The sequence below is a fragment of the Adiantum capillus-veneris genome, chromosome 1 (assembly GCF_014529385.1).
Source record: "Adiantum capillus-veneris isolate H3 chromosome 1, ASM1452938v2, whole genome shotgun sequence".
In the NCBI taxonomy this organism is placed as follows: Eukaryota; Viridiplantae; Streptophyta; class Polypodiopsida; order Polypodiales; family Pteridaceae; genus Adiantum; species Adiantum capillus-veneris.
In genome coordinates this window covers 118,357,698-118,429,786 of record NC_140931.1, presented here as the reverse complement: position 1 = coordinate 118,429,786, position 72,089 = coordinate 118,357,698, and the positions used below count along the sequence as shown (strand labels likewise).

The following is a 72,089-nucleotide window of genomic DNA, read 5'->3' as shown; positions in this document are numbered from 1 at the left end:
TCAAGAACCCCATATGCCTTGTATATCACAATGTGTTTCCTTCTTTGTGTCTTTCTTTGAGGCCGTGCTTCTTGCTTTGGAAAAGGAACCAGTTGCTATTCCCATTGATAATGACCCTTGGATTTCAAAACATTGGTGAGATTTTTTATTCTTGGTTTTATATTTTTCATTCATGAAATTGCATGTTCTTATGGGTGATTTGTGCCACAGTTACTCTTGGGACACTAGTCACAAGGAAGAGATTCACTTTTTTCTTCTTAATGGAGACCCCTTTTCTTGGTAGTTTACTTACTTTTGACTCACAATGAATAGCTATTGTGGGAGATTACATTTCCATCACCATAGACTTTAGGATCAGGCATTGGAATTTGGTACGGTCACATGCAGATGATCACATGATCAAGGCAAAAGTGGACAATCTTGTATTGTATACCAAGCATGTGGCTTGGGACACTGACTTCATTTCCATGAACCTACCATTAGGGTGTTCTCACCTTTTTGTTTCTAGTCATCCAAGATGGGATGTGTTGATAGAGGATCAAGTTTGTGGTAGGACAAGTTGATGTCATTGACTCTAGCACTTTGGGTGGCTACTTAGGAGGTAGCTCTTAAACACTTTCTATTGCCTTTCTTGCATTATATTGTAGTTTTTTTGTTTTTAAATGTGTTTAAGGTTTCTCCTTGCTTTCCCTTATACTTTTTAATTGATACCATTGGTAGACATGAGCATGAGCATCACTTGATGGTTTATGGTGCTCTACCATAAACCATACTTTTTAATTGATACCATTGGTAGACATGAGCATGAGCATCACTTGATGGTTTATGGTGCTCTACCATGTACCTTTTCGATACGTGAGCTCTTTGTGTGGGCATGTTGAGATGGAATCCCAAATACCCCTTACACATTTTTTGTGTTTGTACATTGTTCGCAATTATGATAATGCTTTTGTTGGTGTAATGAATATTTCAATTGGATTCTTATATGCTAGCCATGGTGCATATGAGAAGTGAGGTGCCTCTTGATGGTAGAGCAAGCTACACCTATATTCCATGTCTTGGGGATGGGACTGACATAATTCTTCATGCATCACCACATGCGAGCCTCACATTTGCATTGTTTCTTAAGGGTGATGCCTAGAGAGGGCCACTTCAAAGGAGCATTGCTTTCTTGACATCCTGTTTGTGAAGTACTTATACTTGGTTTTGCGACATGGAACCTTTGCTCACATGTTGTGTGGATTCACTAAGTGTGTAATTCTATCAGAATGGATGACCATCTCATTGCCTCTTATATGCAGCTCTTGGTTTGCTTGAGAAATCCACCTAGAGAGGAGGCTTCCATAGCTTGAGATATTGATGGGGAAGGTGGATCTAGGTGCACAAATGTTTTAAGATTTAGGTTTAGTTAGGCACACAAACATGTTATTTGTCATGTTTAGACCATGCAATAGTTTCTCTCCATATAAATTCTTTCTCGGATTATTCTTTGCTCCAAAAATCTTGCTCGCGATGTGGTAACTCTCATCCCGCAAGTATCATGTAATGACCATCATAGCTCCATGATGCATCAAGTTGGTGTCAGTCTCATCACGTGATTGGCAATCCCAACTACAAAAGCTCCCATTGCAGCTGCTATATTGGGTCTTGACACTAAGAGGTCGTACATGAGACTCCCAAAAGATGACAATAGCTACATAAGCTTGACTAACCTAGTCACCTCAATGCTATCAGTGTCATATGCATCACCATTATCAAGACTAGTCACATGTGGATGCATCAACTTTGACATTAGGATGGTCTTCACCTCCCTTTCATCCATGGGGATGTGTCAACTTTGACATTGGGATGGTCTCACCTCCCTTTCATCCATGGGGACTAGATATGCATGTCTTGGTATAATCATATCAGCCTCTAGCATGATAATATCAAAGAACTCCATATTAGCCATCTTTGTCGTGGAACATGATACGTCAATCTCATATGACTCATTAGAGCATTCACTCTATCTCTGTATCCACAGACATGTTCTCCACAGCATCCTAGACCTCATTCATGAAAGAGATGTGTCATGTCTAGCTCTCTACATGCAGCAATGTAATAGAGACACAATCGTCTCGTACATGAGATACGTACAGAATTTGACTTTATCTCATATCAAGGACATAACACACATGGAAAAGTGTGCACGATGCACCAATAGACACAAATAAACATCTCTTGCACCTGCAATGTTATATGCTAACTCATTATCAAAATGCACTCAACCAAGTCTCCACTAGAGAAGCTACTAAACCATTCATGACATGGCATGATAGGAAAACTAGCATCATCATCTAGTAACCGATGTTGAGAAATGTCCAAACCATAGACATAAAATATGTAGAATGTAAACTAGAGGCAAATGTGGCATCACCGTCACTAGTACACCCGGCCATCGCATAAGTCTCTCCAATTGGCATCAAAACCAAATCTATGTCATGCATAGATCTTCAATATTGCCTCATACATCTAAAGCAATTACATAGTGACTGCAATGCCTGCATCTCAAAAATCAACATAAGCAAGAACACCATCTCTCACAAGTCGCTCTACAAACTACAAAGCATCACATGTATTGTATCGAAATGGATGTTAAGAAACAAGTACCGCATATGCATCAAGGTGGAAGATGAACTTAACCACTACATCATGTAAACATGATCACTGCATCAATTTGATGGTTGCATATTCTACAATCGAGAATGTAGAGGACTTGGAAAATACCAAAAATAACATGCTACAAGCCATAAAACAATAGATATGTGTGCTGGGAAAATCCCACAAGCACATAAGCAAAGCTATACATGATTTGAGAGAGAGAGAGAGAGAGAGAGAGAGAGAGGGAGAGAGAGTGAGTGAGCACATGAAAACGCACCTCCTAGTGTGGAGTGCTACACCACCACAGTGAGAGAGGAGAGAAGAAGGACATCGACACTTGGTGCCATCTCCCCCGGGCAAGAGTGAGCATTTTCCTGTTGCACGTATTTATTTATAGATTTTTTGTATGCTCAAAATGATTACAGATTTTCCACCCGGGAGAACAGTGACCATAGCTCATAAAGAGCACTTTAATAATACAATGTCAATAAACTTGATATCCTTGTACATTTTCCATTGACCACTTATGCTTTTTCCACATGTCAACTTCAATAAATCACTATTTATCAATTTCCATTGCATACCTCTCCGTTAAAAATAAATTGTCCTCAATTGCTAAGTTAAGAGTTTGTAAATCATACTTGTCAAAAACAATGGTTAAAATTATGTGTCAAAAATATTACAAAACAAGACAAAATCATAAACTTGAACAAATAAAGCTGCTTCTATCTATCATCATCTACATATTGCATATTATAGTGTCACAAGCAGTGTGTGTCATCTCTTGATGTATCAGGATAGCATTGGTCATCATAAACCAATTTCAAATCCAACTACACTTCCAAATCCAAAATCACTTTCATTATATACATATCCAAATAACAAAGTCATACAAGGGGCCATGAATGTGGCTAGACACTGTAGCATGATTTTGTTATTGGTGTTGTCTAAATTGGCAGATCAACATCAATCAAACATTGTCAAAGTGCACGGTTCTCTAGGGTCAATCAAGAAAGCGTCGGGTTTTTGGATATGAGAGAGTTGAGAGAGATAGAGACAGCAAGACAAAAATAGCAAGAAATAGAGAGAAAATTGCTATGCAGATTGACCCCAAAAAGGCAAAACTTGAAAATGCATGTAGATTCTTGTCTTTCATCTCGTGCATGCAAAGCAGCATGACATCCACCCCCTCTGAACCTGCACATCCTCTGACATCATGTTCCAACTTCATCAAAAATTGAAGATCCTATTTTTTATGAATCCCCTCTCTCATGGCACATTTGCATTCCCTTCCCAAACCCAACATCTGGTCCTCTTGGATCAAACAGAATAAGAAGAAATTGTCCAAATAGTGGAGGATCATAGAACTTTTCTGACATGGGCGGTTGCAAAAAAACTCGTAATGTGTGCACATTCTGCAAGCTTTGCACAATATAACATCATACCTTGGGCCCAATTCCATGCAACCATGGTTGAATGTACTTCAAAAAAAATATGGATCCACTTGGTTTAAGCTTTGTGTTGAGCACATAGCACCTGTATTCTTTGCAAAACATGGAAACTTGTCCTGAATCAAGAGAAAACATCCAAACCCTCTCGATAATTGGGAACAAAATTCATATTTTGGTATGCACACATGAGCAACTTCTTCTTTTTGCTGGCAAACATAAGATATCATGATTAGTAATAAGGGAAATACAATAAAAGTCCATATCGCACATCTGAAAAAGTTAGGAAGCATTCTTTGAAAAATTTGGTTGCTTTGCCACCTCAAATGACAATCTAGCTTATTGTCTTCTCCCATCTCTAGATTTAAGATTTTGATGTGTCTGCTAGTATCCCATTCCCACATCATCCACTTCAACACATGGAAGCTCAACATTATTCTCTACATCTGTAAACTTTGGCACATCACCCACACATATAGACTTATCTATGCATAAACCCACTATCGGGTCATCTTCAAAGATATATGTACCTATTGGAAACCAATCCTCCTTGTGTAAAACCTGCAGCCCCTCTAGATAGGCATTCCCATCATAAGAAGTATCATCACAAGTTGGACCATATGCATGTAAGTTTCTTAGGAAAGCATCAATGATGCCATCCTCATCATGTTCAATAGCATCACCATATGCATGCACTTCCTCCACAATACACATAGGCTCTTGCTCCTGTTCATATGCATCAGATGATACATCCATGGTATCTTGTGCAATTTCGAGATCATGACAAGCATCTCTTTTTAGAATCAAAGACCCTTCACATACTTGTATATTATCCACATGCATAGTGTCACTCTGTGAGTTGATTATGGAACAAGCAACTTCTTCATTAATAGTTTCACCTGGGTTGCTAATTGCACAACCATCAAATTTAGGTAATTCTAAAAAATCTACATTGCTTTGAATTTTTGGCCCTTCAATTTGTGCAACATCTCCCAAAGCATCTTGCTCTGTGGCTAGTTTTGCACAAACATGTTTCCAAAATTCTTCATAATTTGGTGCTTTCTCCCTTTTCCTTGCCATATATTCATTATCAACACGCAAAAAAACTTCCTTCCTTGCATCATCCAGGTTGCTATTGGCACAACCATTAGCTTTGGGTTTCTTTGAAAATTTTCACTCGCTTCAAATTCTACTATTGATGGATTTTCATCCTGCTTAATGCCCCAAAGTGCATTATCCTTCAAGAAAAAAATATGAAAGACCGAATTTGAAGTGCTTCAACTACATCTTCATCTTTATCATAAATTAGGTTGCTCATCTTCTAGTAGGCATGCATCGACCACAACTTCTATTTTGGCATTAACAAATCCCTGAACACTTGCATAGCTTGATATTCTTCTCAAACAATCCATTACGTATTTCTTCTAGGGCATCCTTTGTATGAAGAAGAGACTCCTCCAATTGTGAAGCCAAAAAATGTGCACTTATTTTAAAAACAACCTCTTCAAAAAATTGCCAACAATCCCAATATGCTTTGAACAGCCCATGCATGTACTCATACAGATTTGTACTCATACAGATCTGTGGACTTACCATCTGCTCAAATCATGATCATACGATCATCGGGTACTCCTATGAGTCTCATCTCAAATTTGTAAAATGAAAGATATTCCTCTATATTTTTCCCATCAAAAACACCCTTCATTAGGAAGAGGATGGGGTGTAGGAGGGCCTCTTTATTTGCCATGAGCTTATGGAGGTGATTAACATTTTGACAAATAGGCGTACGCCATGTGTGCAAGAATGGTGGGTGTGTAAGAGATGTGTAAGAGTGATCAAAGGATGCACTTTCCCCCCCAAAAAGGAGGTGGACAATTTTATGATTTTTGTCATTCCATAACTCCTACATATGATCTTCAGTTTGAGCGGAGATCACAGATCTGCAATGGTTTTAAGTGCTACAAAATTCAGACACTATTTGTTGGGAAATTTATTTTACTTATATGTAGACAATCAAGCTCTATTGTATCTTATCAACGAGGTCATCATTTGAGGAAGATTGATAAGATGGATGATGTTTTTACTAGCGTTTGATTTTAGGATTTTCATCATCCTAATAAGACTCATTGTGGTGCAGACATCTTATCCAGGCGCACTAAAGTGTCTCATCAGTGTTACGCAAAGATGAGCCCATAGATGATGAGTTATTTCAAACTTTGATTGTTGAAGAATCCAAAGTCGCAGGAATTGTATGATTTCTTGCATTATGGGGGATTACCAAAGAATTGGTATAGGGGATTACTAAAGAACTAGTATGGGGATAACCAAAGAACTGGTTGAAGTCTAGTGTAAGAAAACGCTTTTATTGTTGAAGAATCAGATCCAGAGTTTCAAGAAGTGTATAATTTCTTACAATATGGGAGATTACAAGAGAAATGGTTGTAGTCCAACAAGAAGGTGCTTATCCTCAAAAATCTAAAGTTTGCTATTATCGGTGGATCTTTGTATAGAGACCAAGCATTGAAGCCTCTTAGAAGGTGTGTACCTATGCAAGCATGAATGCACGTGATTACTGAGGCCCACACTAGAAGTTTGGGAGGACACTTTCTAATGATATCACTTACAAGAATATTTTGTGGGTTGGTTTATTGTGGCAGAGTATGATGTTAGATGTTATAGATTTTTGCAAGAATGTGATATTTGTCAAAGAATTGGAAACCAGAAAGTTGCACCCAAGAAGAACAAGTATATAGTTATGGCAACTTGCTATGTCAGTAAATGGGTGGAAGCTAACGCACTCCCCACCAACAATATCCAAGTCCATAGCCTGGCTCATATGTGAACATATCATATGCTTATCCTCTAGAAATATTCTCAAACCAAGGAACTCATTTTATTAATGATACAATTCATATCTTGACTAAGATATTCTCCATCATGCATAAAAATTGACATTGTAATACCCTAGATGCAATGGATAGGCTGAGAGTGATACAAGACCATAAATACAATTTTGACAAAGATTTTCCAGAAAGAGCCCCACAACTAGGATGAGAAGATTTAGACTACACAATGGGCCTACCAAATCCTAGATCACTACTAGAATGACACAATTCAGAATGTTGTATGATATAATCTAACTAAGGGACTAGACGATCTACTAAAGTGATAGAGAGCGATGCTAGAAGCGGAGGTGGTTTGACATCGAAGTAAATACTAGCATAATAGTAAGTTAAAAGTGCACAAGTTCCAAAAAAGGAATCTAGTTCTGCTATACCAATTTAAATTAGGCCAAGAAGTCCAACCTGAAAAAAGCATGGTCTAGACCCTATGAAGTTAATATGGTGTTCTCTAATGGGATAATTAGACTAAAATATTTTTATGGATTAATGCTACATGGTGTTTATAATGGGTCTAAAATAGATTAATTTTATTCAACACCATAGGAACCCATAGTACAACACACTAATCTATCATATACATTAGATGATAAAAATCAAACAATGGATTTATTCTTGATAAGGTTTGATCTGGATCAAGGCCACTAGAATCTTGATTGTTCAAATGATCTAGCAACCAGAGTTTCCAATGTTCAAACTCAAGTTGGCCAGCCTCTCCAACCTTCAGATGGTCTAACGCCCATTAGACATGTTGTCACCACCAAACAATTTGAAAATACCACATAAACTAAAAGTAGTGAGTAATGATCATCGGTAGAGTATTAACTAGCAAATCTTTTTGGGTATCACACCAAGAAGCATTATAAGGATGGACCTATGCATGTGCAGCACGTCAATAATAGATGTGCATTATACATGAGGAGTAAGCTGATGGGTGCATTCATGGCTCGAATTAGAATCACTATAAGACATGTTTATGACACTAAGTTCATTTTGTTGCGCTCTACACACACAACGTCCTCCTCACACGAGTTCTTACCTACACTCACTATGCAGGATATTGAATTAGTTCATACTTTCTCTCCATCGCCAGCTACATCAAGTAAGTTCTCTTTTGGCAACAGAGAAAATTGCAAAAAAAGAGCAGCTTGCAGCCATCTCATACCAAGCCAATCGAGGGGCTGCCATTGAATTTACTGCAAAATCGCATACTACAGAATTCTTTCCAGCACTTGAATAGCATTCAAGTGTGGGAAGGTAGTTGACATTCCTCACCATCATGATATTTTTTGTGCTTTCCATTTGTCTATCATTTTTCGAGATGCAGTAAATAGCATTTCAAATCTCTCTAAACTTGAGTAAGCATCATCATCATTCAAATAACTTTAGATCTAGATCTTCTTTTCTTGCCTTGGACTTTTGTTCAAATCGAGACTGATTTGATACTATAGAGCTAGTGTCTGAATCTTCATCTATCTGAACAATCTTCCCTTATTGATTTGTGTCAAAAACAAATGGTTTTGTGCCCCTCCACTATGTTGAGTATTTGGCACTTGTTCTAGAGCTTGATCTGGTTGGTTATGTGGAGTCTAGGCAAGCTTGTGTTGGGATTGATCTCGGGTTTGCTTAGCTTGGTCACTTGCTCCTCTCTAATATGGGGCATCAATATCATCATCATTGTCAGAATTCAAATTAGCCCCTTGATTTAGCTCTATTGTGTCATCGTCCCCATCTTCATCTTCTTCATCTCATCAGCAGAGCACTTGTATGTGTCTTGACTTGCTTGGAGGTGTTCCAAAAGAGGCTAAGGCAATGGTATATCTGGAAGCTGATTTCTCCAAGTCACTTTGCATATGCTCTACCAGGTTATTTAATTCTTCCACATTCAAACTTTTGATTTCCTTTAGAGTTTGTGATATCTACCAAGGATTGACAATTATACTTATTCATAATTGATTGCTTGATTACATCGTTCGTCACTTTTAGACTGTTGATCACTGCTTGGTCCTGGTCCATAGTAAATCAAAATTCAATAGTCTTTCTCTCTCATTTTTTTAAATCAAATTTTAGTTTTCAATAGTAACATTGGAGTTGATAAACTTTGATTCCTTATAATCATGTTTCATTTCTTGGATAGTATTCTTGTATTGTTCATTTTTTTGCTCTTCCATAAGAAAATGACCACTAAAAATGTACAGAGCCTAGGAATTCACTTGGAGATGTTGTCAGGGGATAGGCCTCCTTATAAGTGCATGAAACAGGTCAAAGCTAAGATCAAGGTGACACTTAAAAACATGCAAATTGGTCAAAAAATACTTGATCACACGGTAGCTGCTCTTCTAGAGAATAATGCATCAAGTAGCAAAGGAAAGCTAACCAAAATGTCAATTGAGGAACAACAATCCCTAAAATTATTGTTCCATTGAGTTAGAATGGATCGAAAGATGATGCAAGCCAAAAATGACATAGTCACGAACTATAATGAGGTTGTACTAGACACAGCTATTTTAATCTCCATGGAGAGCTTACACTACGCCTGGGAGAGGAAAGTGTGTAGGTCTATGTCATGGCTCAAAATGTGAGGGAAGCAAGTTTGGATGTGGGCAAAAGTTGAGCACTCTAGTAGTGTGAGGTGCTCACTCCCAAACTTCCAATGATCATATTATGCATACTCAATGGGACTCTTCTCCATTTTCCCAATGCCTCTTCTTGCATCGAAGGGATTGGGAGCTAAGTCAAATAGCTACAATAGCATGTGTCACTGACAAGGGGATACACTCAAGCAAATAAGGGTGAGTACGGTTTTCTCTATTTGTGGAAAGAACATAATTTGTAGTTAAGGGTAATATGGGTGGTGTAATATATGAAGCATGACCCACCGGATTCCTCCTAAACTATAATACATGAAAGTTAAGAAAAGTTACATTCACTTGAGATTCTATTGAGACACTCATACAGCAATGCATCCCATCTCCCAAACCACTTTTTATCCCTTGCATCCATACTATGCTCAAGATCTTGCTTTTACATATCTTTTGAACTTTTTGCTTGCTTCCCATGCAATTTTAGGAAGTCGATGCGAGGGGCTTTGATGTATCTTTATCATTTACTCTACAACCCTTTCCATGCACATAACCTCAATTGGAAGGGATCTTGACTCGAGAAGTAGGAGCACATATGGTGTTTCTGTCTTAACTTGGAGAACGTTTGTAAGAAAATTTGGACTTTCTCAAAATCTTTCAAATAGACGTTGAGATACTCTTGCTCCACGCTTCAACTCCATAAGCAGAACCATTGTCAATGTCTCAAAAAAGTACTTCTTGCGAGACCAACATTTGACATCCACCCACATTACACATGTTCTCAAATACACAATAGAATCTCTTCCCAACTTCCAAATGGTGCATGTCACATTCATGCCACTTATGATCGACCGGAACCTAAAGTCCAAGATACCAAAATCTCCCAACCACTTCAAGCTTTGTTATACATAATGCATGGCTTCTCCTATGGTTGGTTCTCACAAGCATAACCTTTGTTTGGATTCATTCACAATCAGCCCACTATGCAAGAACAAGTTTCAAGGAAAACCATAAGCTTTGTGCATCCTCTGTGATAGAAGCGCTACATCATCTACAAATAACAAAAGCATGACTATTGGATTGCCAATGTTAGTCTAATCCCACCTACAAATTTTGAACCTTACCTCTGAACTCTAAAGCTAAAGGTGAGCAAGTCATACATAAAATTAGAGAAACATACTGTGAAGACCTACAAAATATAATTGATGACTCAAATCTGCCTTATAAATAAAAGTAAAGGGTTTTCAAGTTTTTAGAAAAAGCTTTCTTTTGAGCATTGTCATAACTCACTACGAGGATGTGTTGAGAAAACTTGCATAGAAGTACCAAAACATTTTAATATAGAAAATGTTTATATGGCAGCATGAGTCCACAATCTCCTCTTAGAAGGATGAAGTCCCGAGAAATGTTCTCTAAAACATTTCTACAAAAACTATTGTAAATTTTTCCGATGTTAGGTTTTTATTTATGAAAGCGCACACCAAAAATTCGAAGGAGCAAATTGAACAAAAACAACAAAGGATAGGGCCAAATCATTTCCCCTCTTCATGTTGAAATGTGCCGAGTGTTGATTTGGAGCCTGCGTTTTTTTTTTTTGCGCACTACTTTTGCTATGCATATGACTAAAGGGTTGTGAGGGCTAAGGATGGCATTTAGTATGACAAATAAAATGGGAAAGAGAGAGAGAGAGAGAGAATCTATATTTCGGATATATGGGTATATTTTGTCTCATCTTCCTCTTAAGTTCTTTTCCTCTTCTCTAATTTAATTCTAATCGTCTACGTTTTTAAGGAGAAATTTATAACCTCCTATCATAAATCCCAAGAGACCTTAAACATAGGCCTTGAACTCAAGACCTTTTTTTCTTCTTTTTTTTTTGGGGGGGGGGGGGGGGGGGGGGGGGGGCACTACAACCAAATGTTGAAATTTTTGGAATAAACCATTGAGGAAGAGGTGCAAATCTTTCTTTTGATTAGTGTGTGTGGGCCTCATGTGACTTTCTTGTCAGTTTTTGTTTTGAAATGCCTGTGTGAGCCTTCACCTTCTTTACCTAACATTAAACAAACTCACACAAAAAAAGAGCATTTGCATCAACATCCAATTCATTCCTCTCAAAAGTTTACAATTTGCGTGACGAAAATTTGGAAATAAGCACATCTTTCTACATAAGAATCACCAATGCCAGTTGATAACCAAAACTTTAGCACACCCTATCATTTTGTAAGGTGTGCATGTGTCAAAAAAAAAAAAGACCTCATCAGCTCAAGTCCTCTTCTCGCTACAAAACTCTTCTTCAAGCTTTTGCTTTTACCGACGGGCTGGTCTGGCAGGAGCCGTATCCTCTTCATCTGATTCAATGTCACCATACTGCCAGATGTTCAAGCGTTGCTTTCTGGCCGTTTCTTGAAATTCGGCCAGTTTCTCCAGCTCTTCCTGTTTTTCTTTGGGATCCCATCTGTTCTTTTTCACGACACGTGCATACCCAGCCTGCACAACACCTCTCTCTCTCTCTCTCTCTCTCTCTCTCTCTCTCTCACTTTTTTTGTAAATCTGCTTTGATTAATTCACAAGTGGGAAACCTCAAAGCGAGGAAAACCTACGAAAAGAAAGGGATACAAAAGACAGCATTATGAGGCTCCGAAGGCTAGAAACAGTCAAAGTAAATCCTGTAGGCATCAAGAGTGATGTCTCCGGCTTCATAGGCAAAATGCAGCCCTTGACCAAGAGATAATTTGAAATAGGGAAAGGGGTCAACAAAAGTGCCCTGGAACATTAAGGAGTTCCGATGATGCCAAATGGCCCACATAGTCCAAAATCTGACACAGGTGAAGAAGACCGCAAACTGAGATTGTGGCGACCGAAGCACCCCAAAAAGCCAAAAGCGTCTGTGAAAAGAGCCGGAAGGAAAACGTAGTCAAAGAGCAATCGACACTTGCCGAATGAAGGCTCTCGAGTGACGACAACACCACAGCAAGTGTGGCACGGTCTCCTCAGCTTCAAGCCATCTGGGGCAGCGGGAAGGCGCAATATGCCGAGCATGCTACACACTGCCAACAGGTAGAGCTCCCACCAAGCACCGCCACAAGAAAACACGTTCCTTCAAAGGTAGATGACTCTGCCAAATGCGAGACAATGCGTGTTGCCACCACAAGGATGACTCGGAAAGCGATCACAGCTGATTACCAGCACTGGCAACACGCTGAGATGCAGTCCAATCTAGTAGTAGCCAGATGCCAATCAGAGAAGCGAGTCTTCATCCAGAGGAGGAATGGGCGAATGAGCAACAAGCATGTTTTGAATCTCCCGCCAGAGAGGAGAATAGTGAAGACCCAGCCGGAAGCGGGAGACGGCATCAGCAAAAGAGAGAACATAACCCGAGTCATCAACCACCTGATGCACCTGACAGATTCCTTTTTGGGAAAGAAAATACACTTGGCGAGGAGACCGTTGAACCAAAGTCGAAGCAAAAACCTTGCTCCAATGCAGACTCTCCAAGCGAAGAGAGTTACCCCCAGAGGATTGTCGACCATCCCAAGCCAAATGTGAAGTGACAACCTTCCAATCAACAATTAGAGAAGAAGTAAAGGGACATCCAGGAATGTGTCCTTCAAGCTTCCCAAAAACAACATCCCAATAAGTCAGCAAAAGTTAACTTTGAGACCTGCTGCCAATCCAAACAAGTGAAGAGTATGCATAATCTGTTGTACATCATCATAGTTATTACGAGGCATGAACAAAGAGTCATCCGCATAAGCCTGACCAGCAAACTGTCGACCAGAAGGTAAAGTAAGGCCATGTAGCCTACCAGTGGAGGTCGAGGAATCCAAATACATAAACAAGGGATGAGTAGCGATCGCATAAAGCAAAGCACTCAGAGGGCAGCCCTACCGTACCAACCGTCCCAAAGGCCAAGATTCTATGAGAGAACCATCCAGCAAGCTTGCAGAAGTACTGTTTGCATACAAGAAAAGCACGACAAGGGATAGCCTAGGCCCAAAGCCCAAATGTCGCATGGTATCCGCAATGTAATCCCAAAGAACAGTATCAAATGCCTTTCAATGTCAACCTGCATGACTAATACATTCTGTCGAGTATATTTTGCATATTCCATACCAATAATGACATTTGCGAGGTTATCAGTAATTTGATGTCGCGGAATGAAGCCGTATTGAGATTGATGCAAGCCTTCATGCAAAAAGCATTTGAGTCGGCTAGCAAGCATTTTTGCCATTAATTTATATACCACAGGCATAAGTGTAATAGGCCGCCAATGTGAAAATTCTTCACACAATGCATCCTTAGGGATCAGCTTGAGCAAACCTTCTTTCCAAGAGGAGGGTAATTCCTGTTGTTCCCAAGCTGTATTCATCATGAATAATAGAGGCAACTTTAAATAATCCCAGAAAGACAAGAAGAATTCCACAGAGAGACCATCCCAAACAAGAGCTCTCCATCGACCTAAATCAAGCAAGCTGGCATACAATTCCGACTCAGTGAAAACAGCTTCATTGTCTTGAGCCTGCCGCAACGAGAGAATGGAAGTAACATGCGATAGAAACATGCGACGTGCTTAGCGAGCTTCTCTCGTGGGAGAAGAAGGGGCCTCAAAAATCTTGCCATAATGAGAGCGTAGGGCTAGTGCTAGCTCTCGAAAAGTGGAGGTCCACTCCCCTGATGGTAATTTAACTCTCCGTATAGCTTGAGACTGCCTCGAGTGATGCAAATGCCGAAAGAATTGTTTAGAAGCACATCCTTTATCTGCAAAAGCCTGTTGACGAGCTCGAGTCTGCCATTTGGCCAATTTCCTCTCATCATTGTGCCTTAATATTGCACGAGCAAAAAACAACTCAATCATTTGAGCATCAGTAAGAGAAGAATGATTAGCCAAGTGCATTAATCGGCTACAAGCATCCTTTGCCTGGTTAACTTGTTCCCTTAATTGTGACAAATAATCCCTGCCATAATCTTGTATAACTGATTGAACACGCATAACAAAACGAAACCATGCTATGTCCATGTCAACATACATCTGGGAGAGCAAAGACGAGATGATATTCACAATCATAGTGCCAAAAGGCTCATGCTTGAGATAAGCATTATTGACATGCAGAAGTCTTTTCTTGGGTAGGCGATCATTGACATCAAAAGAGCCAAAACGAAGTTTCAAGCATACGGAAAAATGATCCGAGAGACACATAGCATAATCAATCCTCATCTCGCATACAAAGTCATCATATTGTTGCATGTGAAAAAGATACCAGCGATCCAGTCGAGCACAATACATGGATTGAGCATTGTGCTAAAAAGTAAAGCCTGGATCAGTCGCATGCAAAAAGGGCCACAAATCAAGCCCATTACACGTCGACATAAATTGGTCCCAAGATTGTCGTTCCATATGAAGCATGTGAGAATATGGCCAGTAGTATTATCCGCAAGGTTTGGTGCATTATTAAAATCCCCGCAGAGAAAGGCATTGGAACGCCGACAATAAGAAGAGATAGCACTCCACAACCGTGCTCTATCTGCAGAAGCTGTGTATGCATATAATCCTCCAAATTCGAAAACTTCCCCATTAACAATACATTGGATGACCATCCATCTCCCAGCCGGGTCATTAAAGACCAAGGTCGGGAAGAGTTCATGTCGAACAAGCATAAGCACTCCAGAATGGCTAGCTGATCCTGCATAGCTATCCAGTAGCCCGCAAAGTAAGAAGTCTGTCCTGCAAATTGGTGTTGGTTATGCTCTTGAAGAACCACAATGTCTGCTTTACATGTATGTACATAGTGCCAGGTAAGCTGCCACTCGTCGTGATTGCATAACCCACGCACATTATAGGAGATGCAATTCAAAGAACTGTGCATTCTATATGGTATATACAGTGGACGAGGAAATAGGGAAAGAAAGGGGGGAACAAAACTCAAGTACCCGTGCCCATCGACACATCCTCCCAAACTGAAAGTGCCTGAGAAGGTGGGTCAATACATGGACCTGGATGATTGAAAGGAAATGCACCTTGCGATGAAGAAGCTTCTCCAGTAACAACCTCCTTGTAAGAACGAACAACCTTGTCCCAAGCTTCAGCCAAAGAAGTGTTGTCATTACAAGGGAGTTTTTTCTTAGCAACATTCTTCAAAGGAGGCACATAATTACGAGAAGATGCCGGAACACGAGGTGTAGCAGCTTTGACTGGTTTCTTGGACACTATCCAAGTTTGAGAGATCGAAACCTGTTCTTTCCCTTGTCTTTAATATTTGGAGAAGCAGAAAGTGCAGACAATTGTACTTGTTTCCCCTTGCCTTTAATCGCCCCAGCTGAGGGGGAGGAGGTTGAAACTCCTTTAGTTTGAACCTAAGTAGAAGGTTTCGGAGGCGAGCGAGGTTGAGTGTAACAAACTGCTGACGTGTCAAAGCCTAAAGAATGGAGTCAACGTACAGATGTGGCCGAGGGGCCTAAACCCTAATGTCTGCCAGAAACCCTAACTGCTGAAACCCTAATTCTGAAAACCCTAACCCTAAAACCTGCAAACCCTAATTTCTACCAAAAAGCCTAACCCTAACCCTAAGGCAGCAGACAAATTCCAAAAATTGCGCTGACATGATGACGTGGCAAGCTGTACGGATTTCCGCGTTTTGCGCTGGCTGATGACGTGGCAGGCTGTACGGATTTCCGTAAATTGCGCTGGCAGCTTTTTGGCTTTGCTTTTGAACTAGAAGCTTTTGAGTTTTAAAGGCTTTTTACTATAACTACTTTTCAGGCCAAGGGCCTTTAAATATGAGGCTAGGGCTCATTCTCTGGCATGCTTCAGTACGAAGGTGCAGAGTCTGGAGTACCAGCTTGTATTGTGTTGATGCAATATAAAGAAATACCAAAAGGGGCGCCAAGGTTTGGGGCCAATACTCTCTGGGTGGAATTCCGCCACTTCGTGTCGCGTGTTGTCTCTCTCTCTCTCTCCATTTCAGTTCAGTTGTTATTTGAAGTGCTTAAAGTTGTTCAGTCTGTTCTTTTCTATTGGCACGTGGTGCCCGCCCTGTGACATTGAGGAGCAGGGACGGTATGACCAAATTTGCCACATCGGAAGCAAGAATTTGCAAACTTGCCCCATTTAAGCTTAAATGGGCGCTTTCCAACCACTGTATCCCTAGAATCGATCAAAATACCTGCTGGTGTGGGGATATCCGTGTCCCACAAAATACAAAAACGGTTTGTGTTTGCCTCCAGCTTAGGAGGGCAAATGACTTTGCCTAACTAAGCAGCCAACAAAGGAAGAAAATGACGCCAAGTGCGAGGAAAGTCGACCACCTCAACCCAGATGGGACACTTGTGACGAATGAGACTCTGATAGTCCTTGGTAAGAGCCGAGGGAAGCACATGAGTCATCTGCGTATTGAAGAAAAGAGGAGAAATTTCAAGCAGAGCATCCCAAGCATCCGTGTCAGCCAGCAAGACTTCGTAGAACCCTCGCGCACCAAAGTAAACCCCTCGGACTGCTTGACGTTTAAGTAGGAAATCAACCCATTGGCTACATCCTGAGCAGTAGGCATTCGACCCGGGGAAAAAAGAATCACAACGTTAAGTGCATATTGAGCAACAGGATCCATGAGCTCCTGTATAGGGATGCGCACTTCCATAACAGGAGCGGATCCTTCCCAGGCTTGACGGGCATCCTCGAAGTCCTCATGCAAACATTCTTTGATAAGACTCAAAGCATCCATCTCCGAAGTTTCCATGGCTTTCCGACGCTTATATATACATTGGTGGAATCCATGTGAAGCTCTCACACACACTCTTCTTTTTTTTTGGGGGGGGGGGAGTTTTGATATATGACTGCTATATACACAGGCTGACACACACACCGGCTAGCTGTACAAAAACACACACCCCTCTCTCGCACACAAGACGACGGAAGGACCGGGTGCAAGCGAAATCAAACTTCCACCCCCGACGCGTTGTGAAGGGCCTGCACAGGGTAGATGTTGTGCAGAGCAGATTCGCATGACAGACGAGGCCGAAGGATTCACCACACCCAAATCCCCCACAAGCGTACACACACACGCACTCGACATAGACACACACACACACGCAAGGCAGCTGAAATGCGACACACCACACACATTGCAAGGCTGACCAGCACGTTCATGACTTCTGTGGCCTGCTGTACTTTGCCTGCAAGACGCTTTCAGTACTTCTCTCTCTCTCTCTCTCTCTCTCTCTCTCTCTCTCTCTCTCTCTCTCTCTCTCACACACACACACACACACCAAGCGGGACTGCACAGAGCGCTCACTGCAGCAACAGGAAGCGCAGGTCCTAGGGCTCCGCAGGAGGGCAGAGGGTGCTGTTGCCTCGCACAGGAGAGCAGAGGGCACGGGGCACAGGCCAAAGTGGTGCGCAGAGCTGCACAACACGCAGGCGCTGCAGCGCGCAGAGCAGGTCAGCATGCAGTGGTTAGACAGCGTGCAGGGGCTACAATTCTCAGCCTCTCTCACGACCACACCACACACACACTTACACACACACATACACGACCATGCAATTACAAAAGTTTGGAGGCTTGCGCGCACCACAGCAACAATCCGGCTTAGCTCCCACTCCTTGATGCGAAAGAGATCAGTGGGTGGAACAAGGACAAGAATTTAAGCCGTGTGCCGATATTCTCCTCGAAAACAAACTCGTGAAGAGGGGATCTCTATCTGAAACTATAAATTCAAGCATACCATGTAATCTAAAAAAATCTGTAAGACAAACAGCTTAGCCAAATAGTCGACTTTAACTGTCTTCTTTACATTCCAAATCAAGGGCTGTCTCTCAAGCATCGCGGTCTTCGGCAGTCAGCCAAATCCGTAAAAGTGATCTCTTAAAAGGAGATGACTGAGTATAATCCAAAGGAGCATCAGTGAAGATGAAAAGGATAGTCGTGCGCCAAGGCCCCTTTGCATCTAATGATCCACAACGTGGCACTGCACAGGACAAAGCATGATACAAAAATTGTTTCCAAGGCTCAGCCCCAAAAAATAAGCCTCCAACTATAAGTTTGGATAGCAGAGCACCACTCTGCATCTCTGGATCAATGATTCCCAACCCTCCCTCTTTGGGAGGCAATATAACAATACGTCAGCTAACTCTGGGACGAGTGTTGTGCATTCAATCCGAATCTCCCCACAAATAGTTGCGATAGATCTCTTCTCAACAAATTCAACATGGGGCCACTGGTGCTAGAGTGATGCAACCCATTTACATTCCAAGACACGATATGCAAAACCATAACAACGAATATGCAAAGAGGTGAACCACAAAAGCGTACATAGCTCTAAAACGCGCGCGTTTGGCCCCTTGACCAGGGGTCCAAACTACCCATGGTAATGCATCAACATCCAATGGCAATGGCCGCATAAGTTGGCCTTCCAAAAACGATCGTGCCGCGGTATACCAAGCCGAGAAATACTAGCGTGGACAACGCAATGCCTCAATAACTGTTGTCTATGGCCATGCTCTCATAGTCTGTGGGGACTGCCATGTCGGTTCCACCGAGAATATGATAGGCAAACAGTAGCATCCATTGGTATTCAACCATTGCACCGCACCAATACTCTGAGAGAACGGTTGTGACGGGCACCACATGCCAATAGAAAAGAACAGATTTTTAGCACTTCAATAACAACTGAACTCAGAGATAGAGAGAGAGAGAGAGAGAGAGAGAGAGAGAGAGAGAGAGAGAGAGAGAGACGACACGCGATACGGAGTGGCGGAATTCCACCCCAAAGAGTATTGGCCCCAAACCTTGGCGCCCCTTTCAGTATTTCTTTATATTGCATCAACACAGTACAAGCCAGTACTCCAGACTCTGCACCTTCTCCGAGAAGCATGCCAGAGAATGAGCCCTCAGCACATATTTAAAGGCCCTAGGCCCCAAAAGCAGTTTACAGTGAAAAGCCTTCAAACTCAAAAGCATCTGGTGCAAAAGCAAATGCCAAAAAGCTGCCAGCGTAATTTACGAAAACCCGTACAACTGCCACGTCAACTACCAGCACAAAACGTGGAATTCCGTACAGCTTGCCACGTCATCAATCAGCGTAATTTTCGAAAACCTGCCACGTCATCAGTTTCACGCAATTCCTTCAGTGTGTGTGCGTGGGTCCTCCTTTATTTTAATTCCTTGATGTCTCTTGGGGCCCCATCGAACGGGGTCCCCATAAGTTGGTAGGACTTCTTCTTCTGTTGCTTGTTCTTCTTAGAATTTAGGCCCCTCAGCCTACATCTGCAAGTTGGTTCCCTTCTTTAGGGCTTTGACACGTCAACAGTTTGTTACATCTCCCCTTCTTGAAAGAGAGTGATCGTCCGCAATTACAACATATCCGCAAAACAACTCAAGTTAGCTCAAAAATTTCCGAGGGTCATTCCGAGGGACAATCAAATTGCTCTTTTTGTTAAGGAGTTAGCTTCTCCTTTCGGCTCTTTTGATCAAGGAGTTACCTTCTCCTTTCGTCCAGATCGGAAATCTTGATATTCCGGCGAAGTAAAATTAGCCATCACACCCATACCGTACTGATCTTCCACGAGTGTCTTGATGCACTAAAATTACATACCCACGCAATCTCATCCAATTAGGAATATTCAATGGTTGGCACATCACAATGCAACACAAATGCTCACATATACATGTTACAAGACATAGAAACATAAAGCCGCCGATGAACACTCCCCCCGCAAATAACCATCCAGGTCCGGGCCATGAGCTGTTCAACGACTCCCTCATCACTCCTCCCGCAAATAACCTAAAAAGGTTCGGGCCATGAGATATAAAGGCCTTTTACAACCAAACGCTCCCCAAACCGCAGCCTGCATCATTTGGAGGTGCTGAGAGTAACCACTACTCGGACTTCTTAATACCCCCCCCCCCCCCCCCCCCCCCCCCCCCCCCCCCCCCCCCCCCGGCGGTAAATAACCATGCAGGTCCAGGACATGAGTAACAACACTTTTCAATCATTCAATACTCCCCCTGCAAATAACCACAAGGGTCCGACCCATGAGTATGGACAAGCATTCTCAAACATTATTTCTCACTACTCTACCCGAGAGTAAAATCACCAATCATTGAACGAGTATTAAAACTAGAGTCAAACATTTCAAATCGGCACCAAGACAGGTTCAAAACAGATACCATTCATTTCAAACAAATTTCAAACAAGAACACCAAACAAGTTCTCAAACAGAACTCAAACAAAAGTCAAACTTTAAAGCAATCTCAATATCGATCGAGCTCGAAAAGTTGACTGACTTTCCATCCTAAAACCTGCACCAAAAATTAGGGTTAGATTCATGCCATAAGGTCGTAGCCGAGCACAGCATGGTCCATCAGCTCTTGGACAGACAGTGTTTCTTTTGCGGCGATGGTAGTCCCAAGATAGCAATCACACTAAACCTCCAAGGTCATCTGCTCGTGAAGAGACGTCTACTAGGAGACGTCGAGAAATTTCAAGTTATAATTTGCTAAGGTTTCCATGGCAAGCATTTCAAGATACCCCACTCTGCCAGAAGTTGCACTCTGAAAGAAGATGTCAGAAACCATATAACTTCAGGTCAAAATTTTCTTGAAAGCTTGCCAAGTCCTTGGAAGTACGCGGCTTGGTAGCTATAGACATCAACATCTGCATGGCACTGCTTCTGAGAAAAAAAAAAACAGTGACTCGAAACAATATACCTAGATGAATCCAAGATAATCACCCTTGAAGGAAAGTGCAAGGTATAGACCCATGGTAATCACCCACAAGACGATATAACCATCAGCTCCATCATGCATAGTATTGACTAAATACCACGACATCCCCACTAACGTCGTCAATGCCCAATAGTGGGTGTAGAACTAGGTACTAACATATGTTCCCCAACACAACACACACCACACGCACACACACATGAGCATACATCAACACAAAGTTCAGCGTACTGAGTTTCTGTCATGACTCCAGAGATCAAGGGCAGACTCATAATGAAGCTTAGCACTAAAAGAAGCATGAAACAAATCTGGATCCTTCTCTTGCAAGTGATCTTAATGGCTTATGTCCTATAAGACATTAGCGGTGAAGACGGGAGCGCGCCCGATGCGCGATGAAGTAAGGGTGGGAGTGCTTAATAAGTCCGGGGTCGGAGAACGAGGCTAAAATTTCCAATAAGCTTTGGAAGTGCGATCTTGCTCTGTCTGCTCTTTGGTAGGAACGGTATGCGTTCAAAAAAGCACACGCCTGATGCTCTGATACCACTGTCACAAGATGGACACCACGTGCCAATAGAAAAGAACAGACTGAACAAACTTTTAGCACTTCAATAACAACTGAACTCAGAGAGAGAGAGAGAGAGAGAGAGAGAGAGAGAGACGACACGCGACACGGAGTGGCGGAATTCCACCCCAAAGAGTATTGGCCCCAAACCTTGGCGCCCCTTTCGGTATTTCTTTATAGTGCATCGACATAGTACAAGCCGGTACTCTAGACTCTGCACCTTCTCAAGGAAGCATGCCAGAGAATGAGCCCTTAGCACATTTAAAGGCCCTAGGCCCCAAAAGCAGTTTACAGTGAAAAGCCTTCAAACTCAAAAGCATCTAGTGCAAAAGCAAATGCCAAAAAGCTGCCAATGTAATTTACGAAAATCTGTACAGCTGCCACATCAACTGCCAACACAAAATGCAGAATTTCGTAGTCTGCCACATCATCAGTCAACGTAATTTTCAAAAACCTGCCACATCATCAATTCCACGCAATTCCTTCAGTGTGTGTGTGGGGGTCCTGCTTTATTTTAATTCCTTGATGTCTCTTGGGGCCCCATCGAACGGGGCCCCCATAAGTTGGTAGGACTTCTTCTTCTGTTACTTGTTCTTCTTACGGTTTAGGCCCCTCGGCCGGCATCTGCAAGTTGGTTCCCTTCTTTAGGGCTTTGACACATCAGCAGTTTGTGACACCAGAAGGAAGAATGGTAAACATCCGAGCCATGATTGCATAGTATGTTGATGTACATGCTCAAGAATCGTGCTCTCTGTCCATGTCGCGGTGGTGTCAAAAGGCAAGGTAAAGGACATCATGGGACTCTGATGGCTACCAAATAATACCTGACCCTTCGCACGGTGAAGAATATAAACTCTCACCAACATAGGGCGTAAAGTGTCCCCATTGTGCTCTACTCGAGAGAACTGCCACTCAGGAGGAGCACTATCCATGAAGACCCGAGGAACATGTGGTGGCGGGGGGCAGTGAGCAGTGGGATGTCTGTCGCTGGAAGAGGGGGTGGGGGAGGAGTACTACGTGGAGGAGAATGCAGAGGTGGAAACTTTGTCTCCATATCAAAATCAAGATCTGGTGCAACCTGTGCTGCTGAGGTAGATGGATCTCTAGGATGCACTCGAGATGCATGAGGGCGAAGTCAGCTCACCATGTTGGGCAGGGGAATCTTTTTGGTGCAGTTATCACATGTCTCCAGCACCGGCTCTCTTCTTGCTCGCTCCCCCTATCATATCTGGGAGTAGACTGTTGGTACTCGATCGATAGACCCCAGAGTTTGATGTGGAGGAGTTTGATCGCAAGTAACGCATCCCCAAATTTCTGGTCACCTCTCTTTCCCCTCTTTACCAGCTACTATACGCGCATGTATTCCTCGCCTTGTATCCCATTGGGGTATCATGATTCCTAGATCACTTGTTACTGCGGTCGGCACTCCTCGAGTACAGGTCTATGCGCCAGGTGACACCCAGTTCCCAGATATTGTTCATTTCAAATCCCAGGCTACTCGCAAGACCCGCTTATAGCGCCTGGTGGTTACTGGTCGGCCGAATCAGTGCTTACGTTGCCATGCTTTTGGTCACCTGGCCCGAGGCTGCCCCACCTAGCCTCCAACACAGCATCGCTCGGACCAACCACCCCTCCAAGGTGGTGATCAGGGATGGCAGAGAGCTCCGAGACGGTACACTCTTCGCCTTCACCGGGCAGCTACAAGCACTATACTGGCACCCCCTGCAGCTTCCCCGCTGCTTCCTAGGTGTCTGCCACCCCTCTGGCGCATACCCGCTCTCCATGCGGCCCATGGCGCCTCCAGCTACAGAATGAATCCAATCGCGAATCAAAGAGAGAGATGGAGATTGGCCAACCATCCGACCAATAAGAGTACACCACAATAGTGTCGAGTGGTTGCCTCAATGGCAGTGTTATCCTCCAGGTAGTGGGTGATGGGGCAGTCGTAGAAGTGCCCAAAACCAGTACGGTAGCCGCCATGGAATATAACCTCAGGAGGGCGAAGATGCCGATGGAGACAAGCCTCTCTCTCTCTCTCTCTCTCTCTCTCTCTCTCTCTCTCTCTCTCTCTCTCTCTCTCTCTCTCTCTCTCTCTCTCTCTCTCTCCCAAGGTTTTCTTTGAAGAGAGCAGCACAGACTAGACTGACAGAGCATATGCGGCCTTGGGAGGATTGGAGAGGATGTATTCGCAGGTTTAGTTCTAGGAACCCTGAACAAAACTTTGGCTCTTTGATACCCTGGTAGCTACAGCTTTGCTCTACGGGGTTCAGGTTTGGGGACCCTCTTATTGGTCAAGATGGGTGGAGAGTCATGGAACGGCCCTTGGTATCTTTGATTTCCCAATTGATTAGAACCAAGGCATCCGTGGCACACGAGATCATTAGAGCGGAGTTAGCAACCGCCCCTACCATCAATCTCCTTCATGCATAGCTTATGGGATACTGCCAGCGAGAGAGATGCACGATTGGCCCTTGAGTCCTCCGGACAGTTGGCGTCACAGAGGGACACATCATGCTGGTATGCATAGATGTCAGCATGGTTCCAAATACATGGCTTCAGCATGGACAGCTTACTACCCTTTCAGTCATAGTCACAGGGGATGTCACAAAGTGATGACGTGGCTGCCCGAGAGCTGAAACCCTAACTGCTGCTGAAACACTAATTTTTGGAAACCCTAACTCTAAAACTTGCAAACCCTAAAACTTGCCAAAAACCCTAACCCTAACCCTAAAGGCAACAAGGAAATCCCATAAAATGCGCAAACATGCTGACGTGGCACCGTACGGCATGGCCCGAAAAAAGCGGCGAAAATTGCGCTGACTTTTACGGTAGAATTTGTTGATGCTTTTTCTACGCAAAAAGAGAGAGAGAGAGAGAGAGAGAGAGAGAGAGAGAGAGAGAGAGAGAGAGAGAATCTTTTAGCTTTAAAGTTTGACAAGCTCAAGAAAGCTTGGGAGAGAGAAAGAGACAGCTTTATTTTTAGGCTTTTGGATTTTGAGCTTTTAAGGCTCTACTTTTGGCATCCCTTGTAAACAAATAAATAAGTGATTTGGGCTCCCACTCTGCAGAGCATCTGGACACAGAGTCTGAGAGTGAGACCCAACCACTCTTGTACTTTTAAACACTGAATAATACAAAAAGAAATACCGAAAGGGGCGCCAACCTTTGGGGCCAATATCTCTAGGCACGAAACTCCGCCGGGCCAATGCAAATCTATTGTGAACTGTGAACTATTTTGAAGTGGTTATTTGGTGCTTTCGCGATTGATTCTTGACTTGGAGTGTCCAAGTCCGTTACAGTGGTATCAGAGCACGGCCGATTTCTCTTCTACGGGAAATCCGATCCCAAATTTTTTTCCGCGGCACCTATGGCTTCAGGCAAGGATCAGTCGACTCCCTCTACATCCGGAGATGCGGGAAGGGATCACAATGAAGATTCCGGTAGAGAGTATGGCCCACCTCGGCCTACTCAGGCGGAGCAACAAGAGATGAAGCGTCGTCAATTGATCGGCGATGCAACAAAGATGATGCTAAGTTTTGCAAAGGACCCAAAATTGGCAAAATATACAAGCGAGACTACACCACCACCCCCGAAACCCGCTCTCAAGAAACCTTTTGCTCACAAGCAATATTCAAAGAAGGAATTAGAAGAGGTGGTTGATGCACGGATTGCTCAGCTTTTTGACGCGCAGAACAAATCTAAAAAGCACGGCAAAAAGCAGAAGAAAGGCACCGACTTCCCAAGATATTTGGGTCGTCAGTCAACATTTGATAAGGCAAAGAATCAGAAGAAGCGTGTTCGATTTGAAGGAGTACCCAGTTCTTCTTCTTCTTCTTCTTCTTCTTCTTCTTCTTCTTCCTTCTTCCTTCTTCTTCTTCTTCTTCTTCTGACAGTTCTTCTAGCTCTTCAAATTCGAGCGAAGAAGACAAAAACGCCAAAGGCAAAGCAAGAAACAACGCTTCGGAAAGGGCAAGAAAAAGGCAAAGAAGTCTAAATGTCGCCCAGTGAGTGACAGTTCTACAGAGGATTCGTCTACAAACAGTTCAGACTCTGAAGACGGCAACTTTTATGCAACCAAGAAGAACTTTTATAAAGCCAACCAGTATGACTTTCTGGAAGATAAAAGCAAGAAAGTCTGAGAGTTTAAGGAAGGTGGACAGTCAATCAAATTTGACACCTTTTCAGGATATAAAGATGCTTCGAAGGCTGTGTCTTTTATACAAGAGTTTGACATCGCTTTCATGGGAGGACGCTACTCAGAGCACTCCAAGATTCGGAGAGCTGCCTCTTATTTTAAGGGGAATGCTCGAACTTGGTGGTCCACGCTTCTTTTGAACAAGACTGCGCGAGTTAAATGGCTGAAATTTAAGAAGCTTTCTATTTCTTCTTGGCTGACTCAAGAGTATGAACGCGATATACGAGCTGCTTGGAACCATCTTCGGATGACCAAGAGAGATACAGTGGATGCTTATTGCGAGAGATTCTGGAGCTCTTTTCTACCTGCCTCTTCATTCAAGAAGATCTCGTTCAGAGAACAGATTGAGCGGTTTACCTTGGGTGTACCTACAGAGATCCAAGATCACTGCTTGGAACAGAAGTCAGCAAAAATTCAGGAGTTGATGAGTCACGCGAAACGGGACTTTGCCATTCACTCTGGCAGTTTGACCTACCCCACCGATGAGGTCATGACACAACGAGCCGAACAGACTTCAGCGAATGAAAGTAGAAAGAGAAAGAGCAACTCAGAAAAGAAGGATGCACGACCCAAGCTTACTCCTCAGGAGAGAGCTCGCTTCATCAGGGAGGGAAAGTGCTTTGGATGTGGGGAACATGGACATATCTCCGCGAAGTGCCCTAAAAAGGCACAGAAAGGACAGAATGACAAGGACAACGAAAGGCTTGAGAGTTCGAGAGCAGCTGAGAAACGTGGAAGAAAAGGCAAGATGAAAACAGGATTTGTTCCAGATTGTGTGGGTACCGATCCCAACACCATGGACGAGAGTACAGAACTTTGCCGAGCTTGGGGCAAAGTGTGAGACCAAGAGGCCCTGATCTTCTTTGATGGAGGAACCAAGGCCAACTTCATTTCACCGGAATTGGCGGCGCGGCTCGAGATCACTCCCGATCGGATGGGACCACTTGCGGAGGCTGTTCTAGCGGCACCCGGCAGGGACGTAGCCATTACACCTGTCATTGGCAAACTTCGGTTGCATTGTCAGGGGTATATGGGGCATGAGGACTTTTTCATAATGCCTTTGGAAGGTTGTGATGTTCTCTTGGGGATTCCCTGGTACCACAAGAACAACGCCGTGGTCGATTATCGGGCAAGGAAAGCGACATTGACTACAGAGAAGGGCAGAACCATTGTACTTGACATTAAACTGAAGGGCGAGTCTGTCCCTATTGTATCGGCTTCGACCATTTCTAAATTAATGAAATCAATTCTGTTTGTTTACTCGATCTTTATGAAAGAATTAAGTGATAAGGATAGGACAAACATGTCTAAACTTGATAAAGAACACCAAGATTTTCTCCACTCTCACGCCGATTGCTTCTCAGAGGGCCTACCAGGCGAGTTACCACCTGCTCGTCCTGAAGATCATACCATTGATCTGATACCTGGAAGCACACCACCGAACCGGCCACCTTACCGCGTGAGCCGAGCACAGAATGAAGAGATTGTGAACCAAGTGAAAGATCTCTTGGAAAAGGGTCTTGTCCAGCCTAGTACTTCACCAGTGTTGCTCTCCAGTGTTGTTGGTTTTGAAGAAAGACGGATCTTAGAGAATGTGCATCGATTACAGAGCTCTCAACAAAATCACCATCAAGAACAGATTTCCGATTCCTAGGATCGATGATATACTCGACAGATTACAGGGATCCTCGTGCTTTAGCAGGATTGATTTGAAGAGTGGATATCATCAAATCAAAATCGCGCCGGGAGACGTCTACAAGACAGCTTTTCAAACGACTTTTGGGTTATTTGAGTTTTTGGTGATGCCTTTTGGCTTAACCAATGCTCCTGTGACATTTAACCGGATGATGGACAGGATTTTTCGAGAGTACAAGCTATTTGTTGGCACGTTCTTTAACGATATCATTGTTTTCTCCAAGAATGAGGCAGAACACAGAGATCATCTGCTTCAGGTCTTTCAGGCATTACGAGATCACAAGTTAGTGATTAATGCAAAGAAAAGTGAATTTTTCCTACCTGAGATACACTTTTTGGGACACATAGTGTTAGCAGCAGGAGTACAAATGGATCCGGCCAAGATAGAGACTATCCGTGATTGGCCCGATTTGAAGAATGTCCATGAAGTTAGAAGCTTCTTGGGACTGTGTTCGTACTACAGGTGGTTCATTCGAAAGTTTGCAGAGGTTGCTTTCCCTTTGCATATCTTGACACAGAAAGGAGTCCCTTTCTCGTGGGGACCCACAGAGGTGATTGCCTTTCAGACATTGAAAGAGAAATTGACTACGAGACCAGTTTTGACTTTGTCGGACTTGCAGAAGTCATTGAAGTATATTGTGATGCTTGTCGTCGTAGTCTTGGAGCGGTCTTAATGCAAGAAGGCCATGTCATTGCTTATCAGAGCCGATTGTTCTCAAGGCCGGAAATGACAGCACAGATCTATGAGAAAGAGCTTTTGGCAGTTATCCATGCTCTTACTCAGTGGCGGCATTACCTACTCGGAGCGGATTCTATTGTCTTTACAGATCATCAGAGTTTGCGCTACTTCTTGTCACAGAAGCAACTTTCGGAAAAGCAGATGCGGTGGGGGAACATCTTGTCACAATTTCACTTCCAGATTGTCTATGTGCAGGGACAGAAGAATGTGGTGGCAGATGCTTTGTCTCGGAAGCCGTTGGTTCTGGCTATTTCCACGATACATCATAGGAGCTTCGAGGATATGGTCGACCAATATGCCACGGATACAGATTTTGCAGACGTTTTCACACGGATACGGGATGGGGAGAGAATAGCGGGATATTCCATTCGGGATGGCTACTTGATGAGAAAAACCATGTTGTGCATTACACAACCGTTGAGGGAAAAGGTTATGACTGAATGCCATTGTCCACCTTTTACGGGTCATCGCGGTATTGCTACCACCATGAAAGGGGTAGAGAGATACTTCTTTTGGCCGAGACTCAAGAAGGATGTGGAAGAGTTTGTGCACAATTGCTTAGTATGCCAGATGGTCAAGTTTGACGGCATAAAGCACAGGGATTGTTACAGCCTTTACCCATACCCACCCGCCCCCGGGAAAGTATTGTAATGGATTTCATTTTTTATCTCCCGAAAACACAGAGTGGTCACGATGGTATCTGGATTGTTATTGACAGATTTAGCAAACAGGCTCATTTCATTCCAGTGAAGAAAACAGTCAAGCCGGATCACTTAGCGAGACTGTTTGTGGCTCAGATCTTTAGATTACATGGCATGCCTGAGACAATTGTCTCCGACAGAGACCCCAGATTTACGAGTTTGTTTTGGAAGGCAATTTGGGAGAACATTGACACGGGGTTGCAGTTCTCGTCATCATTCCACCCGCAGACTGACGGGCAATCTGAGATTGCCAATTCAGTGGTTTTAGATTTATTGAAGTCTTATATCTCGGATCAGAAGACTCAATGGGAAAAGTACTTACCTTTGGAGGAATTTGCCTACAATAACACGATACTCTTCGACGGGGAAGGCGCCATTTGAGATTGTTGAAGGTGCTGCGAAGGTTCCACCTTTCCTAAGCACGAAAGATAAGATTTTTGAAGCAGATGAATATCCGCAAGACTTAGATACGACTTTTGCCAAGGTTCGCGAGGCTTTGCAGAAATCTCAAGAACGACAGAAAAAGGCAGCGGATCGCCATCGCCGCGACTTGAAATTGAAGGAGGATGATTGGCTGCTCTTTCGTTTTGAGAAGGCACGCCTGAGAAAGAAAAAGGGAAAGGAGAGGCTTTTTCCAAAGCTTAGTATGCGATACTACGGACCTTTCCAGATCTTTGAAAAGATAAATGATGTCTCCTTCCAACTGAAACTGCCTGATACTTGGAGGATTCACAATGCATTTCATGTGAGTCTCTTGAAACCTTTTAAAGGTGATGTGCCTGATGATGGGGAGCTTGATGAGCAACCTGAAGTGGAAGAAAACGAGGAGATCCTTGTTCCTGAACAGATTTTGGCACATAAGGATACGAAGAATAAAGGTAAAATCCGAAGGCGGTTCTTGGTTAAGTTCAAGAACTATCCTGCATTGGATGCGAAGTGGATGGAGGAGGAGGACCTAGCAGATACTCCTCAGATTGTGAAACTTTACCTCGAGGCTTTTGGTTTAGCATAGTCTACTCCAAATGGAACCCAGAATTCAGCTTGGCCGGACATTTGGTGTAGTGCATGCACAAAAGGGGAGCTACTCCCCTCCTTTGTCAACAGATGCCTTGATTTTGATACTAGAGTCACTGATGTCTCTTTGAGCTTCATGGATATTGAAAGCTGACAGTATTCTGCTGTATGACTTTATGAAATGGAATTCCTGAATATGATACTGATTTGTTCTTGACTTCTTTTTAAGTGCAGGAACTGATAGACGAAATGACTGCAGCATTTTGGTCTACTTGATCTCGAATAGACATAGTTGCAATAGGGGTTAGTCAAACGGACATCGATGAGGTCCCGATTGGATCTAGATGCGATTGCTAGAAGCATTGTCGATAAATCATGGTCTAAGATCCGAATGAATGTTGAATGTCATGTGATGTCCTGTGATGTCTAGTGATGTCCTGTGATGTCGTGTGATGTGACCCTCAATTGGTACATGTGCTAGATGTGTATTCCTAGTATGTAGGTACTACCAGTCAGTGTCTGCTAAGACGGTTTATGGCCTCTGTCTGTTTTGCAGGCGTAATCGAGGGCGATTACAATGCTTTCAAGAGGGGGTATGTCACAAAGCGATGACGTGGCTGCCGAGAGCTGAAACCCTAATTGCTGCTGAAACCCTAACCCAAAAACCTGCAAACCCTAAAACCTGCCAGAAACCTAACCCTAACCCTAAAGGCAGCAGAGAAATCCCATAAAATGCGCAGAAATGCTGACGTGGCACCATACGGCAAGGCCCGGAAAGAGCGGCAAAAATTGCACTGACTTTTACGGCAGAATTTGTTGATGCTTTTTCTACGCAAAAAGAGAGAGAGAGAGAGAGAGAGAGAGAGAGAGAGAGAGAGAGAGAATCTTTTTGCTTTAAAGTTTGACAAGCTCAAGAGAGCTTGGGAGAGAGAAAGAGACTGCTTTATTTTTAGGCTTTTGGATTTTGAGCTTTTGGGGCTCTGCTTTTGGCATCTCTTGTAAACAAATAAATAAGTGATTTGGGCTCCCACTCTGCAGAGCATCTGGACGCAGAGTCTGAGAGTGAGACCCAACCACTCTTGTACTCTTGAACACTGATTAATACAAAAAGAAATACCAAAAGGGGCGCCACTCTTTGGGGCCAATATCTCTAGGCACGGAACTCCGCCGGACCAGTGCAAATCTATTGTGAACTGTGAACTGTTTTGAAGTGGTTATTTGGTACTGTCGCAATTGATTCTTGACTTGGGAGTGTCCAAGTCCGTTACAAGGGACGCCCTTTTTCAGGTTTCCCGTCCCCACTTTTCCGTCCCAACTTACCGTCCCGCCCTCTTTTTTACACTAAAAATCCATTTGAGCCCCGTCCCCCATTTCCCGTCCCGGAATGCGTCCCTTGTGACTATGCTTTCAGTACTCCCTTGATGCACCGTCACAGTAACTCACTACCTCTTACTCGGATAGAGATTACTAAACTCATTCGCCAGAACCTGACCCAATTGGACACCAGGTGGACATAGCCGGCACAGGAGCTGGGCACGCAGATGGCTTTCTATAGAAAGCATCTTCTCCAACTCACAGGGGATGGATTTGTGATTCGACCTAGCTATATGGATACACATCTATCTCATGGGTTACCGAAAAATGACCTATTAGACTATATAACCCCAGATTAGAAATGCAAAAAAAGGTATCTCAAAGAGTGGTCTCACAAATGGTACAAAAATAGCTTCATTTGATGGGCCCAAGGTACATATACCCTTGGAACTCGCAAAGGTGCGGTCATTTTTCAGAGATCACAAGTCGCCATACCCTTAAAGCTCGCAAAGGTATGGTCACCATTCAGAGATCACAAGAACACATCAGTGTCTCATGATACACTGTTTGCAGTCTGTCTTAACCAAAAGGATCATGTCTGGACTCTTCTAGCCAGTCACAAAGACTACATGCCAGCAACTTCTTCTCTTGAATGGAATGAAAAAAATGGAAAATCTGACATCAAATAAAAAACCAAAGACAAAGACTGCATCTTCATATTCAAAGTGCTAACAGATTCCCTTGATGTATGTGACATACTCCCAGCCCATTGAATACAAAATCTTACCTGAAGCATCAAAGAATTGATCGATTTTCCAGGTTCAACATCATAAAGAAACACGCTCAGCTTTGTGCCAGTTCCCTGCCCTTTCACTTTTCCTCCTGACGTATCCTTCTCCATCACTTTGGCCATAAAAACCTTATCTCCAATCATGCTGCTGAGATATTCTGCCCCTTCTTGACCGTAGTCCTCCTCCAACTCAGGTATCCTCACGTATGCAAGATTCAAGAGCAATGCAAGACCAGGCGTTCCAAAGGAAATTGACGAGTCTAAAGGACGAAGTTTCGACAATGGAACCTTTTCTTGATTCCCATAGTCTATGTAGAATACTTCATAGCCGTCCTTGCTTGCCGATTGCCAGGGTGCATTTACTACCTGCAACCAAACAATAAAGGTACTTCATGCATATTGGAATTTTCTAAAGACAAAGTAACAAGTAAAACCCTATTGTACTTTCAGATCCTTGTACTCCAACTAGGCCTACCATAGCACGATTCCAAGAACCATCTGCCGAAAACTCTGCCATGACAATTTCCCCTTTCTTGGGCTCAAAATTCACGGGTGGAAGTGCCTTTTCTTTGACTCTTAAACCTTCCAGCTGCATCTGAAGGCTCGAAACACGGGCATCATTGGTTACTTGCGCATAAAACTTGCCACCTCCAAGAACCTCTGTTACTTTGACCTGTAAATTGGGGATAGATAGTACATATCCATAAGAATGAAATATGGAGAAGTGACCTATCCTATGCAATATACACCTTCAAAACAAGTGGAGTGTTAGATGCAGTACTTAGTTAAACAGTTACTTCATGCATGCTGATAATTTTCTGAGTTCAACAGCCCCAAACAAGCAATGACACACGAAACTCGAACATTCTTTCTTTCATGCAGGACATGGATGAGAACCCCCTGTTGCATCTTGTGCTTGTTTTTTCAGGTAAACATAGGAACACCACTGCCTTCATGCATGCTTAGACACATCGAAGCGAACACTTTGAGAATTTTCCAGCATGTTAATATTTCAAAATAAGAGTAAAGAAAACCCTTCAGTTTGAAACTTCCTTGTTCCGTTGAAAAACATTACTGATAAACACTGAACTTAAAATCTAATCGACTCAGAATAATTCAACATGAAGATATATAAAAAGACACAAGAGACACCCTGAAAAATTCAGACCTAAACCAAACAGGTCCATAATCACACTGGTAGTAACCTGCCTTATACCAAAGAAAAGTAGAAAATACTAAATGTAAAGCTCTAGTTTCTCCTACTCCAATCAGCATATCTTAACAGTACACTAGAATATCCAAGAAGGAATCTCATCATAGCTCAAGTTTTCTCCTACTATTCCACCATCGTTAATGTTGCATTTTAATTTATACATGAATTGCTACTTTGGTGAACCAAAATCATTGCTCCCTTCTTAGAGCAGGAGCATCACAATAGAGTGAAATCAATATTTGGCATTTACTGTTTCAGAAGTTACGATACACAATTAGCTTGATAAGTGGTGAAATCCAAGGAATCAATACCACCTTATCCATTACAACATGATACTTATGTTAGTACAGCATTTTTTGTTGCCAACGCTACTGCCCAAATGGCCAAAACCTTTGCTGGCAATAAATGCACTGACAATTTCCAAGCGAAGTGAAAACACGATGAAGGGAAACTAGATAACAGAACTTTTACCTTCAGAACTTCTTGATTTTGCTTGGTACCATCCAAAGAAGCAGCATTCTCCTCTTCCTTGCCTTCGATGTAGTTTTCCCAAACCTACAGGCAATCGGCTTGTCTTCTAAGGTGAAAGTCCTTTGAGATACTCACCATCCAAAAAGCATAACGCATATATGAAAAGTTTGCTCATTGGCAAGAAGACTACCTTCCTCTTTTCCTTTTTAGCTCTTTCTTCTGCTTGGACCAGCAAATGGCCTTCTGTAGTCCGGTCAGTACTGAAGAATGGATGGAGCTTAGCTAAACCTGCTTCAAGTAGAAGTACTGCAACATTCGTTTTGGACTCCCAAAGGCTACCTAAAAATGTTCCTGTCCTATCTACTGCTTCAACCTCAATCTGCCATGCATTTCAAAAATTCATACGTCAGTCTGAAATAGAAAGGTTAAAGGAAGACTGATAAAGCATTTCAGTATTTAAAACCAGACGACATACATGCTCATATAGCAATGGTTACATACCTCCACATCCCTTTGTAGTATTTTTCTTCGCATAAAACCAATTGCCTCTTCTGCAAATGGTTCTCCCCGGCCTGGGCATCGTACACCAGACAAGGAAAAAGCAATCGCACATGTTTCCCTAGGTATCAATATTTTGTACCTATGTCCACTCAATACATAATCAACCAAAGCAGGAAGCCTCTTTGCTCTCTGAAGGAACGGTAAAAATTGTTTTGCCTTCTGAGCTGTGCTCTGTGTTCTTGGTCCTGATGAATCCTGAGGTGCATGCAATAGCTCCTTAAGCATCAAGCTAAAATTGACTCATAGACTGACCATACAGCAAGGACAATGACCAGTCACAAACCCCATGGCAAGTATAATTCAACAACCGTGTAATATGAAAAATAGGAGATACCGGCAATGAAAGGTCGTTTATACGATCTGGAGCAGGCTCCTTCTCAGAATGTAGTCCCTTTTTGCCCTTCTTGGCTCTGGCCTCAGCTGCTAGAAGAGCGTCATAGTAATTTGATCGATCTTCGAAATCCCGATGCCTAACAACTGTAGCAAATCCCCTTGCCAGTACCACCTCAGCAACATTAATCCCTTCAGGTTGTCCAGGCACAGGTAATGCCGGTGCCACATCACTTGTGTCCACCTTTGAGGTCGATGGTAAAAATACAGAACCAAAATCCATGTTTCGAACATCCCCAGAGGCTACATCAGGGACTGGTCCATCAGATGCTGTAACCTTACGGGAGTACTCCATGACTACATTAACCTGCACATCAATAACAATTAAATAGGTGACATGCCAGTGAGCCTTAATGCAAAAATGTATGTCCGAACATCCTTTGAATGGAAACATTGTCACAACAACAAACCTCCTGTCCTATTAGGCGAGATCGTATAAATTCCTTTGCTTCCCTAGCATAATTAGCTGGTTTCTCCTGTCTTTTTGCATTTCCCATCTTGGGAGCCCGTATACTTGAAAGATTGACTCTTCGTTCTGCAGATAAGCTTCCATAAGGAGCGGCATCATCAGCCACTATAATACAATCTCCACTAACAACCTCGACAACCTGCCAAGCCAATTGAACTGTACCATTAAATAAAATACTTTTATACTCAAGTTCCTTGAAAACCATCACAAAGACGCTCTTGACATACCCTGCCTTTAAAGTTGCCATCACGAATTGCAGTTGAGTTAGAAGCAGGTGGCACAAAGTTTGTCCACAAACGCAGTCGCTCCTTCTTTGCTGTTAACTCTGCATTCTTCAAAGTTCGTTTTGCATCTTCATCCAATAACCTGGCACTCCATTCCACAACTTTAGCAAGACCCTGAAAGAGCACAAAAGATACATATTTGTGAAAATGAAAGTTAACCCTTGAAAAAGTACCTGAAAAGCCTTAATTCACAATCACTCACATGTTTTAGTAGCTCAAGTGCCAGATCTACAGCTACATCCCCTTGCGGGTAATGCACTGAGCCTATTAAATTGCCAAATTTGTCTGCGCCTTCTACGATGACACGGACCTGATGGCCGAAGCCATTAAAAAGATGTAAAGGAAATGAGAAGGCCAATTGGATCATTTTAACACATGAAAAATAATAAGGAATTAAGCATACATCTCTATTCAATACTCGAACTTCAGTGAAGTGTTTTGCCTCCCTTGCATAGGGTTCTGGGGGAACTTCTACACTAGCTGTTGATGCAGCAAGCCTTTGTGCAGTAGTTAGAACACCACCTGATGAGCCGCTAGCATTACTAGCATCCACTGATTCTTGCTCTCCATTGACTGTAGATGCTTGACTCTCAGCCACCATGGCTCGTCTTCCCATGGAAGGAGACTGCAGAAGAACAAAAACCAAAGTCATTGCACGAATTAGTAGGCCCGCACCTCTTAGACCAAACTCCTCAAAAAAGTGCAAGAGTTGTTTTTACCTGAATTCCTGTTATAAACACTTGAACATATTGAAACTCGGGCAGAAGATAAACACGGACTGTGCCTCCATCTCTCACTTGCTCAACGATTGCAGGAAGAACTTTGAGGCGGTTTGCATTGGCAAAGCTTGTTGCATCAAAGTTGGTGGAGTCACCCACAGCTGATGGTGGAAGATCCCTAACTGATTTCTCAACGGCACCTGGGGCCTGTAGCAAGCACAGCTAAATCAATAAGGTCCTCAATTTGGGTTTGTTCTACTGATTTCCTTATAGATTCCAGTTTCCTTTACACAACAAGCAAAAAGTTTGAGAGGTTTCAAAGGATCAGATCAACAATTGAACTCATTGAGGTGATCCAATCTGCAGCATGATTTAATGGCATACTCACCCTATTCCACATTCCTATTCCTTTCTGTTTAGCTTGTTGCTCCAGCTGTTCCAGCTCCTCCAGATATACACTAACCTCCCCACTGTTTTGCCCCATAGGTGGACGAACCTGTGATTGATATAAATGGTAAGTTTCAAAGCCAAAACAATTTTATCCAGCACAATGGAACCAATTTCTACCTTCGCCCAGCCTGCGCCAACAACTTCAAGAGCCAAATTTGCCTCGCCGATAAAGACTGAACCAAACTCTCTGTTGATAGAAGGAACTACATAATCAACCCTGAAGATGACGTCCTGCAAAAACACAGGAATAAGTAAAGAAGGCAACTTGGAAACAGCCAAAGTATTATGACCGCAAAAAAACACAAACCTTCCCAACGCATCGTTTTCTGAGAAACTCTCTGCTTTCCCAAGCAAAGGGTTCATCTTGCCCTCCACGTCTTGCCTGAAGGAAGATCAAAATACAATTTTGAGTTAATTAAAATATAGTATGGGTTGCATTGATGGATAATCGCAATGCGTGGATTTGACAGATCCAAATGTCTTATTGCAAAACAGGTAGAAGAAAAAGATGATCTCCGCCAAGATGGGGGACAAAATGGCACGCAATTGGATAGATCAATCGCAGATCAAGGATGGAAGGGCGATGACTCACCAAACGGGGGGCGATGAGAGAAGACAGAGTAATTGTCTTCTCAGGCGGGGGTCCGCTGGCGACGTTGCCCATAATGAGAAGAGAATCGCCCGAAGGCACTGCCTTGACCGTGCCCTTAAGCCACTGGTTCACCATTTTTCTGCTGATCTGATGCGCGCAAGGGCTTACAGAGAGCTGGAAGATGGCGAGATCGCTGTCAGAAGAGCTGCATGCGGCGACGAAGAGCGCCTGCAAGAGCAGTCCGAAAGGAAAATATTAGTATGAGTGCTTTTAGCTTTGTATGCAACTCTTCCCGACTTTCAAACGTGTGAAATTGGCGCATGACCTTTGTCGATAAGCATCCGTATGAATAATTTAATCTCGGGTGGATTTAGTCTGTTTAGGGCAGTTAGCTCAAAGACTATTTTTTAAAAGCTCAAAGGAGAGCTATGCCACATTAACGAAAAGACAAATGAAATCGCGACTTTAGATCGTGACTTTTCTCTCTCCCACTTTATTTCATCCGACCTTCAATTCTTTTGCTTTATTCAAAGTGCTCTTCTCAAGTCGATATCCCGCTCTTCTCAAGTTGATGTAGCAGGGCGTGAATGGTTAAAGTCAGATATAATTATCTCTCTCTCTCTCTCTCTCTCTCTCTCTCTCTCTCTCTCTCTCTCTCTCTCTACGTGTTCTTCTGAAGTCAATGCAGCATGTTGATATCCTGCTCTTCTCACGTTGATGCAGCAGGGTGTGAATGGTTGAAGTCAAATATAATTCTCTCTCTCTGCCATGTGCTCTCTCTCTCTCTCTCTCTCTCTCTCTCTCTCTCTCTCTCTCTCTACCATGTGTTCCGCTTGAGGTCTCAAACGTGCAATCAATTTACGCTTGTCCAATCTTTGAGGGATTGAAAATGCCATATATCATAGCTAGCCACAGACCCTAGTGATAACAGGTTGGGTATATTCTAATTTAAGGCTACTCCAGAATTGCTCATGATGTGAAGCGGAACACAAGGTTTGATGATTGAGTATCTAGTTTCTTGCACTTTGAAGGCATGTGTCTCTTTCATGTGCTTGAGAGAATTCATGATGAGAATGCTAGGTAGGGGCTGTTTGAAAAACACATGCTTGGAAATGCATTGTTCACTTTGTATGCCACATGTGATGCCTTTATGAAAGAACGAAAAGTTATTGGTGAGCTTTTGTTGACCCAACATGGTTGTGGCAAGGAAGATCAGTGCCATTTTCACTAGATGCGGAAAAAAAGGCCTCTCTTTGGGCAAACTACATCTTTAAGGAATGTGGTACTAGGCAAAATACTTATCTGGGCAAAAAAAAAATTCATGATGATATTGTTAGTCAAGGACTATTGTCATTAGGCACTAGGAGAGCTACCCATTGAAGTGCAGGGGTGGGGCAAGTTTTTGAATGATTTTTTTTTTAGGACCTTGAGCCAAACGGTGGCAGTGACCGATAGTGGGCCTCAGGGTGGGCAACTTTGCGAGATTTGGGTATGTGAAAGCAAAGGTATGATGCATCATGGCTGGGGCTCCGCAATGGGGTCGCTGGCTTCTTTGGCCCGCTCATGTGGAAAGGCTGAATATTGGAAGGATGCCGTATGGGACCCGGGAGAAGGGAACCAATGTTGGGATGCGCCCGATTATGGAATGACCCGCATGTGCGGAGGTGCTGAGATGATAGCACAATGGAACATGCTCGGAAGATGCAAGGCTGAGCCCAAAGGATCAGAGCCGTTTTTTGGTCTTGGTAAACGAGAGGTAAAAATACAGGTGTTGCTCCTAATGGATCAATAGGGGGTGGTTCAAATGCAGGCCACAGATGGCCATGAGATTTTTCCTCAATGAGGTGAATTACCAGAGGATGCGAGGCGTCTTGCGATACATCGGACTACCCCCCCCCCCCCCCCCCCCCCCGATGTTCCAGATGACATGGATAGGTGATATCCAGGCTAGAGAGCCGAGTGAGATGCAGGGATATAATAAAGTTTGGTTTGAAATTTTTCTCAAAAATGTCAGTACTTTGGGGTTTTGGGATATAGAAACCACAGTTCGTTTTATACTCGTTTGTTGGTGGGTGCGCAATTGTACGTGGATAAAGATGTATTGAACCACCACTTTTTGGATATGGCACCCGGGGCGAGGTGTCCGTGTTGAGATGTCGAGCTCTACATCTTGAGCTGGCATCCACTACGGGTCTTGGCGGCTTACGGCATTTACTCACTGGCGCATTAGGTGACCGACACAGAGGATCTTTGCCAGTGATTCTACAGCTAGACTACACTTATAGTGCCAGCCTAGTACGCTTCTATTGAGTTCACACTTAGTGACTGCATGTACATATGTGCTACTTTTCAGCTTTAGCACTTAGTCATTTTGTACTCTCTTTTCTTAGCGAAGTAGAAGAAGAAGCTTTCCATCTCTGTGTGCTTTGTGCTTGTCTTGTGTAGCTCTCTTGCATCCTTATTCTTTACATGGTATCAGAGCGTGGTGCAGGCAAGAGAGGCTAAGAGAGCAAGAGCATCACAATCTCTTCGTTCGCAATCTACGTACCAAATGCCGAAGGCGCCCCGCGCAGTGGAAGAATTTTTTGGGGTTTTTCGTACAAGTTTCTGAACAGGTCTCCAAAGTGCAATACACAAAGATTTATTGTACAAGTACAGTGGTTGTATGTACGCTTGATTGTGGACACTCGTTCAGTGTAGAAAGCGTTACAAGTACCACAATAGCAGGTTCAGCAGATTTGCAGGTTTTTACAGATTGCAGTTATTTTGTCTTAGTGCTTCAAGATGTCTGACGGTTTCAGTCCGATTGTCACTGAGAAGCTTGAGAAAAATAACTACCTTGCATGGAAGTTCAGAATAACAAATTTCCTAAAAGGAAAAGGTTATTGGGACTATGTAGAAGGAGACAATGAAAAGGAACTAGAGATTCCTGAGGCAAATGCTACAGCAGAACAAAGAAAAGCTTTGAGGGACTGTCACAAGGACAAAGCAAAGTGATGTATTGGCTTTCTATGAGCATCACAGATGGCATGATGGGCTATCTATAGGATACTAAAACCCCCGCCATTGCATGGAAAAACTTAGGCAGAGTGTTAGAGGTGAACACCAAGGCCAGGAAGCTTCAACTAAAGTCGGAGCTAAATCAGGTTAAAAGGAACAACCTCTCCATCAATGATTATCTTGGATCTATTAAAGTCTCAGTGGAAGACGATGACATTGTCCGTGCATGCTTGGATGGTCTAGGAGATGAGTATGTACATTTCAGGTCTTCCATGAATACAAGAGACGACATCCCCGTGTTCCAAGATTTGATTTCTATGCTTATTCTTGAAGAGAAGAACCTTGGTCTTGACACATCTTCTTCTCGTGTGGCAGAAATAGGTATGAACAGGCCTTCTATTCTAACTCCAACAGAGGTAGAGGTCGTGGTCGAGGCCCAAGTGGTTGCAGGGGCCAATTTCGAGAAGGTCAATCAAATCAAAACAATACAGGTGGCAAGGGAAACTAGTCTCAAGGCAGGGGGAGTCAAAGAGGTCGCGGTGCAGGATCAAGCAAGCAGTAACATACTGCAGATAACAGAGAATGTTGGACTTGTGGTGAAAAAGGTCACATGTCACGTGACTGTCCAAAGGGAAAAGCAAGTGGAAAGAGAGAAGAGGGCAACTATGTATCTACTAGCAGAGATGCAGATGACAACAGAAGCGAGCGCATGTTTGTTATGCATCATGTAATGAATACAATGACTGCAAAGAATTCCACCCAAGATGATGTTTGGTATGTGGATTCAGGTGCCTCTAATCACATGACGTCTCGTGGAGAGTGGTTTAGAGATAAGCGCAAACCAGATGTGTCAGGCTATGTGCAAACAGGAGACGACATAGCTCACCCCATTGCTCATGTAGGGGACATACCTCTAAATACAAAGAGTGGGAAATCAAAGTACTTAGCAGATGTACTTCATGTCCCAAACATTACAAAGAACCTTGTTTCTGTTGGACAAATGGTTGAGCAGGGTTTGCAGGTTCGCTTTAATCCGAATGGCTGTTATGTAGAAGATTCCTGAATGGCTGTAAGCTGATCACAGAGGGCAAATGTGTGGGCAGAATGTTTGCGTTCAATGTAGACATGCCTGAGGTAAAAGCTGCATTATTCGCACAGGGCACAGGTGTTGTGGCTGATGTTGACATTTGGCACAAACACATTGGCCATGTCAATGAGCAGAGATTGCGCAGCATGCAATCAAAACAGATTGTAAAAGGTTTGCCCAAATTCAAGGTGGATGGTATGCATAAAGTGTGTGCAGCATGCCAGTTTGGAAAACAGTCAAAGGGCTCATTTCCACATGAGCGCAATGTATGTAAAAAGCCACTTGAGGTGGTGCACACAGATGTTTGGGTCCAACCGATACTGCAAGTATACATGGTTGCAAGTATTATGTCTCTTTCATGGATGACCATACAAGGAAAGTATGGGTCTACTTCATGCGTAACAAAAGTGAAGTGTTTGGTCACTTTCATGACTTCAAAGTCATGATTGAGAAGGAGACATATATGCAAATCAAGACATTGAGGTCAGATGGAGGGGGAGAGTACTTCTCCAATGATTTTTCAGATTTTCTGCGAATGCATGGTATACGCAAGGCAGTTTACATTTGCAGATATACTCCACAGCAGAATGGGGTCACAGAAAGGAAAAGCAGGCACATTGCAGAGGTTGCACGTGCATTGATGATTGAGAAGAACATGCCTCATCATTTCTGGGCTGAAGCTGTAAATACAGCTGTGTACATTATGAACAGGACACCTGCAGCTACGGTGCATGATGTAACACCTAAGGAAAAGTTTACAGATACAAAGCCTGATTTGGCACACTTGAAAGTGTTTGGCTACATAGCTTACAAACATGTACCAGATGAGTTGCGTAGGAAATTGGATCCTAAAGCAGAGAAATGTATTCTTGTGGGATATTCCCTTGAACAAAAGGGGTACAGGTGCTACAATCCTACTACACGAGAATTACGAGTGAGCAGAGATGTAGTATTTGATGAGATGAGCAGCTGGTACAGTAATGCACATGGCACTATTGGGGCTGATGTAAAAGATGATGTGGTTGTACAAAATGTGAGGCCACAGTCACAGGTTTTGAGTGGACCACAAGAGTCCTCTTCTCGTGGCTCTGTTGAGAAGCTATGGAATGGTAGACTATGTACGCAAGTTACTCCACCAGCAGGTACAAGGAATGTATCACGAAAAGGAAAGGAAAAGGTTGATGAACCTCCCTTTATGGCTGATGTATCATCAGGTTTTTCACATATAGACATGGATTCAGATGGTTATGAACAAATTCTTGATGAGGAATTTGGAATTCCGGCTATCAGGACACCTGGTGTAAGGAAAGTACAAGAAGATGCTAGAGGACAAAGGAGTGACCCAGGACCGCGCAGATCTAACAAAGTCAGAAATCCAGTTCAAAAATTGACTTATGATGGGTATCTAGCACATCACCAAGCCTACATGGCTAAGGTGATACAGGATGTGGAGCCCACATGTTTTGAGGATGCAGTTGGAAATGTGCATTGGGATGATGCAATGAATGAAGAGATGGTTGCATTAGAAGCAAACGACATAAGGGAGTTGGTGCCATTGCCAAGTGGCAAGAAAGCTATTGGCTGTAAATGGGTGTATAAAACCAAGCATAAGGTTGATAATAACATTGAGCGTCACAAGGCAAGGCTGGTCGCAAAGGGTTATGCACAGACGTATGGCATAGACTTTGAGGAGACCTTTGCTCTAGTGGCAAAGATGACGACTGTGAGAGCTGTCATAGCAGTGGCTCCATCTAGAGGATGGATTATGCATCAAATGGATGTAAAGAATGCCTTCTTGAATGGTGAGTTGCAAGAGGAAGTGTATATGGATCAGCCCCCTGGTTATGTTGATCCAGGTTACCCAGATTATGTATGCAGGATTCTCAAAGCTTTGTATGGTTTAAAGCAGGTATCTAGAGCATGATATGACAGGATTGCCAAGTATTTTGTCAGTATTGGTTTTAGGAGAGCTCATGTTGATCATTCACTCTATGTACGTGAGAGTGATATGGGGATTGTGGTCATTACCATATATGTAGATGACCTTATTATTGTGGGTGACAATGCTATGGAGATTGACCATGTGAAGGGTCTTCTCAAACAGGAGTTTGAAATGAAAGATTTGGGCGAGTTGCGCTACTTTCTTGGCATTGAGGTGATCAGGACTCAAGAGGGTGTATGGTTGTCACAGAGACAGTATGCTTTGGACATGTTGTCAAAGTATTGTATGGCTAATTGTAAGCCGATTTCTATTCCCTTGGATGTGAATGCAAAGCTGAGTGCAGAGAAGGGTGATGTTGTTGAGGATGTCAAGATGTACAGGAAGATTGTGGGTAGTTTAATCTACTTAACTATCACGAGGCCTGTGCACTCCTTGCCGCACTGTCGAAGCAAGGGACTTGCCGATACACCGTGTGCGAGTCACAAATGGCTCCAAGCACACAACAAGACTAATCTAGCAAGCTCAAGAGAGCAAAGGGTGTGTCACTCACCGCTCTACGCTCGCCTTCGTGGTGGATTCCTCGCCGCGATGAAGAAGAAGCTGCAGTCGTGCCTTCGTAGCAATGCTCGATCACACACACTCTCTCTCTCACACACACACACACACACACACACATACACACGCACACAAGGAGGTGAAGAAGAAGAAGATGGAAATGGAGATGGAGATGGAGCAAGAGCACTCTTCTATTGCACAAATGAGAGAATGAATGAATTTTAGGTTTAGTTGGCTTTTATATGAGCTCACCCCATTCACACTTGGGCGCCCATGCTTAGCCAACTAATCCCTTGAATGTCCCAGTTAGAGTGCGCCTCTCAGCGGCGATCACTCTTACCCTTTTCCTATTGGTCCGACAAGCCCGGTACCTGACTCTACCAAATACATAATACACGTCCGTCGTAGGTGATGGGGTGTCCGTGAGCCGTGAGGGTTAACATGCCCCCCTTCCTGATGTAGATTCCGTCCTCGGAAGCTATTGAGTTGAAGCTCGTTCGTCGAGGTGGAAGAGCATTTGAGATGAATGTCCTTAGTCTTCTTCAGTCACTGCAAAATCAAACAACATTGGCACAATAATTGCATTCTCATAAGTGATTAAAAAGGATATGCAGTTTTAGGTAGACAAATTGATTGGTAAAAGAATTTCAAACAATTTGTCAGCAATAAACATTAAATTTCAATGTAATCAAATGCATAAACAGATGTAAAGGTAAAAAATTAAACAAGTCTGGGGTCGCTAATTTGACGGTCGAAAGGCACTAGAGATCGAATATTAATACCATGGGTAAGCTTCTTAATTTTCTATGGTCAATTAAGTTGTTTAATCGCGAGAGCCAAGTATTCATGTTCGAGGGTTGACTAGAGGCTATATCTAGAAGACCTTGTAGTTAAGCTACCATAAAAGGAATTTCTCATGAAATCATCGCCTGACTAATTACTTCTTCTTTGACCCCCCAAAGTCTTTTCACAGTGATTCAATTTGATGTGTGTGCTTATTTTGTATTCCTTGGGTTTTTTGCTTTTCAAGGAAAAGCGCCCACACTGGGAACCTCTAGGGCTCTAGTACCATAGGCAATACATGTGAGTGAAGTACCAAATCAAGCTGAGATTTCTCTTCCAGCTTAAGATTTTACAGTGTGGCACTTTGATTTTTTGTTTGTTCATTTTCAGAATTTTAATTTTGTAACTTTGGGGGGTCATATAACACTGATACACCTCCCCAGGCTCATCACACTAGTAAACTCCCTTTATAATACTTAAGCGAAAGGTCAATAGGGTCAAGCCCACTAGAAAGCCCTAGTACATTTCACACAATGCTGCCTAAATCGGATTAAGAACCTAAGTAACCATTGATTATCAGGAAGGCATTCCCCATGGTATTAAGAGAAGATTTCTAACACCTAACTTGGTCAAACTAGCTTAGTCGGACTGCTTGATTTTTAAACCTAAACAAGTGATTATGACAAAAAATTACATTGAATTAAATGTTTGATACTAAGCAAATGCGGTGAATATTAGGCTACCAATCACAATCAAAGCAGACAATCATAGATGCAAAAAAGATAAGAGGCAATGCTAATGGACAAGAAACACCTGTTTGTGTCGATGGTCGCGCTTGTTTGAAGAGTGAGTCGAGATAAAGATTCCATGAAGGTCCAAATCCTATTAATAGCAACACACTCCTGTACACACTAGGAAACAAAAGGAATACCTCCAGGAGGCACATTAGTGGGAAAAGGTACCAACACTTATTGAACACAACAAAAAACATAAGGAACCCTAACCTAATTATTTGCACTCCCCCTAGAGAGTCAAGGGAATAGGATATTGTAGAGGTTGGGGGGAAACCCTAAGGCTAAACCCCTATCCTTGTCGTCGAGATAAACAAAGTCATCATCCATGAGACCAGATGTGCCATCCGTGTAGTCGTGTAAATTTTCTTCTTCATCATAGGTGCCCATGTTTACTAAGAAGGTCACTAGACGCCTATAGTCATCTTGGTCAAAAGGGTAGGCTTGTGCAATGGGAGAAACGCTCTCTACTAAGTATGGATCAGACGTGGTCAAGAGACGTATCAGCCATTCTAACTCCTCTAAATTCCTCTCGCATGCTAGCGTACCTATCAAATCCCATTCACATACAAGCACTGGAAAGACCATGTGAAATATTTGTGAAAAGTAACGAGGGTACCTCTCACCCAAGGCAGGAGTGGATGACTCTAGCGTACTAGCCATATCTGTACATGCAAATAGATGATGGTTAGAGTGCAAATATTACAAGGGTCGTGTTCTTGTGCATAATTTGTTTTTATGATTTGTGTTATGGCTCTTGCTCTTTTACTTTTTTATCTTGTTTTTGTGAGTATAAGGCTTTATATATACATTCCCTAAGATTGGAGATTAAGAGGTCAGGGAGAAAGGTTGAGAGGGAAGCAAGTGAATGATGGATGTCCACAAACACTCCCCCCTTTCTTGGGTAGATCATACCGTTTGAAATAATGTCGTCACCCTTTGAAACCAATTGTTCCAGTTGGTAATAGGTGAGGATTTTTGCCAGTAGTTTTCTATTACCCTAGGTGCCTCGTCAAGTTGCAAGGGTGGTAAGGTACTCTCCCAGGATCGAACTTGAAGTGGTTCATCAGGTGATTCTTGAACACTGGGAGGTGTGGATTCTTTTGTAGCTTCATGGAGGTCCACTACTATAGATGGAGGCTGTGTAGAAGCTTTTACCTCTATGGATGTATTACACGAGGAGCTAGAAGCTTCATGGAACTCCCCCCTTCCTGAGCTAGGTGGAATAAATTGGTTTTGCCTTGGAGCCCAAACTAGCTCTGGACTAGGTGTGTAGCATTCTGTGATCTTTCCCTTCCCACGGTCTGCCATTGGCTTTAGCATTACACTGTTTGACTCATATGGGTTTGTTGTCGATAGGGAAGGACACGTTTTACGTTTAGGTACCCAAATTTGCTCATTTCCATCATAGTAGCCTTGGGCTTCTAATAGTTGTTTTGGAATCCATCGTGATTTGGTCTTGACTCTCCTAGGGCGCGCTCTTGGTTTTCCGGGGAAAATTTTTCTTGGAATGGATGGGAGGGTTGAGGTAGTTGGAAGTAAGGCATTGGGGACCCATTGATATGTACTCTTAGGTCGTGCAGGTTGAGTACTTGCAATATTATTGCTTGCTGCAACTACAAGTGTTGAAGTGCTAGGTTCATGGGTAGCTGGCAAAGAGGAGTTAACCACCTTGGCTTGTGAATGTTGGCTATCCTTCAACTTTGCTAGAGTTTGCAACGTAGGTGACTTTGCTTGAATGATAGGGGTAAGAGTCGGTGGTCGCATTGTGACACTACCAGTATCCCAATCAATAGTGCATTTGGTTGCCAACATCCACGTGCGTCCCAGGTTTACGTTGCCTTCCATAGCTCCCGCGGGCATGACTAGAAACCTCTGCACTATGCTTCCATTGTCATAGACAACAGGGGTCTGAAGGACTCCAAGAATAGCAGTTTTCTTTTTATTAATGCCCTTGACTTGCATCGTACTCGGGGATAGGGTCGGTTTCCCTAATTGACACCAAACTCCATAGGATAACAAATTGTGTTTAGCTCCCGTATCTAATAAGGCATTGTATAGTACTTTCCCATAGGGGCTATTTAGCTCAATTGGGTATCGTAGGGGTGGCTCAGATTCTAATGAGTCGTCATCTGTGTCCTCGAAAAATGCTTGCGTGATTCCCAAATGTTGGCGTTTAAGACGTTGTTGTCGTTCTCGAGCCTCAACTCTTGCTTGGATTTTTTTAAGCTCTGCTTGTTCCTTGGCAGCCTTCTTTTGATGGATGGCTTGCAACTCTTCGTGGCTTAGAGGATCATAATATCTTTTGAATTTACTCCCATTAAGGAATCCAATGGTTTCAACTCCATCTAGAGTCTCCACACGAATGGTACCTTGCAGGGTAATTTCACACACTCGATATGGTCCCTTACCATCGTATTTCAATTTCTTCTTTTCATTACGTACCCCGTACATAAGAACTTTATCACCAACCTTGATGTCTTTATCCTTTAAATGGCTATCAAACCACTTCTTTCTCCTATCCTTCTCCACTAGAGCATTTTGCACAGCTAATTGCCTCTCTTCATCTAGCCTTTCCAGGATATATAATCGCTCCACTAAGGGGTTACCATCCCAACCTTCTTGAGAAGCTACTCGAAGACTAGGAATGACAAACTCCCATGGCATAACTGCTTCTTGGCCATACACCATCTTAAACGGTGTGCAATTAATAGCAACTTTATACGCAGTACGATAAGTCCATAAAGCTGATGTAAGCTTTAGGTCCCAATCAGTGCGATGAGCCTCGACTGTCTTTGTCAAAATGGAGATGAGAGTTTTGTTGGTACTCTCAGCTTGGCCATTTGCTTGGGGATAATAGGGTGTAGACTTGTGGTGAGATATCATGAAGTTTGATGTGAGTTCTTTTATTACTTCATTTATAAAATGAGTTCCATTGTCACTCACAAGTTCAAAGGGGCATCCAAAACGTGTGATAATGTTCTCAAAGAGGAACTTAGCTGTTGTTTTTGCATCCGCCTTTCGTGTTGCTTTTGCTTCAGCCCATTTGGTTACATAGTCGGTAGCCACAATGATATATCGTGATTGCGTGTTACGTGCAGTCGAACTAATCGGTCCTACAAAGTCTAAGCCCCATTTTTCAAATGGTTGGGTTATCTTGATGGGATGTAGAGGCATCCTATCACTTCTTTGTGGCTTCTTGAAGCGTTGGCATTCATCACATCCCTTTTCAAAAAGTGATGCATCCTTAAACAGAGTGGGCCACCAATAGCCTGACTGTAAGATCTTTCGGGCAGTCAACTTTCCTGAAAAGTGACCACCAGCTACGCCCATGTGTGCCTCTTGTAGAATATATAAATACTCATCCTCACGGGCACAGCGTCTAAGAACATCATCTTTTCCTCTCTTATAGAGAGTTCCAGCCAGTAAGCAATAGGGTTCGCATTCCTTGATTAATTTTCGAGCTATATCTTTTCGCAGTTCTTTGGGTGGAAAACCATTAACTAAGAAGTTAACAATCTTTTCACTCCATTCAGGCATTGTCTCAACAATGAACAAAGGAGTATCAGGCAATTCATCATGAACCCCCGTAGGAGCTTCGCCATTAGGGATACGAGATAAATGATCTGCCATGACATGTTTTCTCCCAGGCCTCACAACAACGGTGAAGTCAAACTCAAGAAGAATTAACAACCATCGTGTAATTCGACATGTGGAACACGGCTTGTTTACCAAATATAGCAATGCTTGATGATCAACATAAAACACAAACTTGGTAGCAAGAAGGTAATAGCGAAATTTCTTTACTGCGTAAATCATAGCTAGATCTTCGCGCTCTGTAGTAGTGTAGTTCATCTCGGCATCATTTAATTGGCGACTTGCAAAGCTAATAGGGTAGTCCAATTTATGTTCTCCTGGTTGAGTTAGATCACACCCAATAGCAAAATTTGATGCATCAATATGCACATGAAAAGGTACATTCCAATCAGGTGTTCGCAGGATTGGAGCACTTGTTAGGGCCTTCTTTAATAACTCATAAGATTGATGACATTCTTCCGTCCAGTGAAACTCGATAAGAAGCTTGTACAATGGACGCGCTATCTCGGCAAAGTTTAAAATAAATATTCGATAATAACCAACATGGCCCATAAATCTTTGAACTCCTTTATAGTTCGTAGGTGGTGGCAAATCGGCAATGGCTTTAATCTTACTCTCATCTGTGGATATCCCGTTCTTGGACACTATATGCCCTAGAATGACTCCATGCTTAACCCAAAATTGGCATTTGAAAGGGTTCAATGAGATGCGATAAAATCTGCACCTTTCAAATATTTTTCGTAGATATAACAAATGCTTCTCCCAAGAAGAATAAACACAAAGGTCGTCTAGGAAGGCTTCACAAAACTCCCTTAGAAATTCTTTAAACGCAGTGTTTATTAATTGTTGGAATGTAGCAGGGGCATTTGTTAAGCCAAAAGCCATAACACGAAATGCAAACACTCCAAACTCTGTGATAAAAGCAGTTTTAGCTTGGTCCTCTAATGCAATTGTGATTTGATTGTAACCAGAGTACCCATCTAAAAAGCTATAAGCTTCCTTGCCCGCAACTCTTTCAAGCACATGTTCTGAATATGGCAAGGGATAATGATCTCTCCTAGTAGCTGCATTAACTTTCTTGAGGTCCACGCACACTCTTAGTTTCCCATTCTTTTTTGGCACAATGACTATTGGAGAAACCCATTCTGAGTGCTCAATAGGGCATATGAATCCACATTGGATAAGTTTTTCAATCTCCTCTTGTACAATTTTGGCGTACTTAGGATTCATTGGATAGGGTCGTTGCTGGACGGGTTTAGCAGTGTTGATCATGGGAATTGTATGTTGCACCACAGAAGGTGGAACGCCCTTCATGTCATGATATGTCCAAGCAAAGATATCCTTGTATTCCTTGAGGAGCTCCTTAAGTACAGCCTCTTCAGTTTCAGTAAGGTCTTGAGCAATAAAGACTGGTTTAGACTCCTCACTTGGTTCTGCTAATTTTATCTCTTTAACTACCGCTGGACCATCATAGACTCCACTGCTTTCATTGGTAGGTATTCGTTGGGCCTTGGCATACACAACCTTTCGCTCCCCCGTGGTATAAGATTTAAAATGTTCAGGAGTCGTATGTAAGTCAGCAGGCTCTTGTCCTGACGGAAACCTTTCTTTTAGTTCTGCCTCCTTTTGTTGTTGTGCTAACTCTCGGTTTTGACGTCTTCTTATAGTTCGACTCAATTTCGGCTCTGTAACCTCCAATTGAGCGAGGTCAATGGGTCGCGGGCTGCACCAATTGACACTCTGGAGATGTTCACCCCAATTGTCTACTAGCTTTCGATGAGCATCACATGCCCCTAGATAGCTAAGCCATTATGCAGTAGATCTTTCCTTGTTTATCCTAGCTCTCACATTTGCTCGATATCGTCGTCTCTTATATGACCTTTGTTTTTTGTTAATGTTTTGATTTTGGTAAATGTTTGAACTCGACTCGCTTGATAGGTCTTCGCTTGTATCTTCTTCACTCTCATCTAAATTACTATAGATGGTCGTACTAGACCTTGAGTGTTCAGTTTCTATACTTGGTGAGTAGCGTTAAATGGTAACCGTGCATTTGCACTACATTTCTACTCAAATGTATATATTTTTTACCAAAGTTTTAACTTAGTGTTCATTCTCTCTTTCCGTAATAACCTTTTTCCATACAAACACCTTACCCTTCTTAGATCTTTATGCATTTACATCATATTTCTCTCTTCATGCTAAATTTAAATAGTAAACTTAATCCTACTCTCCTAGTTTTTTACTGTATATTCTTTTAACTAATTATCTTTACTAATTTAAATAGCTATCTACATCCCATAATTTGTAAATAAATAATTTATGGGCACTTATCTTACCCATCTTCTCTCAAGGGTAGGGTTAACCTTGTAGGCCTTCCCTTCCCCACCACTATGTGACCCAAGTCTTGGATCATTTACTTGTGCTGGTCAACAAATCTTAAATATAATGTATATCCCCAATAATCAAACTTTATTGGAGCCCACCTCATTTGTTTAAGGTGGATTCTCTTTTGAAAAAGCATGCTACACCTTGGATGCATGCTAAAGGGGCCCCTACAAGGAGACTTTGTTCAAAAGGTGTTTTGGATGCATCTTGAACGCCTTAGCTCGTGGGTATACTTGAGGAACACTCCAAAATCAGCTTAAACACTTTGAGAAGGTCAACTTTGCCTTTTACAACACCCAATTCTGAGTTACAGGCTAAAAGTTATGGTGAAAACAAGGTGCTGCGGACACTGTTACTGCAGGTCAAAGTTACAATCAGGTAAACCACAAAGGTGAAAAGTTTTCTTGACTTCTTCAACATTCTAAAATACCAATGGGGAGTTAAAAACCACTTGCATGTGGAGGGGTCGGCTCAAGATGCTTCCAAAGACACAACAAACAAGATGGGGACACTCTGCAGGGGCCACTGGAGGGACATCATGGTGGGGCCCACATACATTATCAATCCTTATGGAACCTCCACGACCTAAAAGGCTATTTTTAATGAAAAAATAAGTCCCTTATTTGGATAATTGAAGGAATGGTCAAAAGGGAACCTAACTATGGTTAATTCCTACCCTAGTCAAGTTTAACCTAACCCAAGGTCTTGTACAACTATAAAAAGGCCCTTTGGCAAAGCACAAAAACACACACACCTACTCCATTGCTGCAAATAAGCCCCTCTAAGGTTAGGGAAGCCCCAATCTCTCTCTCCTCTCGTCTCCCTATCCATTTCCTAAGCTCGCTATCATAAGCGGCACCATAGAGAGAGCATCAATATGCTATTGCTACCATTCTCTTGCAAACATTTCTCTTATCATACTCATCCCTAAATAAGGATTGTAGATTCTATAAGAGAGCAAGGATATCAAGTTCAATGATCTATCTCATGGTTTGATCAACAAATTGTTGCAATTGGGGTGTCGTCGTCACACTTTTGCTCTAAACGCATGTAAAATTGGTAAGCCTATCTTTGGTTGCTTCTCATATTTTGTGCTCATTGGGTTGCTTGTTTGTTGAGAAAGTTTTTTGTGCACCATGGTGTCTATTTGCTTGGCTTCTCTCCTTATGCTGTGTGTAAGTAAGTCTTGGGGCTGCATAGATGGAGAAGAGCTCTCTATGCATGCCGCCTTATGTGTGTAAGTAGTCTCTTCTTTTGGGAAAGGAAAGGAGTTGCCAAGTATTTGTATATTGTGATGTTTTGAGTTTTGAGGTTTTGTGATTGCTTTTCTTAGAAGTATATGAGCACTAATATGGTGAAGGTCAATCTTTGCATGTGAGTTTGTGCAACGTTCAAAGGGATTGCTTAAGGAGTGTGTGTTGAATGGTTGAAGGGCATTTTGTGTTGAAGCACATAAGGAAGGTGTGTGTGTGTGTGTGTGTGTGTGTGTATGGTTTGTTTTGGTTTCCTTCTTTCTCCATAAAAGAGGGTGGTGCCCCTAAGAAATATGTGTGTGTAGGGTCTCACGGAGTGGTTGTCTGGTGGGAGCCTTGAGTTGAGCCCCATCTCAAAAATCCGCTCTCATAAAAAGTGGTGCCCCCACTGAGGAACTTTCCTAATTGCCTTCTATTCTCCTCATGAACAATAGAGTTACACCATATGCTTTTCATTTTTCACAACGCATCAGAATTAACATTTGTGTAGATCGCAATTTTTTTTACTAACAACGCATTGTTTTTATGTTTGGAGCAGAAAGACTTGGTGAAATCTTGGCATCTCCAAATCCCATCATTCTTCCATTCATTAATTATGATGATTCATTTGATGTCCATGTTTTTATTTTGTTTTGAGGCAGGGACAAGAGGCGCTTAGATAGCGATCCACTCAAAGGAAACTTTCTTCAAGAGAAAGAAAAAGGAGAACACATTGTTACATGAACCAACCTGGAGCTGTTTCTCCTTTTACACCCATAGCTCGTCAATCTGTGCACATCATAATTACTACAAAATTTAGATTTCAAGCAACCATTAGGAGAATTTTTGGACCCACTCGCCTTAATGAAATTAATGCCTCAATCAACCCTTTTATTTTGCCTATGATAAATTATGAACTAACACTTGATGTATATATTTTCATTTTGATGTGATCACTCATCGTAGTCAAAACTTTGTGGTACACAAACCTCCTTGTATTGTAAAAATGTCAAGCACTTTTCCTACCTTTCATTCTAAAAATGGTGAGGATGCACAAGAATTTCTGGATAATTTGGAGATGGCACACCTCATCTCTGGGAGAGATCAAGAAGAGGTAAAGCTGCGTGCTTTTCCACTCGTTCTCAAAGGGGAGGCTAAGGCATGGTACAAGGCCTTGCAACCTCAAAAAAAAACCAATTGGGAGAGGCTACGTGCAATGTTTCTTGCCAAATTTGGGCAAGGAGATACTCCAGAGGGTCTTTGGAAGTGTCTACTTCAACATAAACAGGTATTCCTTGAAGACTACCCATCTTATGAGGCCATTTTCCTTAACCTATGGGATAGATGGGAGGCTACCTTACAAAACCAAGGTGGTGCACCAAACTTTCTAAAGAAAGATAGGTTCATGGATGGCTTGTATCCAATTTTGAAGACCAAGGTAGAGTTAAAATTCCCATCAACATTTGAGGAAGCACGTGAGGTAGCCATGGTCAAATTCAAGAAGTTAAATTTTCAAGCACATAGAACAAGGGACCTAAATGAAGTCATTGAGAGGGATTCTTCACCAAGCATGGGAGCACAAGTTAGGGGCTCTCTTGCCCAAACTTGACAAATAGGGGAAGGATCACAACAAGAGATCTTGCAAAGATTAACTCAACAACTAGAGAGTCTCACCTTGAATCTAGTGCAGGGCCTACCCCAACAACGACAACCAAGAGAAGGGAATCGCAATCAACGACGTCAAGCACAAGAGTTGAGATGCTGGAATTGCAACGAAGTTGGTCATGGCATGTATAATTGCCCTCACCCTCGAAGGCTTCCAGGGGACATATACCCTCCTAGACCCCCTCCGCTCATGGTTCAGCAAGAGCATGCTCAAGCCCCGCAAATTCTTCGTCGACCACCACCACCTCCAGTAGCAAACATCCCTCCTGTCCCACCAGTGGAGGAAGAGAGAGGAATAAACGTCATAACGCTAGAAGAGGAGATAGAGGTGAGCCCTATACATTTTGATGTTATGCCAGCAGAAAAGCGCACAAGAGCACACAACAAGGATGAAGACACAAGGAATGAAGAGTCAGAACCTGCAAGGAAGGAGAGGAAGAAAAAGTCAAAGAAGGAGGAAGGAGGCAAGAAGCAGAGGTCAAGGCGAAGGGAGATCGGCATCAACGATTTTCCATTAGGAAAGAATATGGAACCCTACAACATCTTAGAAGATCTGCAAACTCAAAAGCCCAATATTTCTTGGCCTCAACTCCTACATCTATCACCCAAGGTGAGAAAGCACTGGTCCAAACTTGTAAGCACAAGACTCCCAAGAAAGAAAGAAAAGGTGACAGTAAAGGCATTGACTTCAAAGCCACAACAAGATGTGGAACCTATTGTAGATGCTTATGTAAGGGGTAGGAAGGTATCCAATGTGTATGTTGATGGTGGAGCACAAATGTGTGTGATCACGGAAAGAGCCATGAATAGACTAGGGCTTGAAATCACTAAATCCTCTAATTGTCAAGCTAGGCTGGCCAACAATGCAAGTGTGAAGTGCCTAGGGATCATCAAGAATGTAAAAGTTTTTGTATGTAATATAGATGCACGTGTGGACATGTATGTTATGCCAGCCAAGGGGGAGGGCTATCCCATCATCCTAGGGAGGCCTTGGCTCATTGCTGTGAATGCAGATAAAAAATGGGGACGAGGACAATTGATTCTCAAAAAGGGGCAACATGTAGTATACGATTGGCATGAAGGAAAGCAGCTCGACATCAACTATGAGACCACGGCTGATGAAGAAAGTGAAGAGAGTTTTGGCTCAAGCGACGAGGAAAGTTCAACCACTACATCCAATAGCGAAGAAGAATCATCTTTGGAGGTAATGGGAATCATCTTCAACACATCAAAAACTCCATCAATAGAGGTTGACCCAACAAAGGAGCAAACAAAGGATGACAAAGGTGACCACAAGCACTTTGAAGACTTTGAGAGGATGCTTGCAAAAGATCTTACCCATGAGGAGAAGCGGTCCTACATCGATATGCTCAAGAGGTATCCCAATTTGTTTATCACTGATTACTCACAAATTAGAGGTGTGGATGCTATAGAGCCTGGCGTAGAATTAAAACTAGGTACTAAACCTGTGGCTCAAAAGCTAAGGCGCCTAGGAAAAATACAACAAGAGGCACTTTTGACAGAGGTTAACCGACTCCTCAAAGCTGGTTTCATTTACCCTGTCTCTAACTCTGAGTGGGTGTCCCCAATTGTAGTAACTCCTAAAAAGAACGGAAAATGGAGGGTCTGTGTTGACTACAAACCACTCAATGCTGCAACAAAGAGGGATCATTTTCCTCTTCCTTTCCAAGATGAAATCTTAAACGAAGTAGCCGGCTATGAATGTTACACAGTGTGTGATGGGTATTCAGGGTATTTTCAAATCAGAATAGCAGAAGAAGATCAATTAAAAACCACTTTCATCACACCTTGGGGTTGCTTTGCCTATAGAGTGATGCCATTTGGGCTCACAAATGCTCCTAGTACCTTTATAAGGTTTACAACTCTTGTCTTTCAGCCCTTCTTTGGAAAGTCAATTAGGGTTTTTATGGATGACTTCTGTATCTATAGTAGCCAAAGACTTCATTGCCAAAAAGTTGAGGAGGGGCTTAGGAGGCTTCATCAATTTGGGGGATAGCTTAATCCTGAGAAGTGTCACATTGCAGAGTCACAAGTGGTATTGCTAGGTCACGTGGTTTCTTTGCAAGGAATTCAAGTGGATCCATCAAAAGTAAATGCTCTCTTGTCACTACAACCACCAACGACAACCAAGGAGCTCATGACTTTCAACCACAAAGTAAGGTACATGTCTCGTTTCATTCACCTTCTAGCAGAAGCTATTGCACCTTTGCACAAGCTAGCAAACAAACCCACATTTGAATGGAGAGAGGAACACGAATTATGCTTTACTGAAGTAAAGGGTATTCTCAACTCTCTTCCAATAATAATGCCACCAAATCCAAAGGATACATATTACATCACGCCAAGTGTAGGAATGGAGGCCATCGGTGTAGTTCTCATGCAAAAAGACCCAAAAACATGCTACATGAGGCCAGTATACTTTGCAAGCAAAGTCATGACTGCTGCAGAGAAGGGCTACACTGATATGGAGAAGGTGATATTCACAATTATGTTTGCGGTAAGAAAGTTCCGATCATATCTCTTACCTTCACCATTTGTCATTCTCACCATGGAAAACAATTTACCATATGTTGTGCAACACATGAGCCTCTCATCTAGGATAGCCAAATGGGTTCCAGAACTTCAAGAGTTCGAATACACTTTTCTTGTGGAAGATAGCACAAGGGCAGGTCTTGCAGACATTCTCACATACAAAGTGAGAGAAAGGAAAGAGTCACCAAAGGCAGGAGACAACGCTACACCACAAAATAATGAGGAGGAGATGGACAATGCACACATTTTGTGCTTTGATGGAGCTTACCGACGACAACACGATCAGGCAGCAGGGGGGGTTCTTATTCTAAGTCCACAAAGGGAAGTTCTTGTTAAGAAAGGTATCACCTTGGAAAATGTCCATTCTAATAATGAGGCTGAGTATGTCACCTTAAAGTTGAGGCTTGAAGAATGCAGAAAACTTGGCATCGAAAGACTTATAATAAGAGGTGATTCCTTACTAGTTATTAGGCAAATCCAAGGGATATGGAAGTGCAAGAACCCTACTCTAGTGGAATGGCTTAGACAGGTGAAGTCTTTGATAAAGAACTTTGAAGCTACACAGGTACAGCATGTTGTGAGAACCCTCAACAAGGAAGCAGATTATCTCGCCAATGAGAAACTTCAGATCATGGTGGGAGGTGTGAAGCTCTACGAACCAAAGTACCAAGGCCAAGAGGAATTGAAGGACATCATATTTTTCCTCCAAACTGGTGAGTGCCCTAAACACTTGGATAAAGTGCAAAGGCATAGGTTGGTAAAAAAGGCAACTCCTTACCAACTCATAGGAGATGATCTGTATCATAAAGGGAAAGATTTGGTGCTAAGAAGGGTGCCCTCTGTTCAAGAAATAGAGAAAATCCTCTTTTCATGCCATGATGATGTCTGTGGGGGTCATTTTTCTCATGATATTACAAACAGGAAGATTTTACAAGCAGGGTTTGTTTGGCCAAGTCTACACCGTGATGTCCAGCATTGGTGTAAGTCATGCAAAGGTTGTCAGATTGCTGGAAATCGACGACTCACTTACGAACCTCGAGTTCCAATAATTTCGTATGGTCCTTTTGAGAAGTGAGGTGTGGATGCAATAGGCCCCTTACCTCGCACATCTACCGGGAAGGTCTTCATCATTGTGGGAGTAGATTACATGACACGATGGGCGGAGGCAGCAAGTACAACACGAATTACAGCCGAGGAGGTATCAAAATTTATCTTTGATCACATATGCAGTAGATTCGGCACACCATTAGAGATTTTGTCAGATCGTGGTCCAGGGTTTAGAGCAGAGCTGCTAGGTAATCTTTTGACAAAGTTAAAAGTCAAACATTTGCATTCTACACCTTACTACCCTCAGTGCAATGGGTTGGTTGAAAAGGTGAATGGAATGATATGTAAGATCATTTCTAAGCAGGTTACAGATCGACCAAACGACTGGGATCGTCATTTGACCGCGGCTCTATGGGCATACAGAACATCTTTCAAGGTATCCACTCAATTCACTCTTTTTCATTTGGTATATGGACAGGAGGCACTCCTTCCTATTGAGGTGGAGATTGCAAGCCTACGCATTCTCTCACGGGGAGCAAAGAGGCCAAGAGAAGCTTTGCAGGAAAGAATTTTAGATCTTCAACGACTTGAGCTTGATAGAGAAGAGTCCATCGACTATTACATTGCCCAAGCCCCAAGCCAAAGGGACAAAATCAACAAGAAGCTCAGGGGGAAAGGATTGAAGGAAGGTATGTTGGTTCTTCGCTATGATAACCGACTTGATACTCGACTGGACAAAAAGTTTTTGCAAACATGGGAGGGACCTTTCATGATAAAAACAAAGTTTGGGAATGGTAGTTACAGATTAGCAGATTTATCAGGAAAACTCCACAAGACCAGAGTCAATGGATGGAGATTAAAGCCCTACTTTCAACGTATCAATCCGTTGATAGGAAGTCATCTACCTACATCGTCTAAGCTCCAAATTGGCATGGCTCCCTTCGGCTTGGCAAATGCTCCACCTATTTTTAAAGCTTTGATGTGCAAAGAAGAACCAGCCTTGGAATCTCAACATACCCAAGGCAACCCTCCCATCTCCAATTTATGGGATTGAGGTAATGAAAAGCAGGTCTAATGGAGTAAAAGAGTGTATATCACTCCTCCTTTTTTTAGAAAAATAAGAAAAAAAAGAAAAAAGAAAGAAAAGAAAAAAAGAAAAAAAAGAAAAAAAAGAAAAAGAAAAAGAAAAAGACAAAAAAACTCTTTTGTTTCATCTAGGAGCATGAATGATCCTAGATGAAGGGGGAGGGCTAATATGAGTAGCGTTAAATGGTAACCGTGCATTTGCACTACATTTCTACTCAAATGTATATATTTTTTACCAAAGTTTTAACCTAGTGTTCATTCTCTCTTTCCGTAATAACCTTTTTCCATACAAACACCTTACCCTTCTTAGATCTTTATGCATTTACATCATATTTCTCTCTTCATGCTAAATTTAAATAGTAAACTTAATCCTACTCTCCTTGTTTTTTACTGTATATTCTTTTAACTAATTATCTTTACTAATTTAAATAGCTATCTACATCCCATAATTTGTAAATAAATAATTTATGGGCACTTATCTTACCCATCTTCTCTCAAGGGTAGGGTTAACCTTGTAGGCCTTCCCTTCCCCACCACTATGTGACCCAAGTTTTGGATCATTTACTTGTGCTGGTCAACAAATCTTAAATATAATGTATATCCCCAATAATCAAACTTTATTGGAGCCCACCTCATTTGTTTAAGGTGGATTCTCTTTTGAAAAAGCATGCTACACCTTGGATGCATGCTAAAGGGGCCCCTACAAGGAGACTTTGTTCAAAAGGTGTTTTGGATGCATCTTGAACGCCTTAGCTCGTGGGTATACTTGAGGAACACTCCAAAATCAGCTTAAACACTTTGAGAAGGTCAACTTTGCCTTTTACAACACCCAATTTTGAGTTACAGGCTGAAAGTTATGGTGAAAACAAGGTGCTGCGGACACTGTTACTGCAGGTCAAAGTTACAATCAGGTAAACCACAAAGGTGAAAAGTTTTCTTGACTTCTTCAACATTCTAAAATACCAATGGGGAGTTAAAAACCACTTGCATGTGGAGGGGTCGGCTCAAGATGCTTCCAAAGACACAACAAACAAGATGGGGACACTCTGCAGGGGCCACTGGAGGGACATCATGGTGGGGCCCACATACATTATCAACCCTTATGGAACCTCCACGACCTAAAAGGCTATTTTTAATGAAAAAATAAGTCCCTTATTTGCATAATTGAAGGAATGGTCAAAAGGGAACCTAACTATGGTTAATTCCTACCCTAGTCAAGTTTAACCTAACCCAAGGTCTTGTACAACTATAAAAAGGCCCTTTGGCAAGCACAAAAACACACACACCTACTCCATTGCTGCAAATAAGCCCCTCTAAGGTTAGGGAAGCCCTAATCTCTCTCTCCTTTCATCTCCCTATCCATTTCCTAAGCTCGCTATCATAAGCGGCACCATAGAGAGAGCATCAATATGCTATTGCTACCATTCTCTTGCAAACATTTCTCTTATCATACTCATCCCTAAATAAGGATTGTAGATTCTATAAGAGAGCAAGGACATCAAGTTCAATGATCTATCTCATGGTTTGATCAACAAATTGTTGCAATTGGGGTGTCGTCGTCACACTTTTGCTCTAAACGCATGTAAAATTGGTAAGCCTATCTTGGCAGCTTCTCATATTTTGTGCTCATTGGGTTGCTTGTTTGTTGAGAAAGTTTTTTGTGCACCATGGTGTCTATTTGCTTGGCTTCTCTCCTTATGCTGTGTGTAAGTAAGTCTTGGGGCTGCATAGATGGAGAAGAGCTCTCTATGCATGCCGCCTTATGTGTGTAAGTAGTCTCTTCTTTTGGGAAAGGAAAGGAGTTGTCAAGTATTTGTATATTGTGGTGTTTTGAGTTTTGAGGTTTTGTGATTGCTTTTCTTAGAAGTATATGAGCACTAATATGGTGAAGGTCAATCTTTGCATGTGAGTTTGTGCAACGTTCAAAGGGATTGCTTAAGGAGTGTGTGTTGAATGGTTGAAGGGCATTTTGTGTTGAAGCACATAAGGAAGGTGTGTGTGTGTGTGTGTGTGTGTGTGTGCATGGTTTGTTTTGGTTTCCTTCTTTCTCCATAAAAGAGGGTGGTGCCCCTAAGAAATATGTGTGTGTAGGGTTTCATTCACTGCAAACAAGCTAACGACTACTAATTGTGCAAAGACTGTGTGCAAACAGAAAACACAACATTATGCAGAAATCACAGAACTTGTAGACAATACAGAAATTAACAACTTGTAGAAAAACAACTCATTCCTCTTCCTCTTCCTCTTCTTTCCTACTACAAACAACTCATAGGAGAAGCACAAAGTGCCTCTTGGGCTTAGTGCAAGGCGATTCCCTGGCAGCGGCGCCAAAAATGTGCGCTCCTTGCCGCACTGTCGAAGCAAGGGACTTGCCGATACACCGTGTGCGAGCCACAAATGGCTCCAAGCACACAACAAGACTAATCTAGCAAGCTCAAGAGAGCAAAGGGTGTGTCACTCACCGCTCTACGCTCGCCTTCGTGGTGGATTCCTCGCCGCGATGAAGAAGAAGCTGCAGTCGTGCCGCGCTCAACCGCTTCGCCGTCGCCGTGCCTTCGTAGCAATGCTCGATCACACTCTCTCTCTCTCTCTCTCACATACACACGCACACAAGGAGGTGAAGAAGAAGAAGATGGAGATGGAGATGGAGCAAGAGCACTCTTCTATTGCACAAATGAGAGAATGAATGAATTTTAGGTTTAGTTGGCTTTTATATGAGCTCACCCCATTCACACTTGGGCGCCCATGCTTAGCCAACTAATCCCTTGAATGTCCCAGTTAGAGTGCGCCTCTCATCGGCGATCACTCTTACCCTTTTCCTATTGGTCCGACAAGCCCGGTACCTAACTCTACCAAATACATAATACACGTCCGTCGTAGGTGATGGGGTGTCCGTGAGCCGTGAGGGTTAACAAGGCCAGACTTGAGCTACACAGTAGGCTTGGAGAGTCAGTTCCTGCAGCTTCCGAGGAAGCCACATTTGGATGGAGTACGACGCACACTTCGGTATGTGCAAGGGACTGTTGACTACGCATTGTTCTATGTAGCAGAGGTGCCATTAGCATTGTATGGGTATACAGATGCAGATTGGACAGGTAGCATTGTTGATAGGAGATCTACGAGTGGCTTAATGTTCTCTTTTGGGAATGTTGTTGCTACTTGGAGCAACAAAAAGCAGCCTACGGTTGCTGTATCGAGCACAGAGGCCGAGTACAGAGGTGCAGCAGTTGCGGCGTGCGAGGTAGCTTGGCTACGTACATTACTTGAGGACTTGGGAGTGCAGGTGGACCAGTAGATTGTCATCCATTGTGACAACCTCAGCAGCATGCAGTTGGCTAGGAACCCAGTGTTCCATGCCAGGACCAAGCACATAGAGGTCCATTACCACTACGTTCGAGAGCGAGTGTTGGCGGGCGACATCGACTTGGTCTACGTCAGCACAGAGGAGCAGATAGCGGATATCTTTACCAAGGCCCTCGGAGCTGAGAAGCTTCGACATTTCCGGACTATGCTTGGACTCTGCGACATGCAGAGCTCGAGGGGGAGTGTTCAGATGTCGAGGTCTACATCTTGAGTTGGCATCCACTACGGGTCTTGGCCGCTTACGGCATTTACTCACTGGCGCATTAGGTGACCGACACGGAGGATCTCTGCTAGTGATTCTACAACTGGACTACACTTATAGTGCCAGCCTAGTACGCTTCTAGCGAGTTCACACTTAGTGACCGCATGTACATATGTACTACTTTTCAGCTTTAGCACTTAGTCATTTTGAACTCTCTTTTCTTATCGCAGTAGAAGAAGAAGCTTTCCATCTCTGTGTGCTTTGTGCTTGTCTTGTGTAGCTCTCTTGCATCCTTATTATTTACAGTCCTCTGGTAAAGGATTCACAAATCCTGACCATTAATAGCTAGGGTTTCCAGGCCTGGTTCGATGGATCAGGTGTGATGCGATTAGAGGACTCAACCTCCCCTCAGCTGATGTGTTCTGCGAGACAACGGACGACTAAGTATGTTGTCTAGATAGTATGGGCATGTGGGTTGTTGTCAGTAGGAACTGGCACCCTGGTCGTAATCACTGTACTCACTCGATACACGGGAGAGCTACCCATTGAAGTGCAGAGAAGCGGCAAGTTTTTGACTAATTTTTTTTTTAGGACCTTGAGCCAAACGGTGGTAGTGATCGATAGTGGGCCTCAAGGCAGGCAACTTTGCGAGATTCGTGTATGTGAAAGCAAGGGTATGATGCATCATGGCTGGGGTTCCGCAACTGGGTTGTTGGCTTCTTTGGCCCACTCATGTGGAAAGGCTGAATATTGGAAGGATGCCGTATGGGAACCGGGAGAAGGGAATAATGCTGGGATGCACCCGATTATGGAATGACCCGCATGCGTGGAGGTGCTAAGATGACAGCACAGTGGAACATGCTGGGCAGATGCAAGGTTGAGCCCAAAGGATTAGAGCCATTTTCTAGTCTTGGTAAATGAGAGGTAAAAATAGAGGTGTTGCTCCTAATGGATCAGCAGGGGCTGGTTCGAATGCACACCACAGATGGCCATGAGATTTTTCCTAAATGAGGTGAATTACCAGAGGATGCGAGGCGTCTTGCGATACATCGGTCTACCCCCTCGATGTTCAAGATGACATGGATAGGTGATATTCGGGCTAGAGAGCCGAGTGAGATGCAGGGATATAATAAAGTTTGTTTGTTGGTGGGTGCGCAATTGTACGTGGATAAAGATGTATTGAACCACCATTTTTCGGATATGGCACCTGGGCCGAGGTGCCCGCTCGTAAAGGATTCACAAATCTTGGCCATTAATAGCTGGGGTTTCCAGGCCTGGTTCGACGGATCAGGTGTGATGCGATTAGAGGACTCAACCTCCCCTCAGTTGATGCATCCCGCAAGACAGCGGACGGCTAAGTATGTTGTCCAGATGGTATGGGAATGTGGCCTGTTGTGTCAGTAGGAACTGGCACCCTGGTTGTAATAATTGTACTCACCGGTTACACCGGAGAGCTACCCATTGAAGTGCAGAGATGGGGCAAGTTTTTGATTGATTTCTTTTTTAGGACCTTGAGACAAACGGTGGTAGTGACCGATAGTGGGCATCAGGGCGGGCAACTTTGCGAGATTCGGGTATGTGAAAGCAGCGGTATGATGCATCATGGCTAGGGTTCTGCAACGGGGTCGTTGGCTTCTTCAGCCCGCTCATGTGGAAAGGCTGAATATTGGAAGGATGCCGTATGGGACCCAGGAGAAGGGAACCAATGCTGGGATGCGCCCGATTATGGAATGACACGCATGCGCAGAGGTGCTGAGATGACAGCACAGTGGAACATGCTGGGCAGATGCAAGGCTGAGCCCGAAGGATTAGAGCCGTTTTCTGGTTTTGTAAACGAGAGGTAAAAATACAGGTGTTGCTCCTAATGGATCAGCAGGGTCTGGTTCGAAGCAGGGGCTGGTTTGAATGCAGGCCACAGATGGCCATGAGATTTTTCCTCAACGAGGTGAATTACCAGAGGATGCGAGGTGTCTTACGATACATCGGACTACCCACCCTGTTGTTTGAGATGATATGGACAGGTGATATTCGGGCTAGAGAGCTGAGTGAGATGCCGGGATATAATAAAGTTTGGTCCAAAATTTTCCTCAAAAATGTCAGTACTTCGGGGTTTTGGGATATAGAACCCACAGTTTGTTTCATGCTCGTTTGTTGGTATTGGAACGTGATGCTCATTGGAAGCAGCATGGAACATGGCAGCCAGTTGGCTGGTATGGAAGGATGGGGGTCTCAGACCCGCCTAACTAACAGTGCGAAAGGAGGGGAAGTTGTTTCTGATACCCTGGGTGGGGGCTCTATGGTGCTTATTAAAGTGGCCTGCTGTAGAAGTCATGGATGGCGACCTGGGCTGTCTAGGTTTGTGGATAGAGAGCCCCCTGGCGGGTTACTCAATGGGGCTGAGCAAGGCTTGCTGATGGTGAAGTTATGCGAGTTGGCTAGTAGGTATAATGGGAAAGACAACAAAGGTCTCGTAGTCAAGAAGATCGACCTTTGAATGCTATTAATCGAAAAGGCGAATGTGCAGAATGGCATGGTGTGGGATTTGAGAAAAAGGATTCAGAGTTGGATTGCTGGTGCATACAACTTGATTGCCTGGCTATTCTCTCTCTCTCTCACTCTCTCTCTCTCTCTCTACCATGTGTTCCACTTGAGGTCTCAAACGTGCAATCAATTTACGCTTGTCCAATCTTTGAGGGATTGCAAATGCCATATATCATAGCTAGCCACAGACCCTAGTGATAGGAGGTTGGGTATATTCTTACTTAAGGCTGCTCCAGAATTTCTCTTGATGTGAAGCCGAACACAAGGTTTGATGCTTGAGTATCTAGTTGCTTGCACCTTGAAGGCATGTGTCTCTTTCATGTGTTTGAGAGAATTCATGATGAGAATGCTAGGTAGGGGCTGTTTGAAAAATGCACGCTTGGAAATGCATTGGTCACTTTGTATGCCACATGTGATGCCTTTATGAAAGAATGAAAAGTTATTGGTGAGCTTTTGTTGGCCCAACATGGTTGTGGCAAGGCCATTTTCACTAGATGTGCAAAAAAGGCCTCTTTTTGGGCAAATTGCTGATCTGGGCAATAAAATTAATGATGATATTGTTACTCAAGGGCTGTTGAAAAAACACATCATTCTTGGGAATGCCTTGGTTGACATGTATGCCAAATGTGGTGCATGCCAGAAAGCACAAAACATGCTTTGAGAGCTCTTTGTCTGGAACAGTGTCCCTTGCGGGTCATGCTTGCAATCATATGCAATTGCATCTATAAGGCATGTGGTACTAGGCAAAATACTTATCTCGCCAAAAACAAATCATGCTGATATTGTTAGTCAAGGGCTGTTGACAAAACACATCATTCTTGGGAATGCCTTGGTTGACATGTATGCCAGATGTGGTGCATGCCAGAAAGCATAAAACATGATCATACGTGCGAGCTTGGTTGTTGGTGAAGCCATATGCGTGCAATCTGTTCTGCTCTTAAGAAAATCCAGGTACAATTCTCTCTCTCTTGAATGGCTTGCGATGGGATGACCACTCTGCACAGGGCATGTAAATTGGTTGTGACAGCAGCAAACTGTTCGTGAGCAATTCCACGCACATCAAGGCAACACCATTCAGGTTGATCGCAACAAGAACTCGCCTTGTTAGGTAGGAGCAGGTTTTGATGCGTACGCAATTGTACGTGGATAAAGATGTATTGAATCACCAGTTTTTTGGAAATCGCATGCGAGGCGAGGTGCCCCATTGTAAAGGATTCACAAATCCTGGCCATTAATAGCTAGGGTTTCTAGCCCTGCCAGTTTGACGGATCAGGTGTGATGCAATTAGAGGACTCAACCTCCCCTCAGCTGATGTGTCTCGCGAGACGGCGGACGACTAAGTATGTTGTCCAGATGGTATGGGCACATGGTCTGTTGTCAGTAGGAACTGGCACCCTGGTCGTAGTCACTGTACTCACCCGATACATGGGAGAGCTACCCATTGAAGTGCAGGGGTTGGGCAAGTTTTTGACTGATTTTTTTTTAGGACCTTGAGCCAAATGGTGGCAGTGATCGATAGTGGGCCTTAGGGCGGGCAACTTTGCAAGATTCGGGTATGTGAAAGCAGGGGTATGATGCATCATGGCTGGGGCTCCGCAACCGGGTCGCTGGCTTCTTTGGCCCGCTCATGTGGAAAGGCTGAATATTGGAAGGATGTTGTATGGGCCCCAGGAGAAAGGAACCAATGTTGGGATGTGCCCAATTATGGAATGCCTGCATGCGTGGAGGTGCTGAGATGACAGCACAGTGGAACATGCTGGGTAGATGCAAGGATGAGCCCGAAGGATTAGAGCCGTTTTTTGGTCTTGGTAAACGAGAGGTAAAATACAGGTGTTGCTCCTAATGGATCAGCAAGGGCTGGTACGAATGCAGGTCACAGATGGCTATGAGATTTTTCCTCGACAAGGTGAACTACCAGAGGATATGAGGCGTCTTGCGATACATCAGACTACCACCCCAGTGTTCCAGATGACATGGACTTGTGATATCCAGGCTAGAGAGCTGAGTGAGATGTAGGGATATAATAAAGTTTGCTCTGAAATTCAGTACTTCGAGGTTTTGCGATATAGAACCCACAGTTCGTTTTATGCTCGTTTGTTGGTATTGGAACTTGATGCTCACTGGAAACAGCATGGAACAAGGCACCCAGTTGGCTGGTATGGAAGGATGGGTGTCTCGAACCTGCCTAACTAACGGTGTGAATGGAGGGGACGTTGTTTCTCATACCTTGGGCGGGGGCTCTATGGTGCTTATGAAAGTGGACTACTATAGAAGTCACGGATGGCAACCTACGCTGTCTGGGTTTGTGGATAGGGAGCCCCTTGGTGGGTTACTCAATGGGGTTGAGCAGGGCTTGTTAATGGTGTAGTTATGCGAGTTGGTTGGTAGGTATAATGGGAAAGACAACAAAGGTCTCGTAGTCAAGAGGATCGACCCCCGAACGCTATTAACCGGAAAGGTGAATGCGCAAAATGGTGTGGTGTGGGATCCGAGAAAAAGGATTCAAAGTTGGATTATGCATACAACTTGATTGCTTGGCTATTCATTTTGGTTGTAAGTGTGCTCCCACTAGTCTTCGATCAGGGAAAAGCTCGATGGGGAAGCTCATATCAGGTTGCCTCGAGGCCGGAGCAGGTGAGGTATGGATGCAAGCCATTCTGGGATGGAATGTGGATGGTTTTGGGAAATCAAACAGGCACTAGACAGTTGATGGGTTCCTCCTCGAGGAATCATTAGTCAAGAAAGTATGGCAATAGTGGAATATCAGGCTGAGCCAAGGGACCAGCGAATATCTATGCAGTGCAGTGGTATATGTCCGTAAGAATTGGATTGCATGTTGACTCGGGCAAGAAATGGCCGAGGGATTCCCCCTCGTCGAAGGGGACTAAGTGACACGCAAAAGAGCTATATTAGTGTGCATGAGAAGAATCAAAATGGTAGAGGCCAGAATGATAGGACTGAGGGATGTATTGCATTCATGGTGCGGTGTGATCTAGGTGTGGAAGCACGCAAAGATGCATGGGAAAAAAAAATGGCTGAGGCAAGGCCCTACTTGTTTTGCGGGAACGCGGGCTTAGTTGAAGGAGCTTGTTGTCATGGATTAGAGGAATGAGCTGATCCATCGTTTATCAGATACGAGATGTGTACCAAATCAGATCGCAAAGCTGATTCCTGGAAATGCACTAAAAAACATAAAGTGAATCTAGACCAAGTTCAATGATTAATGAATCTAGACCAAGTTCAGTGATTATGCACATTCTCTTGCTAGTTTTATTTCTAGATGGCCTGCCAACCACCACATTCCCAGATGAGCCGTTTGAAACTCTGAACGGTCTGTAGTGCGTCAATTTTGATTCGGCCTAATTCTTAGGCGATTCAATTGGTGCTCAATGTGAACACTTGTTGAATTGCAAAAGTAATTTGCTGGCCTAACCAGTAGCAAATACCAGTTTGGTCACTACAAGATGGTGTCCTAGCTGGACGTAACTTCATCCTATGTGAAAAATAGAATTGAAAAGGTTGATGTCCACCCAAAAACACAATTGCGAGGTGATAAAAACACCTGTCTCCATTGATTTTCAGCGTTCTTGTACGCTCTCGGCGTACGAGCACGTACGCTCCCTGCAGGGTTCCAAACGGTGTAAAGGGCATAATAACACGGAATGACCATTTTCAGGTCTCCGTTCCTCGTAAAACAGAGAAAGTAGTAGAAAAAATATGGTTGAAATCTGATAGAGGAACAAGATCGGCAAAGCGAACTGGTGTGGAAGGCAAGATTTAGGGTTGAAAAGATGAGCACTGCCTTCTTGTTGCAAAAATGGTACAGTTGTCCAAAAAGATAGCTCCCTAAGTCCATGTAGATGCTCTTGTGTAAGCAAGTTATCTGACATGTCCAAAGAGATAGAAATACACAGGTGTATTCAGGTGAGCCTGAAGGTAAAGTGAGAGTACAACCTCTAAAGCCAAGTCCTACTCTCTCTGACTATGAGATTCACCAATGCTCTTTCTGTACATGAAGGTCGCCATAGCTGGCTTCCTTCGTAAACGTACCGCTTCCTTAAGTTCCCCCCCCACAATAATTTAACCAAGGATCCCTTTTATACTCATTTTCCTTTGTCCGGCCACCTTACAATACCATCTGGTCCCGCTATCATCTACTCCCCATTTTTTTAACACATGCTTGTGTCCTCACAAGCAGCTTGATGGAAGTGAACCAATTGTCTGCATTTGAAGGAGCTTGTCGTGATGGACCAGAGGAATGAGTTGATCTGTCGTTTATCAGATACGAGATGTGTACCCGATCAGATTGCAAAGCTGATTCTTGGAAATGCACTAAAAAAACATAAATTGAATCTGCATCAAGTTCAGTGATTATGCACATTCTCTCACTAATTTTATTTCCAGATGGCCTGCCAACCAGATATATGAAATGGCCAACACATCCCAGATGAGCCTTTTGAAAATATGAAAGCTCTGTAGTGCGTCGATTTCTAAAGTTGATCCACCACATATCAGCTTATGGTATGATTTTTTGGTACTTATCAAATAAGTGACTTGATTCGGCCTAATTCTTAGGCGATTCAATTGCTACGTCAATGTGAACACTTGTTGAATTGCAAAAGTAATTTGCTGGCACTGGTGAATGCCAGATCAGATATCTGAAAAGTATCGATAGCCTGGTTGAACCCTATTGGTCTGCATCAAACACCCAAGGTGAAGCAGTAGCGTCGCTTCTGGGATGATAACCAACAACTTTGTATGTCTTTACCATTAGCATGCCCCGCTCAGTCCCATTGAGTAACCTGCTAGTAGGCTGCTTATCCACAAACCCAGGCAGCCCTCGTCGCCATCCGTGAATTCGACAGCCGTCCACTCTAACGAGCACCATATAGCATGTGCTCAAGGTGTGAGAAACAACTTCCCATCCATATGCATCATTAGTCAGGCGGGTCCAAGACCCCCATCTTCCCATGCCAGCCTCAATGCTTCTCCCACCGAGGATTAGGCTCCAATACAAGAAAACCAGCATAACAATAGCTATTCCTTACACTTTTGAGAAAAATTTCAGCCCAAACTTTCTTATATTCCTGCATCTTGCTTGAGTCTCTAGCCCGGATTACAGTAGTCCATGCTATCCGGTCCAGTAAGAAGGTCGTCTGCTGTCTCGCAGGACACCTCGAGAGAAATGGCATCCAGCCCTCTAAGTGCATCATATTTGGCCCGTCAAACCAGGCTCGAAAACTCCACCTGCCTACACCCAAGTTTCACGACTCTCACCAACGGGTCCCTCGTCGAGGGTACTATAGCCGAGAACTAGCTATTCGTGCTATCTCTAACACCATACATGTGCGTCCCCGATAGGACCTGCTCCTTCCACAATTGAATTGGATGCTCATGGCGACTAATCCCAGTGGCTGCTCCCACCGAGCATTAGGCTCTAATACAAGAAAACGAGCATAACAATAGCTCCAAGTTCGATAATCCAACATCCCCAATTCCTTACGCTTTTGAGAAAAATTTTGGCCCAAACTTTCTTATATTCCTGCATTTTGCTAGAGACTCAGGTTCCTTCAACCCCGCATACATCCCACTCGAGGACTCTCCGCATTTACTCCTTGTAGTACCAACATAATGCACATGCCACGATGTTGGAGCCCCATTTGTGAAACTGTTGTAATGAGGCCAATCTTGTAAAGCATATCAAATTCCCATTTTATGTCAAAGACGTCTTATCATTTTGATCCATTCGTCTGGGTCATGTAAAGATTAATCAGTTGTTCAGGACTCAGATTTGTTCCCACTTTGTAATAATGAGTAAGAGAACCCCATGTACATTTTTGAGCTAAGGTGACTAAAGTATAAAAGTCACCTTAGAACCATTTTTGAATAACATTGTTTTTGAATATTAATCCTGTGTCGTACGAGTCTGAGAGAGAGAGAGAGAGAGAGAGAGAGAGAGAGAGAGAGAGAGAGAGAGAGAGAGAGAGAGAGAGTCTTATCCTCTTCGCTACGTGCTTCTCCCTCACCAGATTCACGACGTGACTACACCATCATGGTAGTCTCTCCGAGAGCTACGCGCCCACGCCACGCATTCACATTTTCGAGCTGTTCGCGATCGATCCTTCCTCGAGGTTGTTTTGCTTGTAAGTAGCACAAACAGTGTCTGTTTTCAACAATCAAGTGCTTTATGGAATGAGAAAGAGATTAGCTACACATAGATACTCATGAACTTAAGTTTCGCCCACTTTTGGATTATGACCTGTTAGTCTATCGCGACTGTATTCGAGATAACTAGGGTTCAAATCTGGTGAGATTAGACTTATAGGTAAGTATATCCTAGTGAGAGGATGGTGCCTAGAAGGTTTGATGCGATTCCGAGTTCATTGGAAGTGTAAACGGTGTTGTGAGCGGTTAGGGATAGAGTGGGTTGCATTCTACCAGGGTTAGTGATTGATGCATCATAAAAGTGCGTATGTGTAGATTGGTCTCAGCCTGACAAGCTAACGAGATTGCCTACGTGTACCTACGGGTTAGTCGTGTCATCGGATGATAAGTATGTTGACTGTGTCGTGCTTGTGAGTATGAACATGGGAGTAGTTATGCCCTAAAACATTGGCGTCGTTGCCGGGGACACAAGACCTTAAGTAGGGAGATCTACGTCACTCGTGTGATGGTTAGCTTACTTTAGTTTTGACTAGAGAGAGCTTAAACTTTTAGAACAAGATCCAGGATAGAGTATCCTGAGGTCTAGTGGATAGCCAGGAAGCATGTGTCTTACCGAGGGTCTGCGACCAGTTAGATTTAGTTAAGTAGGATA

At 43.2% G+C, this 72,089-nt stretch overlaps 1 protein-coding gene and 2 pseudogenes across 1 annotated transcript; 2 read left to right on the top strand and 1 right to left on the bottom strand.

Annotated features, from left to right (window-relative positions):
- Positions 1–11,654: 11,654 nt before the first annotated feature.
- On the bottom strand, positions 11,655–37,699 carry LOC147465417 (ribonuclease TUDOR 1-like). Its single transcript, XM_086519993.1, has 16 exons — positions 37,444–37,699; positions 37,159–37,233; positions 36,969–37,082; positions 36,790–36,897; positions 36,402–36,608; positions 36,086–36,307; positions 35,885–35,992; positions 35,626–35,796; positions 35,340–35,537; positions 34,874–35,236; positions 34,480–34,734; positions 34,169–34,357; positions 33,979–34,062; positions 32,770–32,967; positions 32,292–32,660; positions 11,655–12,057 (listed from the first exon to the last, which is right to left on the bottom strand). Exons 1-16 carry the CDS (start codon positions 37,576–37,578, stop codon positions 11,878–11,880), a joined length of 2,976 nt encoding a protein of 991 aa, XP_086376119.1. The 5' UTR covers positions 37,579–37,699; the 3' UTR covers positions 11,655–11,877.
- A 25,494-nt stretch (positions 37,700–63,193) lies between these two features.
- LOC147465416 (uncharacterized) lies at positions 63,194–63,742 on the top strand (annotated as a pseudogene).
- Positions 63,743–66,630: 2,888 nt separating this feature from the next.
- LOC147465415 (uncharacterized) lies at positions 66,631–67,640 on the top strand (annotated as a pseudogene).
- The last annotated feature ends 4,449 nt before the right edge of the window (positions 67,641–72,089 follow it).

What these genes read in the sequence shown, in the direction of transcription:
- LOC147465417 (XM_086519993.1), bottom strand. Translation starts at nt 37,578, where the DNA reads ATGGTGAACCAGTGGCTTAAGGGCACGGTCAAGGCAGTGCCTTCGGGC. An exon ending in GAAAACGATGCGTTGGGAAG is followed by an intron (nt 37,083 to 37,158) that starts GTTTGTGTTTTT and finishes GTGTTTTTGCAG; the next exon opens with GACGTCATCTTCAGGGTTGA. An exon ending in TGTTTATAACAGGAATTCAG is followed by an intron (nt 36,308 to 36,401) that starts GTAAAAACAACT and finishes GTTCTTCTGCAG; the next exon opens with TCTCCTTCCATGGGAAGACG.